This window comes from Dysidea avara, chromosome 4, assembly GCF_963678975.1.
Source record: "Dysidea avara chromosome 4, odDysAvar1.4, whole genome shotgun sequence".
Taxonomy (NCBI): domain Eukaryota; kingdom Metazoa; phylum Porifera; class Demospongiae; order Dictyoceratida; family Dysideidae; genus Dysidea; species Dysidea avara.
The window spans coordinates 44,867,853-44,939,941 of NC_089275.1; the positions used below are offsets into that span (position 1 = coordinate 44,867,853).

Here is a 72,089-nt window from a genome sequence, read left to right on the forward strand (position 1 = left end):
ACATGCATGCTCTGTTTATGAAGGTAGGTCACATCTAATAATATTGCCTCGTTCACATATTTACTGTATCTTGGCTGATAATTAATATTTTTCACAGAGATCAAAGTACTCTAATAGAACAGTCAATACAACAGTTAGGAAGTACTGATTTATACTGTAATCTTTTTTTAGGATTGAATTTAGATTATTGCTCAAAAACATTCATAATTAGCTTCAGATTCCTAACATAACATGAGACACACATACTGTGTTAGGTGAATCATAGTGAACAGTCCAAAGTAATGATACCAAGGCAGTGATTATCATGTTATTTCCAAAATATGTTTATTCACTGAAGATTCCTAGTGCTTCATATCTTAAGATACCAGATCCAAAGGTGGGTCCAGGGTGCAATCCTCATTTTTAGTAAATACCGTTCTTCATGCATAAAATTGTTGCTGTCAGACCTTCAGTGCTGGTCACTGTAAGTAAAGCAGTAATAATTATACAACCATGTACTAAGAATATTAAGAAATGTGGTTATAATTATGTCATAAATAATATATAAAATAATAATGTTCTCAAAAACTACAAGGCCTAGAGACATCTACTAACCAGGATTAGATATGCTTGTGAGCGAAGGCACAAACGTATAATAATTACGTCTGTTCATGCTGATTACTTAAATGGACGTGTGATTCTATATAATACCTAGTATTTACCACACCCATGTTGAATTCCAGATCATGGGAAGGATAAGTTATAAGTAAAGGAGACAACTGAAGAATTACATACTAACCACAATTGAAGAATTGGTTCCAAGCAATGTATTTAGCAACCAACAAAATCTTCCTTGGGTCAATAAAGCATTGAGGCATAAGATGAAGAGGAGGAAAAGATGCATGATCATGTCAAGTCAACTGGGAGCCCTAGCTCCTGAGCAATGCATAAAAATAAAGTAGTTGCAGAGTTAAGAAGAGCACTATTGTCACCATCTCCTTTTCTAACTCAACACATTCCAGCAACCTCAAAAGATTTTGGTCTTACATTAAGAAACTCAGGCGTGATCATTCAGATATCAGTACCCTTCATGTCAATGATAGAATACTTACTATTCCTACTGACAAAGCAAATGCATTAAACCCACTATTTTTATCTGCTTTTACTCGTGAAAACTCTCACATGATATTCCGTCTTTACTCTCTAATCATTTTCCAAAGATTCATGACATTAATTTTTTTACTCACAGTAATGAATGTATTATTGGAAAAATAGATCCTAGTAAATCTGCTGGTTTGGAGTATCCCTACCTGCAATCTCAAATCATGTGCTACAGAAATTGCCCCAAAATATTTGTGCTGCTATTTTTATCTCTACTACACAATATTTCTCTATATAAAGTTTGTGTTGCAGAGCATGAGCGATAAAGTTTTAGTAATAATAGCTTCAATTTTAAATTAATTTGGCTACTAAAGTCAAATTCTTGGAGGCTAATACACTCCTAGATCCCCTGAAATTCAACTTTGAACTGATACAGCTTTCATCAGGGGCGGATCCAGGAGGGGTTCAAAGGGTTCCATCACTTCCATGGAACTCCCCTTTTGAAAGAGCCTCCGTTACTCGAGATACTCTAATAGAGCAGTCAAGATCGAGATACTCTAATAGGGCAATCTCAGTATTATTAAGGGGAGCAGTGTAGCAGGCTACATGTGGAGTTATAAATAAGGAAATATAGTTGGTGAGGGTATCTATGGTGAGGGGCAGCTATTGTCAGCAGGTGATGACCTTTTTCTTTTTTGGTCTTCAACTTACAGCTAGGCCATTCCAGAGTGGAACCCCCCTTTTAAAAAGTCTGGATCCATCCCTGTTTATGCTGTACCCTTTATATGACAGCTATTACCACTGCTAGAGAATAATGATGTCACTTAGTTAAACTGTATTGCAATGCTGGCTTATGCTTATTCAATCAAGTTCAGTCAAAACTATTACCAAATTCTATTTTAGAGGGCTAAATTTACAAACCTCTCCAGTGGGGGCATGCCAACAAACCCCTCTAGACAATGCATGCTCTGCACGCTGAACGTGTTTTATGCACTGTACTATATATAGCTAACTACTGTATCAACCATTTGCACTTTTCCTAGCCCCTGCTATATAGATACTCCTTGTTTAGCACCTCCCTTGGGAAATCTTAGATCCACCCTTGTGAAGTGTGATACCGGTATTTTTTTGCAGAAACCACAAGCAAGACAAAAGACTTTTATAACTCCTGTTTGGAACATTGTCTCAATTTGTGGAGAATGAGGCTAGATTGCTGAGCTATAAGATGAAGGAAAAGTACAACAGCATTTTCCATATACTATCTTAGAATTCTATACCAACAAAATTAATAATGATCTTTTGTATTGTCACTTTGTTGTGGTATGTAAAGGCTGTGTGATGGATTCTACTGAGCGTTCTTGGTACCTCTCTATGAATCTGTGAGTCAGGACTGACAATTATTTACAATGTACTTTGAAGAATCATCCTCTGGTTAGCCTGTGCATCTAGGAGCCCTGAAGCCATGGACACAGATTCTCACACAGGGATTTTTGAAGCCCTGGATTTGGACTGTGACTAGAAAGCTGCTCTTTGGACTCAGAGTTCTGCGGGCCCATATGAATGGAGACATCTCTGCACCTCACTTCAGGGGGCATCTGATGATTTGTGTAACTGTTTGGCACTAGTTCCTCAGCATTTGTGTACTTCTTGTGAGTATCTCATCTATTGACACACTATTTTTAATAGTGTTGTCTCATTACTCTTAATAGATACACCGGTGTAGTCAAATTGGTATTGGTGAAGTGGTGCAATGGATTATTGCAAAAGTACAAAGCTGGACATTTTTGAGACAGGAGACCCACTTCAACTTATATTTGTGCAGGGCAAGATGCAGGCTGTGAGGCAGCATTCATACAATGAGATCTATTTACTCTAATTCATCCACTCTGGGTGTACCATTGGTTGTTGCAGCAACCACATTAATTGCATTAATCATCAGGTGTTGCTCCATAACGTGCTGCAATACCCCAGTGTGGTACAAATCTGGTTTGCTTATGATGCAATAACTGGGGGTGCATTGCAGCTGGTGCGATAATATTATTATCGCACCAGCTGCTCTTGTTCCCTACAGAGGATTATGCTTCTGATAAGCTGAGTGATATAGCAAAGGTCCACCTCCATGCATGGTATATGCAACAAAATGGACTTACTTTATGTGTACCATCCCACTCAGAGGCTGATCCAAGTGTGGGTACTAACAGGAGCAAAATTTTATAGTGAAGGACTAAGGGAAGAGGAAACTGGTTGTACAGCATGCAAAACACACTCAGCATGTGGAGCATACTCTATCTGGGGGGCATACAACAATTTTGATAATCCAGGCTTCTGACATTGAATTTGGCAACAATTTCGGCTGGACTCTTTAGCTATTAAAGTAGTGTACATTTGAGCATATTCCTGATCAATCACTAACAGTGGCCATGGCCATGGTTTAAGTTCAGGGTCTAGGGACTGTGCCACCAGACCCCAGCTACCAGAAATTCTGTACTTGAACACCACACAAAATACCTAAGTTATCCTTATACTTGTACTATTTAAGAGTGGGTTTACATGGAATAGTAGTTGACCGTTCTATTTCAATTTTAGCAGCTTCAATTTGATCCCTTACTCATTAAAATAATATAGTTTTTCCAACTTCTTGATACTTAAGGCTTTCTATCCTTTCATTGTCTACTCTTAACATAATTTCCTATAGCTAACACATACAGGAAGTAAATATCTGCTCTCCTTGGATCTCTAGCTCCCTTAAATTCCTACCCTCATTGACAGAGGTTGATTACTTATGTAGAAATATCTCTTTTCTCTTTAGTATTGATGTTGTTGTATGGTAAGGGTATACTTACTGTAAGGATTGCCTATAGGCCTGCATCGATTATGACATCATAATAAAGGCATAATAGGCTAGAGTGCTATACCAGCATAATGCTAATACATTAGGTAGATATTTCAAACTATGGAGCTTAATTCCTTGAAAATAGATTGATACTCTCTAATAGAGCAGTCAGTGTAAAATGCAGAGCACTCTAATAAAACAGTTACTTTGTGAAATATTCTAATAGAGCATTCACTGATTAAAATGTTTCAAGATTATTGTAAGAAATGTAGCTAACCTAGGAGCATAATGCAAGCATAATGGGAACACTGAAAAGCATAATAGGTGAAAATTTTGGAAAATTCCTGAAAGTATTTTGGGCTATATTTTGAGCATATTTGACTCAAACCTAGTTATCTACTGGGCTACTAGCTATATAACTATCAGGTTGTACCTACTGTGTTGCATGGCAGTAAGGGGTTAACAGCAGGCTACTGTTCATAAGTAGGAATAGTAAGAAATACCAATTGTATTGGCACCAAGGAATCCGAGTTGCACATGTTGCAGCAGATGATTATTGATCGATTGATTAATAGTTTAAATTCCAGTTGCTCAGCCGGACTAGCCATTCTTCCACACTGGAGCACACACATACACACATTGCACAGTATACAAATATGTACATATACAAGAAATCATTATACAACTACATGAAAATGCTACACGAATATAATTATACAGACATACTACATACACACTTCAAAAAAAATTTTTTTTAAATATTTAAAAGATAACCATAAACTGTTGTGGAAAAGATAATGATGTTGATATTTATACTGCAGACCCAGAATGGATGACCCAGATGGGCCTGGGTATGTTCATGACCTAGCTAGTTTACTTTGAGCTACATCTTGCTATCCACAATATTGCAACATCTTTAAACAACCGTTTAAATCATTAATTTTCTCAGCAAATTAACATCATAGTAGCAACATAACTCTTTACTTAAGTAATATGTGACCCTATTTTGGAAAACCATACATTTGGGCACATGCAAAATTTGTGGGAATTCTCAATTGAAAATTTCAGTGATTTTTTTTAAATTAAATTTTTTGCATATTCTGATAAAGCAACTATTAAGCCTTCTTGCTGTGAAATTTCACACCCATAGCTTCTTTTATCTAGGAGATATACTGAATAAGTAGTTTCACAATGCGTGGGACAACAATTAACTTACAAATTGGGTGATATGTTCATTCTCAAAACCAAACATTTTCTTGTTTTTAGACAATAATGCAAGTGATTTAATTGAGAAAAAGCACAAAGAACACATGGTTAAACTTTCAAGGATCTCTTTTTATTAATTTTAGATTGTAAGAATGGTGATCTTTGTCAACAAAGTGATTTGTTATCAATTTGTCACATCTGATCACTCTACAGTTCTATAATAATGATAATGAACTGATAATGAAAAGTTAGTTTGTAATGTATTAGACAGTAAATTGGCCATATCTTAGGAATGCTTCAACGTATCATCGCAAAATTTTCACACAAGGTAGATAACCACTCAGTGCTTCATTGTAGTTATAAAAAAGAAAATTGGCCAATGTGCCCAAATGTATGGTTTTCCAAAATAGGGTCACATATATAGATAATAGCTTAGTTACTGTAAGTGTAATGTACGTAATGTAAGTATGTGCATTTATCCTCAAACTGAGGCTGCACATTATTTAATAAAATTATAATAAACATTATCATTTGCAATTCAAGAGCTACTACTGTGTTATGCATATACTAAATCATATTACACTTACAAGTTGCTTGTATAGTGCTCATCGATGATTGATAAGTGGAAGTGGCTCCACATAAGCTTGCCTATATACAGCAACATACATATGTCACTATCATTTGCATCCTAAGCACAGTAAAACTTGATTAGGTCATTATCACAAATGCACCCACTGGATATTTCACCAAAATTTAATTGAATCTGGGTGTAATATCCACAGCCGTTATTGAGTCAGTCAGTCAGCTGAATAATTACAAAACGTTGAAAGCATATTGGAAGACACTAAACCCTAGCAATACTGCTGAGGCACCATAAAGGCATCGTTAGGCTAGTTTCTGGTCAATAATACTTTTTTGTGAAAAAGACTTAGCTACAACTACTTTTCTGGAGGTTCAACTAGCTATAACTATATTATGGGCACTGACATCAATACATCCATATAGTCAGTGCTGCTTTATGTTGTATGACTGCTGTATCTCTTTAAAGTTATGTGAAAATGCCAACCAAACAATGCATGTATGGTTGCACGGGTTCAGCTCTCAGACTCCTTCAAATATTTGTTGGCCAATCCAACGTAGCTATATCTGTCTATAAAGCCAATCACAGTCAGACATAGCATTTGACTAGCTATGAGTTCTGTGAAGAAATGATGTGTATATTGTGCATGTTACATACACTGCATGTAGCTACAATTATGTAGCTACATGCATATGGTTGTTAGTCTTGGAAATTAATAATATCTGATTGAACATTGTAAATAGTCTAGATTTCTTACTGTGAGTTCCTTCTTGTAGTATATTTAGTATAGCAGCTGGTTAGCTGTATCTGTGTTTTGTAGCTACCTATATATGCATGTATATAGCTTTTCAGACAGAGAATTTTTTTATCATGTCACTTGTCAGGAGCCCATAAGCGGTTCTGTACATAGTTAATTGCTGTATTTATAGCTAGTCTACTTTCACATTCATCATCACATAACCATTTTCCACTGTACTTCCTTCTTCTGCAACTATCTTACCGGCTGAGAGACCTGCATATTTATTTAATTTATATGATTACTGGGCCATCAGCACAGCTGATGTGCCCAGGAAAAGAAAAGAAATTGCAGTATTAGGTACAATTATTGTGGTGCTCATTGTTAGTAAAGTGTAATTGTATGTTAGTTGTAAACTCATCGTAGTTTGTCGTCTCTATAATATTATTATCATCATATGTAACTCAGAACATATAAAGTACAATGTACTATAAAGGAAATAACATTCTGGAACAATGACCCCCTTCCAACCTGGAAGATGGGTTACAGGTGTAACAAGTACAATTACAGCACAAACATAATTACTAATAAACAATTACAATTACTAATAAATTTTTAACAAGTCAACTAGTGGTGTAAAATTCTGCAAGTGCTTAGTATAACTGACTTCTGCATGGTGGGTATAGAGTTTACATTAGCACCAATCTTTTGTAACTCAGAACTGAGATTAACAGGCAGGGGTTAATCTAGGGGGGTGAGGGGGGGCACAGGCCCTCCCCTGGGTTAGCTATTGCCCCCCCCCCCCCCCCCTCAGGTTTATACCTAAAGCCTTGAGAAATGGAAAGGTTTAATTGATCCCAAAGTTGTATACTCGAATGGTCAACATTAATGGCATCACAATAAAATTTCACCAAAATTGAGTATATTTACACCTAATTTTTCAAACTTTTCCTGGGAGAGTATGCCCCCAGACCCCCCTAGAATCCAAAGCGGCTTACTTTGCCCCCCTAGCTTAATATTCTGGGTTGAGCCCTGAGCAGGGATTGATTCCAAGGAACGTAAAACAATTGGCAAAACAGTACAAGATTATTATTATTAGCACTTTACAGTGACCAGCACTGAAGGTCTATAATAAATACTGGTAGTTCATTCCATTCTTGATTGATCTTGAGTAAAATGATTGTTGATATGTGTTAGTAGCTGGCTGTAGGAGATCTAACAAACATGTATCGCTGTAGATCACTAGCTAGTTAGTGATAAGTTATTTAAATTTTCCCTCTCCACTGGGTCTTTACCTAGAGATTGGGTAAAAGCTAACATTGTACCAGTCTATAAAAAGGGTGACAGCCATCTATCATCAAACTATCACCCTATTAGTTTGACATTAACTGTGATCAAAGTCATGGAAAGAATTATACATCGCAAAATTGTTAAAGCTCTGGAATCCCACAATCTTATCAGTGATCATCAACATGGTTTTCGTCACCGCCATTCCACCATCAGCCTCTTGTTTACTGCAGTCCATGATTGGGCAGCTTGTTTAGAATGATGCCACTCAGTACATTGCATTTTTCTGGATCTTGCAAAAGCTTTTGACTCCATACCTCACTCCCGTTTGTTGTTGAAACTCGAATGTTTAGGAATCAAAGGTGATCTGTTACGATGGTTGAAGTACTTTCTAATTATGATATCTCAACGGGTTGTTATTAATGGTTTAGCATCTGGGGTACCGCAGAGATCTGTGCTTGGTACATGGTCCCCTATTATTCTTGTTATATACTGATGACATCCACTGCTCTATATCCCACAGTTCAGTATTAATGTTTGCAGATGGATCATTCCATGTCAAATCAATTAGGGTAACCTCTCAGATTTTGATGAAACTTGGTGTGTTTGTAGTACCTGTGGTGCTTATCACTCATGCAAATTTTTAGCTCCATACACCCCTAATTTATGACCACAAATATTTTGAATATTTCATGAAAATTTACTCCATCTCTAGTTACAAAATCAATCGTAACTTTGCATTGTGTAAATATTTTTTAACACAATTTTCACTGATGGAAGACTATTGATTGACCTTTCCAGTAATCTCTAAATTATGGGATATCTACTTAATCATGGTTCGAAAGTGCTGTATTGAAAATTATAATCCTTTATATTATGAAAAATGCTGTTTGAAATTCTTTGAATTTTTTTGTGAATAATGATTGCATCATGGTCTATGTTTGATAAAAATTTTGTGGCAGGACCACAATGGACTCAACAGATATAATAAATTATATTGTGGTACGCAGTGAAATTTTGTAGTTTATTATTGCTGTATGGGAGTGTACACCTCCAATAACCACTCGCAGCAAGGCCATGCCAAATTTGTCTTACAGAGTGAAGGTGTCTAGGTACAGTACAACCTGTATTAGTGACCACCTGTAATGAAAGACCATATATGTGCTGCAGTTAGGATATTAATGTATAGCACCAAAGCATCAACCCTTTCTAGCAAATCTAAAAATGGTCCTTATTAGACAAGTTGACTTTAAATATATAGACCTGACAACCATGTGTCCATAACCATATCATGTGAATGTTTCTTCAGAAATACCTTCTTTATTAAGTTGAATCTCACTGTACTGGACTTAGTCCTATTTATGTGGTTGCATAGGTACACATAACAAAACTCTTCAAAGGAATACCTGGACACCTTGATAAGCAGGATGCCTGTTTATATTCCCACTCTAGTCAGTGGTGGATCCAGAGGGGGGGAACAGGGGGCATGTGCCCCCTTCCTCTTCAAAAAAATCATACAGAAGATCAAGATACCCCAAAGGAGTCAGTCAATTACTGTAACCTCCACGGTAATTGCAACTTGCATCTGTAGCACTAATCCATGGACATATGTACACTTAGCTATATAGCCTGCTAGGAATTTAAATGCATTAATTTGGTCCTTTGCATGTCATTCTATACGACAACTTACTTTAGGTTTGAAACTGAACTCGTGACTGCATGATCCCTACAGTTCTTGATCAATGCAGACTACTTAGAAAACATGATGTATTAGATATTTGTGCTTAAAACTACCCTACATCATAAGATACTTGTAGCTTCCAGGGTTCTGTGCTTCTGCTTTATATAGCTACCTACTATGCTGGTCATGGTGCACCCCTCTTGCCAAACCCTGGATCCGCCCCTGCTAATGGTGAACATACATTTGGACCATGCAAGATGCTTCTGTGGTTTCTGTAATATGAGCACTGTATTATGGTCCTAGGAATTGGAGGGGTTTTACCGTATGCAGGCATTACTTGCACCTCAATGTGTGAAATCAATTACTAAATTACTTTACACTCATGACCACTTTCAAGATGAAATCATAAATTCATGCACATACTCACGCAGGATGTAAACATGTTGACCATGTTTTCATGTGCATTTGCCTGTACTGATATTCAAAGTGTGAATGCAGCAAAATACTTTGAAAAACCATTTATTAATTACAGTACTATAAATCACACATTGAGGTACAAGCAAGTGTTCATAATATTAAAAAAAAACTCTTGGTACAAGTAATGCATCTACTGTATATAGTGTAAATCTTCTATTCCCTGGACCATTGATAAAGTGAGAAACCACAGACTTGTCTTGGATCCAAACATATTTACAATTATAAAGTGAGATCAAGAAAACATATCCTGGCTATCAAGGTGTCTGGGTATTCTTTTTGAGGAGGTCTGTTGTACCTATGCGGTCATGTATGTACACTGTAACTTGAATGGAGTGGGGCTATGTATGTAAGTGCACTACGGTGGGATATGACTTAATAAAGTATTTTTGAAGAGATGGTACAGCATTCACGTGTTTGTGGATGAATGGTGATGATCTTGTTTAAAGTCCACCTGTCTAATATAGAGGTGTACCGATATGGGTTTTTGGCATGTACCGATATCCGATATTGATGCGACCAAAAGAAGCCGATAACTGATAGCCGATCCCATATTTGCATTACAAACTAAAGTCATAGATAATCTATGCAAAAGTGTACATTATTCACTCTACAACAACATGTGCAAATATTCATTGCTCACTCTAAGCCTGTGGTGGTAGTGGCTTGGTTTTCTATTGTTCAATCCAGACAATTAGGCACTCACAAACATTTTATGTATGCATGAAGCCTTAAACGGATATTTCTGCATTACTCCGCATTTTAATGGCTTGTGCGAAGGCTGGTACAGCAAGTTTCCTTGGTTATCCTGTGACTCTTCTTTTTATTACAAAGGCACTATATAACTGCTTCATTTTGATCAGCTTTCCAGCAACAAACACTAGAATCGCAAGTGTTTATTTGGCTTCTCATAGCATAGCGCTTGTTGGTAGAGTGAATAATAAGCCACTGGCACTAAAAAGCCACATGCATAATGTAGAAAACCAATATATAATCTTTTTATGTACAAACTATTGCTACAGTATAAATATCGGTAGCGATATCGGTCCTCCTACTGTTCTGTACCCATACCGATATTGGTAAAAATTATCATATCGGTGGCCGTAATTTTAGCCAATCCGATTATCGGTACACCTCTAGGACTCTAATAAGGACCATTTTTTGGATTTGCCAGAAAAAGGTTGATGCTTTGGTGTAATCCATTAATATCTAATTAGAAAAGTATAAATTTACTGCATCACATAAGGCCACTCCAATTGGTAATTATGTTTCTGGTCCACCGCCTGCATCCTTTTTTGGAGAATGTGAAATTTTAGACATGGGTAAAATGCCCGCATCAGCTTTTTGATAAACCTGGATTTCAGAAACAAAGATTGGGCTGCAACAAGTATGCTAAATCTAATTATCTAAGTGACATAATTTGTACTTTATCAGTGAAAACCTGCAAGAAATGGGCAGAGTGCATAGTACAGATCGATATACTCTAATAGAACAGTCAATAAATCACAAAAAGTACTCTAATTGAGCAGTCACTTCATTGTTGCTGAATTCCGCCCACCCGCACCTAAAACTGATTTTCAAAGGATCAGAAACATAATTACCAATTGGTGGGAGGCTAAATGGTCTTTTAATACAGGTAGTCACTAATACAGGTTGCAATGTACCTAGACACCTTCACTCTGTAAGACAAACTTGGCATGGCCTTGTTGCGAGTGATTATTGGAGGTGTACACTCCCATACAGCAATAATAGGCTACAAAGTTCCACTGTATACCACAACATAATTCATTATATCTCTCGAGCCCATCATGGTCCCGCCACAAAAATTTAATCAAACGTAGACCATGACCCATTCATTATTCAAATAAAATTCAAAGAATTTCAAGCAGCATTTTTCAAAATATAAAGGATTAAAGTTTTCAATACAGTACTTTCGAACCGTAATTAAGTAGATATCCCATAATTTAGTGATTACCGGAAAGATCAATCAACAGTCTTTCTTCAGTGAAAATTGTGTTTAAAAATATTTGCACAGTGCGAAGTTACCGTTGATTTTGTAACTAGAGATGGACCAATTTTTCATATTCAAAATATTTGTGATCATAAATCAGAAACCATGGGGTGTATGGAGCTAAAAATTTGCATGAGTGATAAGCACCACAGGTACTACAAACACGCCACGTTTTGTCAAAATCCGAGAGGTGACCCTAAATTCCTGGTTGTTTTGATCCAGATGACATAGCCCTGTATAGAGAAATTACATCCACCTCTCACCTCTGACCAAGATTTGCTTCAGACCGACTTATCTAATGTCCTAGCATAGGCGGCGGAAAGGGGGGGGGGCTAGGGGGCTGAAGCCCCCCTCAGAATAATATCACACCGAAATTATCTTTCTTGGAGCGGGGCTGAAAACCGTGATATAAAGATCGAGATACTCTAATAGAGCAGTCACTCTAATAAAGTAGTCAGTGTGTAGCGAGCTATGTAAGGATTTTTATGTAGTTTATCAGCTAGAAATGGTAGCTGGTGAGGTGGAAAACTCTTGTCAGTTGGTTGTGACATTTTTTTTTTTTGGTCTCACCTTACCAAACTACAGAAATAAGTCTGGGTCAGCCCAGCAGAGCCCCCCCTCATATCAACTACTTCCTCCGCCGCTGTGTCCTAGAATGGTCTCATAAATGGCAACTACTATCCAAGTGTGAAACAATCTGTACACTACTTCTTGAATAACCATCTGCCAAATCTGTTGTTCAATACTTAGGCGTATTTATAAACTCTCACCTTAACATGGTCGGATAACATCAAACATATCACTGCTAAGGCAACTAGTCTAGATCTCTAAATGTTTTGAGGCATTCACTTTACACATGCCCCTCCTCTGTCAAAGATGCAGTATATAAATGTGTTGTACGTCCCATACTGGAATGTGCTTCTCCAGTATGGTACTTACATTCATCTGATGATCTAGAACATATCCAACGTAGAGCTGTCAGATGGGTTTGTAAAAGCCGATGGAGTGCTGCTCACAAGTGTTGGTCCAAATCATCAGACTATTGTATTAATCAACTGAACTAGCCAACTTTTAATACATTGGAGACAAGATTATTTCACTATCTGCCAACTAGAGCAGCTCATGTATTTTCGACCCCCATGAGTTTTCGGACGCGATATTTCCTAGAAGAGCAATGAGATCCGATCATTTATGGCACTATTATGAAGACCTATGACTATAACCTCCATGTATAAAATTTGAAAGGATTTGGTTATATCGTGTGGCTGCAGTGACCTTCGAAATCCACTGTCCAAAAAAATGGATGCTCGGACAAAGTAACGTTCGTTCGGACTCTTCCATCTCTACCCTTCCCATGCAACTTATATGCTATTGTGTGGTAGTGATTGGTAGAGCTATCCTTGAGCTATCCCGTGATATAAGCAGATTAGATTTTTATCAGCTACAGTTGCAGCTATCGCTTTTTCCCCAGACGTGGTAACTTGACGAATCGTCGGACACAAAATTGCAACTATAATTCCGGACACAGCAAGTTATTTCGATTATTTTGGCATTTTTTGAGTTTAAGTATAGTACTAACTAAGAAACATTTGAAAACAGCTATTTAGGCACCTGTGTAGAGTGATTTTTTTTTATCAATTTGAGATAGAAATAGTAGCTACCTCATATAGCTACAATACATTAGGTCTAGGATAGCTACATAAAATTGCTCAAACTTAAAATAATTTATACATTTGAACTTACTTGAGACAAGGGAGGTAAGAAATAAATCACAACAATGCACAGGAGGTCGCCACTGCTTTATCGCCTTAGTGACTGTTCTATTAGAGTATATTAATTTAACGCAGTTTTTAAACTAATTTTCGCACTAATGCACCCTTAGATAGTCTACATATGCATAAAATTATACTATGGATGCAATTAATGAAGTTTAATTAATATAGAATTTAATATACTCTAATAGAACAGTCACTAAGGCTATAAAGCAGAGGCGACCTCCTGTGTATTGTTGTGGTTTATTTCTTACCTCCCTTGTCTCAAGTAAGTTCAAATATATAAAATTATTAAGTTTGAGCAATTTTATGTAGCTATTCTAGACCTAATGTATTGTAGCTATATGAGGTAGCTACTATTTCCATCTCGAATTTATAAAAAATCACTCTACACAGGTGCCTAAATAGCTGTTTTCAAATGTTTCTTAGTTATTACTATACTTAAACACAAAAAATGCCAAAATAATCGAAATAACTTGCTGTGTCCGGAATTATAATTGCAATTTTGTGTCCGACGATTCGTCAAGTTACCACGTCTGGGAAAAAGGCGGTAGCTGCAACTGTAGCTGATAAAAATCTAATCTGCTTATATCACGGGATAGCTCAAGGATAGCTCTACCAATCACTACCACACAATAGCATATAAGTTGCATGGGAAGGGTAGAGATGGAGGAGTCCGAACGAACGTTACTTTGTCCGAGCATCCATTTTTTTGGACAGTGGCTTTCGAAGGTCACTGCAGCCACACGATATAGCCAAATCCTTTCAAATTTTATACATGGAGGTTATAGTCATAGGTCTTCATAATAGTACCATAAATTATCGGATATCATTGCTCTTCTAGGAAATATCGCGTCCGAAGACTCATGGTGGTCGAAAATACATGAGCTGCTCTACTAATATGTGTGTGGGGAAATACGTTACCTGGTGAAACACATAGCTATCACTGTGCAGCTGTGACACCACCTTTTTTCATGTTTTTCAATTTTTCAGCCACGATCAATAAGCGCCTCCTTTTCTAAAAATATATATTCTAAGGAGGCGCTATCAGGGTGCTATAACTGTACGAGTATCAGACTGAGTACTGTAGCTAACACCATGCGGTTTGTTCGAAACACGGTTCGAAAGTTGATCTGCTCTTATCCAATGTTATGTCGTACTGTATTGTGTATTGTAATGGTCTGTGTGCTACTCTTATCCAGCAATAAACTCACTGTAGCGCTCGCTGTAGCGAACAAAATGGAACCGTCGCGGTCACTCTTCTCGTTACCCTCGCGATCACTTGATCGCGACTTAGAAAACAACAGTGACGGGATAGTGAAAATTTCTAGTACCAGTCAGTCAAACAGTAATGGTATGAAATTCAACCAAACAAGAAGTTTACTTGAGGAGTTTATTAAGAAAATCCAACCGAGTAACATCACCATGAAGCCCAAGGCTATCTACAATCCCCACTACGACATGTTGCGTGAATTTTCTGAAACTCAAATAGACAATACATTGACTGCATTTGGAGTACCCATCCTGGATTCTTTAACTTTTAAACGACAATTTTTAATTTGTGCTGGTACACGATTAGTTCTACAGCAGTTTGTAAACATAACAAATGAAGGAAATGTGGTTATGCCTAAACACTTTCAGAAATGTAAGAGTATGAGTTTTCAGAAGAATCGTAAAACTGTTGCATTACTCAGCTTCCCTGGATCAGGTAACTCATGGGTGCGACAACTAATAGAGACCACTACTGGAATTTATACAGGTGCATATCAAGATTGTGATGATAGTTATATCTTTAATGGAATGATTGGAGAAGGGATTTATACTGATAATGTTATTGCTGTTAAGATGCATTATGTTCCTGGCAGCCACAAACTATCTTGGTTACAAAGACATAATGTAATTTATGTTGTTAGAAATCCTTTTGATGCCATTCTTTCTGAATGGAATCGTAGAAATTCAGCCCAGCATCTTATAGCACATGTTTCGACAACCACTGCTTTTGGTAAGTTTTAGTAATTTAGATGATTTTGTTTTACCATATAAGGGTAAACAATCATGAAATTATGGGACATCATACAAGGGGTCTGCTGCGAGCAAAAAATCGGCCATGAGAGTTACAGGATCTACAAGTTGTATATAAAAAACTGTTATCAAAGCAAATTATCTTGTCGCTAATTTTTCAATCATTTAGTGTATACACATTGTGTAAAGTTATGGTAATTTTGAGATTTACAGATTTTCTTTAATGCGTATGAGATTTACATTTTGTTGCTGGACCCTCAACATCACTATAAATTCATCATCCAAAGCGTGTAATAACTTGGAGTTCAGTTGTCAGGTAATCGGCACTTAATCCCTCATGTTGATATGAACTTTGGCTGTTAGTAAGTATATATAAACAAATCAGAAGAAAAGTTTAGTTTTGGCTTTAGTTATAGTGAGGTCTCCGAAAACTTTTAGTTTTATTTACTACAGCAATGGATTGATTGTGGTTGTCATTTTAAAAACATTTGCAGATCTGCTTCTTTTATTTTTTTAAAGTTTTAGTTATAGTTTCAATAGTAGGCCATTATGAGTTGTATAGATTTTGAGAAGTTGTCAGTTTTGGCTAATCAATATTCTCATCATTGTAGTTGTGACCTTAATTCAATAAAATTTCAAAACTAAAACCCAAATGTAATAAAGGTCTCATTGTTTTAGTTTTTAATGTCATTATGGTGGTAGGGGTCTTAACATTCTTTTAGTCAGGCCTTAAACAAATATTAGTTATAGTCAAGGTCCTGAAGAAATTTTAGTTATACGTAACAGATTTACTTTCAGGTAAGGCCTTAATTTAGCTTTAGTTGTAGTATCAGTTAATGAGATCCAAAGTTATAGTTTTAGTTACAGTTAACTTAACAAAACGGCTTACTGAATGCAGACAGGTGGACAGACAAGCAGCAATTAGCTGCCTATTTGTCCGTCTGTCTGTATGCCCAATACAAACAAGCTATCATTTGTGTGTAAATGTATGATGTGTGTTATAGGAGTTAATACAGCATAGTCATGCTTCATCATATCTTGTATGCTGGTAAATTAATGCAAACAAACTAAATAAGTGTAAAACTTTTAATACCACAATTGTGACCGGATTTGTGAAAAAGGGGTCTTCCATACACATCCAGTTTACCAACTTTGACGGTTAAAAACTTAAGATTGGAAAATGCTATTGGCTTCCAATGTGTTCAGTGGTGAGTACCAACATAGCTTAATGGATGGAGAAACGTTTGGGTTTACATGTTAGCTGAACACCAAGTTAAGGTCTTCCAAGATCATAGAATTGGATGTGTGTGGAAGACCCCTTTTCGCAAATCCAATCACAATTATACATACAATGCAATAAGTGATTGCTGCATTGATCATGATAATCCATCATGGCTATATTGCAACAAGTCTGAAGTCATGTACATGTTAAACAATGCATGGCATGTGGAAAATATTTTTGCTATTTTCAGGATGTTTATTTTGGATATGCATGCAGGTGTCTTGGCATTGAGATATCTTGTTGACAAACAGGTGGTATAGCAATTATCCCAACATTGTATATTAAGCATAATAGGCTAGCTAACTAGCAAAAGCATCAAGCACTTTTGCCAGCAAAATAGGGACAATATTTGAAGACTTTATAACCGGAATCCATGTGCCAAAAAGAAAGCAAACAATAAGTATGCTGCACAGCATTACAGAATTTCATTTTGTGAAAATAAGGCATGTCACACATATTGTTTGTTTGTTGTTGTTGTTTTTTTTTTTCAAACTAAGCCATTATGCTATAGTTTGTTAACGTTCACCTGAGCCCCCACCAAAAACAGTAGTATAGTATCAAAGCAATGAAAACATGTGTTCACTCCCAATGGTTTTATACTGGAATAAGTGTGTTTCAATGTTGTAAACATCTTTGCACACAGAATCGTCCATATTAAAATTGATGTATGGAATACTCGCTTCTTCTTGCCTGTATCAAAAGCACTTTTTTTGGTAAACAGTTCTGGCATTTCAAGAACTTCATACAGTTCATAGCACTACTAAATGTTTTGGGTAGATGGAAGAGTAAACAATTAGAGCTCATACAAATGGACTATATATGGCCACATAGTTTTCAGCACTTTGTACACATTTATATAACTTTAAAATATATATAGAATGCAGATATACTATCCTTTTCACCTGTTATTTCATGGGGTTTATAGTTTGTACGCACATGCCTCTGTTCGGTCATGCACATGTATTGATATTGGCCTGGTGTACTGTAACTTAGCTGATAATTTACTTTTCACAGAAATAATAGCCGTCACTTACTCTAATACAACAGTCACTGATGTATAACTGTAACCTTTACAAAGCATAATTTTAAGCACAGTAGACTTGAATTTTGAATTTTGCTTTAAAAGAAGCATAATTGGTTCAAGCCTATTTGTGGATTCCTCCAGTCACATGATACACATGTACTGTGTTAAGTGAATAAACAGCCCAAAGTAATGGAATAATAGTCACCAAGGCAGTGATTATTATGTTATTTCCAAGATAAGTTTATTCACTAAAGAATCCTAGTGCTTCAGATACCATTCGGCAAGTGCAGAGAGGGAAATCTTCATTCTTAGTAAATATCATTCTTCATGTAATTTTAAAATATGATGTTTAACAATCATGGAGAGACTTTTGCAGGGAACACATGCCGCTTTCTTCGTAGATGATAAAAATAAGCAGTGGATTGCACAATACAGTGGTCCCTTCATTATCTAGCTATCAAATATTCTGTTATCCAAACTGTGGGAGTGACTGTTCTATTAGAGTATTTTCCCGAAGTTACTGAGTTCTGTATATAAATGTATGGGCTTCATTTATTAAAACTTTCCATTAACCTAGGGTTCAACGAGTTCTGATAATGGAGGGACTGTACATCAGTCATTGTATGCAACACAAATAAATAAATAAATGGTCCAAATGCATTACTTTTATAAATAAGAAGCACCCTAGTGAATATGTCTACAGCACACTGCTGAAATGCAGTATTTTCATGATGGTCTTTGCTTTAGCAAACCATGCATATATATGGCTGTACTTAATGGCCACATTTCAAGTTGCATTTGGATCACAAGCCACTCGTTAAAATTATTTCCTGACATAATTATTATCTTTTCAACCCAAAACTGCTCAGAAAGTATATTGAGTATTTGTACATTGAGCTTTGGCTAGACAAAAAAAAATATTACCACTCTCACAAAATAATTATTGTGAACAAGATTTCAACATAATATTTTGGATTTCAAAGTAGGTTTCAAACATTGACATTTTAAAAATCCTAATGCAGCACATGCATAATCATATTGAAAACACAGGTGACTGACTTTGACAGGTTCCACTGCATTGCTTTTATGTCGTCTCTTCTTTATCTGTGAATGTGTACCTATCTATTGAAAAATTTTCAGCAAATTGCTTTGTAAAATGGCTGACACTAGATAGGTTCCATATTGAAGTTTAAGCACCATAAGACGATGCTTTAATTTTGAAGGCTGTATACTATGGCAGTACCATTGGTCTGAATACTTTCAACTACTTGAATTTGCAATGATATATACTCTAATAAAGCAGTCAATGTGTAACAGAGCATTCAATGCAATAACTCTAATAGTACAGTCAGCTATAAGCTTCAGTCAAGTTGAGTCAACTATGCTATACCTTGCATTACTACTTTCAGTCAGAACTCAATCTCAAAGGGTTAAAATTTCAAACATTTCCCCCAGTGAGTGGTAGGGTGTAGGAGGGCATACCCTCAGACTCCCCATTTTTTGTACATATATGCAGCGTAGCTATCTGTCTCCTCAGATACAACACAGTTGATGATGACCCACTTTTCAGCTTGCTACAGATTTGAACCAGCAATGAATTATCGTCATTTCTTGATCATTACTGTACATGTATAGTTCATAACTTATATTTTTTTCACTGATCATTAATTTTACTCTTTACATTTCTTTGCTAATAGATGGTAGATGGGATGAACTAGTAGTTAAACTTTCCAATAGATGGAAAAATCATGTACAGCAATTCTTAGGGTCAACAAAGTCTCCAATATTGGTGGTAAAATATGAGAACTTGTTCACTGATTTACATACTGAATTGAAAAGAATGATTGAATTTTTGAAGTTTCCCTACACAGAAGATGACTTACAGTGTACAATTAAGTCAGCAGTTGAAGGTTTTCATAGAAAGCATAAAAATGTTACTGATCCATATACTCCAGAGCAAAGAAAACTTGTATTAACGCAAATTAAGTTAGCTAATGAGGTATTACGTCATTACAATATAAAATACTAACATACTGTATATATGTAATATAGGTTCAACCCTTGTCTTTTTTTAGTCAGTTGTTTTTACAAAATGTAATGTGTGCATAAAAGATAATCCAGCAAAGTTGTAAAATACTGTAGCTATGTAGCTATATTAGCTGGTATAATGTATTCAACTAACAGTTGTCTGTTGTGTTCATGTGTATGCTACGTATTATCTATAGCAATCAAATCCAGCAGTATCACTAGGAGGAAAGTGTATGTACACTTCTTGAGTGGCTGTTCAGTTGCCTTATCTGGTCAATTAAATTGCCTGGCTTCAGAGATTTCTGAGATTTTAGCATAGCTAAGTACCGTGTATATTTATATGCAGACTTGCCGGTATAAGAGGTAGCAAGTCTCCACAGGGTACCATTCATTCCTTTGTCTTTAATGATTACTTCTTACCATCCTGACATCAGTGGTAATAATTAAGTTAATTTGTCCACTGGATACCTTTCAGCATCCTGAATCTGCAAGAGACTGCAAACTAAGGAAGAATGTCTCCACATCTGAATTCAATCGTTTAGAAATCCTGTTGCATTATTATATATATATATTGTATGTAATTGGTATTTACCATTATGTGGTCACGTGAATCTGAGGACACACCACATTGTTAAATCTTTTTGGTCAAATAACTGACACAATATTTATGTTCACCATGCATTTCCTATGAACAAACCATAACAGTACAGTATCTATTATGGCCCTTTGAGTTATGTAATTGCTCATGTCTTTTCAAATGGGACTTCTGATAAGCTGCCTTCAAGACCAACTGACCAAGCACACTTTACAGATGTATACATATTGCAAAAATATTATTTATTAAGGCTTTACAGCACAAGTGCTGAAGGTCTGTAGGAGACCTGGTCCTACAGCCTGTGTAAAATTGATATATAAAAGGTAGAAGAAGATCCATGACTGGACCTGGGCAGCCATCCGATTAGTGCTCGAATGCTTACAGGAGTCTGCCAGGCAGTCAAGATGTTTTCTCCTTTTCAATTTCATGTACATGTATCCATAGGAACTCTATACAGAGTGATACTTATTTGATTAACACACAGAAACACAATTTGGTAGGAAAAAGCTCAGAAGCCAATTCTACTACAGAGAGCTGCAGAATATGCCTCACGATTCATCCTAGTGGAGCTGATTGTTGTAACACACTCTTATTCAGACGGGACAGTTAATTCACCCAATTAATAGTAATAAGGAAAGTTTTGAGGGATGCAGCCCAAGGCACCAATATAGTCACAAGCATGTATTAGACTAGTTCTCATTTTCCATAGCCACTCTAATTCAACTCACAACTCTTGGTATATTATTGATCTTCTCTGTTTCCTTCTTGACAACATGAAAATCCGATGGGATAGCTACATCAATTAATTTTACTGTACGCAAATGCTTATCAACAATCACTAAATCAGTCTTCTTGCATAAATTACGTTATCAGCAAAGAAATTGAAATCCTTACATTATCAGTTTCAATGGCAAGTGGTGAGTAATGATTCCACCAAAACTCAGATCTTGGTACCACATAAGTGCCAGTCAGTAGATGTTGTCATATAGCCGATGCTGCATGCACTGAACATCCACTTAGAGTTATAGATATGGCACATAAAGATTATATCTTTAACTAGAGATGCCGCATTGCTCTAGTTGTGATGGACTGATCCTAAAGAGCAGCAAGAAAATCCTCAGTCCCCATATGCAAGTCAATAAAAGGTTGTTTAAAACTCGGCGAAATAATGACTGTGTAAAAGGCTTATCAACATAATGACTCCATCACTGCTCTATTACAGCATTTTGAAGGTAGGAAGCATCATTGTAGCTTGGGAAGATTTGAGTTTAAAACAGTCGGATCCACACTGTGAGCAAAGTATTGATGCATCAATATCTGATACTGATATAGAATAGTCAATGTCTAAATGGTTACTGGCAGAATGTAAACCAAAATCTCATATAATCTTTACTGTGGAATGTGTTGATGTCTCAATCACAGGAAGAAATTGGGTGTCAACTAGGCCTACGTACGTCAAATATTCCAGCATCATAAAAGCATAATAGGCTGGAGTGCTATATTAGATGGATACTGTATGTACATCAGTCACTTTGTAGTGAAATACTCTAATAGAGGATTCACAGATTGAAATGTTCCAAGATAATTATATTGTAAGAAATGTTGCTAACCTAGGAACATAATAATGGGAACACTGAAGAGCATAATAGGTGGGAAATTCCTGAAACATTTTTGGCAAAATTTTGGGAATGTTTGACTTAGGCCTAGTGTCAACGAGTCTCTAGAATCTAATTGAATGTCACAGACCTTCATTAGCTATATATATATATACAATGCCAGTAAATACAACCTCTGCAACCAAGTTATGGAAATACAAATCATTAGCCAGACCCAACAGGCTGTTGCTAGCTGGCTGATCAAATACAGTTTTTATGTACTGCACACAATCGAAACATTACTGAACTTGTGCCTACCACACAAAATTGATGAACATTAATATATAAGGAGCAATTATTAATTAAGACTTTAAAATGGTACAAAAGCATTAAAAGATAATTCATGTGCAGTATCAGCAGTTCCAATAATAGAAAAATATCCTAACAAAGTACGTACACTGTTACTCAATTGCAGTATATAGGTAGTCACTAAGCATCTTGCCAACTGAAAAATAACTTTCTTTTGCATTTAATTGCTTCAGAATAATAAAGAATGTTGTTGGCTTTTTACAGTTGAACGATGATGGAGCTTTTGAAAATAATTCCCTGAGGTCTCATGACAACTTGACAATTGAAACATTTTTCATGAACATGTACTAATAATATTTATGCATATTTTTACAATCTAGACATTTCACCAATAGTATAGTTTATAATAATCATGTAGTCCACATGTATATAAATAATATTATTATAAATCATTGCACAAATACTGTACATTTAGCAGCCATATATAGACTTGACCTATAACAATCCTATAATACATCATCGTATAGTCAGTACTGGAATAGAATATCAGAACCATATGCACTGTTTACTGTTACAATCATCTTTGTACTAGAATGGACCAGAATTTCTGCATTCTGTAACTAGTACTACAAATTAAAGTCAAATAATATTATAAACTTTGCCTGTATATAGCATAAATGTCGAGAAAATCTTAATTTGATAGTCAACAACATCATTGCTGATTTTTCATTTTCCATGCAATTCTGTAGCATTGTACTTGCAGCACATTAAAATTAATAATGTTTTTGCAGGGTATACACTAACTGTAAAAAATAAGTAGTGAATATTGTTGCAAATAGTGAACATCACTCTTACATTTTAGTGACCATCACTAAGAATTTGCATGCAGTGACGTTCACTATTTGCCAGCGTTCACTACTTTTTTTTTTATAGTTGTGATTGCTTTATTAGAGTATTTGACATAATGCATGACCCAACCTGTCTGACAAAACCTTGTAAGCGTAGCATTATAGCTGAGTGAAATCATAACTTCACTTCTAGTGACTTATAGTTTGATCAAGCTTATAACTGTTGCATAGCACGGGCGGGAGGTAGTCTTGCGTGGCCAGACCGCTTTTTTCCGTATATTGGGTGGGGAAAAAAAGGGTCTGGTGCAACTCCAATAGCTGTTTACTTCTGAGCCGTCCCCGCATTCCGGGGACGCTAATTGAATAACATTGGTCACAAAGGAGGTGCCATGACGTCAGTAAAACTATGAAGTATTCCTACACTCCTGCTCCGGTTGTGAGTCTTGTTACACGATGAGGATTAGCTTTCAAGACGCTATAAAAGAGACATCGGAGCAAATTAAGATTCGTTTAAAGGATAAACAGATCTCTAGTTAACTTACTGACGTCATGGCACCTCCTTTGTGACCAATGTTATTCAATTAGCGTCCCCGGAATGTGGGGACGGCTCAGAAGTAAACAGCTATTGGAGTTGCACCAGACCCTTTTTTCCCCACCCAATATACGGAAAAAAGCGGTCTGGCCACGCGAGACTAGGCGGGAGGGTATTACCATTATGCCATTATTTTATAATATTAACACACTGATGTACAGACCTAGTCCAAATTGTCTTTTTTTCTTGCTACAAACATTTCCTTCACCAGCTGATTCTACTTTTCGTGATCGCCAACTGTTTTTCGACAGTCAACTGAAAGTCTGCTTTGATGAAGTCGATAGAGCACGATTGCAACTGGCACTGCAACAATTTGCTAAGGAAAACAACAGTTCTCCTGGCGATATATAGCGCATTGTAGCGTTCATCAACAAAAAATAACAGTTTGGTATCATGTGTTCTTCTGAGCATGCACAGAGTAAATAATGGCTTGCCATGCGGTAGCTTAAGAAGGATGCGGGCGGTGGATGAGAAACTAATAATCACCAAATAGGGGCCTAAATATCGATATCAGCATTCTAAGTCCCATTCAGATTACCAGCTATCATAGGCAGCGGAAAGGGGGGGGCTAGGGGGCTGAAGCCTCCCCTCGGTCTGCTGACTTAGCTCCCCCCCCAGACTTCATGATATCACACCGAAATTATCTTTCTTGGAGTGGGGCTAAAAACCGTGATACGAGATACTCTAATAGAGCAGTCACTCTAATAAAGCAATCACTGTGTAGGGAGCTATGTAAGAGGATTTTTATGTAGTTTATCAGCTAGAAATGGTAGCTGGTGAGGTGGAAAGCTCTTGTTCAGTTGGTTGTTTTTTTTTTTTTTTTTTTTGGTCTCACCGGCTTACCAAACTATAGAAATAAGTCTGGGTCAGCCCAGCGGAGCCCCCCCTCATATCAACTACTTCCTCCACCACTGCCAGCTATATTGTCAATCCAGAAGCAATCTGACTAGATCACCCCATAGAAATTATGAAGCCAACTTGGCATCCAACAGAGTCAGTAATGTAAAGCAGTTTTGGAAGCTTGTAAATTCTCACCTTAAAACTGACTTGTCCATCAACACATTAAGGTGTGATGACAACTTTAACTGAGGACAAGTGTGAGCTTTAATTTTTCAATAGTGTTTTCACTAAGGAGGATTTAACATCCTGTCCTCAGTATCAATCAGACAGCTGCCTTGCATGAACACTTACCAACATTGATCACTTGAATAACTCCAGCCATACACTGTAAAAGATAAAACTAGCTGCACGCCAAAATGTCACAATATACACACCAATTGGCATATTTGGTGTGTATATTGTAACAATTTGGTGTGCAGGACACCATTTCATTTTTTACCGCAATGTCAGGTGTTCAACAAGCTGCGGACACAGGTGAACCTCACCAAATTAAGCTCCTGGTGTTGGCCATTATTAATTTGAGTCTGCACAAGAACTAAGTAGCTATTTCCCTGTCCATCCTGTTTAATAAACCCTAGCTTGGAGTGCTCAACACTACCAAGCATGCCAAGCTGCTGGAAGCTGGGAACACCACACTAGCTAGGTACTGTACATTCTTTGCCGCAGTCCCCAGTTTCAAGTGTCTAGGTGGCTCTGCATAATTATAGCTAGAGTTTGTAGAATCATAGAGGGTGTAGTATCTATGGTAGAATTATTGACCAGAAGTGTTGATCCTCGAAAATTACGCAACTCGAAATTTATGGGTATCACTCTTTTCACCCTATTTCATAACCCTACAGAACTTAGAAAAATAACGGTGAACCCGGCAAAAAAAAAGTGCAGTACTGAAGAGGGATCGAACCCAGGATCCCAGTGTGATGGTCCAGTGTAATACCGATTATGCTGCCGCTGATTCCCTTTTTTTGTATCTTATAAATGTGACTAACGAAATAAGCTGTATATAGTAAGAAGAACCTAACCCTAAAGGTGAAGAAGAAACCAAAGCTGAACTCTAACCCTAACGCCAGTGGCGGATCCAGGATGGGGCATTTGGGGCAAATGCCCCCCCCCCCTTCAAGAAATTGCATACAAGATCGATATACTCTAATAGAGCAGTCAATTACTCTAATAAAGCAGTCACAATGTTCATGAGGCAGTGTAGCTTACCTATGAAGCTACAAATAGGATTTTATTTTACATAACAGACGTGATATAGTAGGTAAGGATAACTAGCTATTATTGTTGTGACCTTTTTTTTTTTTTTTTTTTTTTGGTCTTCAACTGGTTTTCAGCAAGTTTTTTTGGTCTTCAACTGTTTTTCAGAAAGGTGCCCCCCCTCTTTCGAAACTCTGGATCCGCCCCTGAACGCTAACACTACTAGACGCTTCCCCTAAAGTCTACTACTCGTGGCAACTACTGGACGCATCCCCTAAAGTCGACTACTCGCGGCAACTACTAGATGCGTGCCCTAAAGTCGAAGCGGAGAGAGAGTAACAACTACAGTAGGAAGTCTGGATGCTTTTGAGCTTAATATTACGTAACTTAAGGGTTATGAAAGGTGGTGAAGAGTAAAACCCGAAATTTATACTGCGGTACTGTATATACCTTTTACGGAGTGTCTATATACCGGTTGTTCTGAGAGCCAACAAAGTTCTATTACTAGCTGGCACCGGTGCTTCATACCTCATAGGCTACTGGGCGTGCGTCTGCTTTATGGTCACGTGATGTTACAATGTGCGATTTTTGCCGGTGATGAAAGTTGGTCAAAGTTCTCAATGATTTAGGGGATGTCGAGAAGATCAAGGATCAAGTGCAGGTATTATACCGTCAGATGTGTGCCCTTTCGATACACCAGGCAACGTGGGAAAGGTGCTAGGTCACATGTATTTTTTATGATAGGAAATAGTGCTACACGGGCACTTAGCAAAGGAATTGTAGGTTAATCTGTGACCTTGATCAGACTTAAATGGCCAATAGTCCCAAACACGAGCCCAAACAATGTAAAATTGAAACACATAATCAATAAAAGCGGATGTTTGTCATGAAGTGACAGCTAGAATTTTTTCAGACTTGAGGATGACCTACTGTACACTGCATGCTTAAATCACATTCTCGTGTAACTTGACCTCTTACTAAATGATACTTTTCTGTAGGTTTTGTATAGTCGTGTGATGATCTTTGCTTGTTACCTGATGAATAGAAGAAAAAGATGAGGAACAAGACAGAAATAGATTACATGCTGCACCTAAATGGTAAGGAATTGATCCAGCAAGTGTGTCACATGAAATAAAGCAAGGGTAAAGGAACAAATAATATGGGAATGGCACAGTATGTCACAACACAAGAACATAACGTTGCACCTTCATGAGAGCAATATTGCCCAGTTAGCAATAGTTGTGACAAGCAAGCTTAAGGGCCTGGATCTGCAGGTGTATCTAATATTGAGCTTGCACATGTGTAGAAAAATAGCAATGTCAGGGGAATAGCCAGGAAAGGGGTTCAGATTTGAAGTGGAATGTCCTTGTGGAGAAGGCCTGGGTGCTTCCCCTGGACCACGTTTGAATAAAAGTGATGAAAAATGTGCCCTCGGGCAGTAACAATAAAAGGTGCTGTTTGTGCATCTAACTAGCTACACACTGCTGTTTATGCAGCTTAATATTAACTAATCTTTACTTTCAGCATAGATTCTTTACACCCCACTGTGCTTCCAGACAACATACTGATGGCTTCCTAACATATGGGAGCCCTCCACACTTGGGTTTCTTAGTTGGCAAAACTTCCTTCCGAGTATAAACATTATTCTTGGTCCTGTTGAAGGTCAGTAACTTCAGACGTGGCCTGTACTCCAATATATTCAAGACATCACATGCCAGCAATCATCATGTAAATATACATCAACTAGTCATGCTAACCTGACACATGTATAACACGACCACTCATTTTGTGTACGCATCACAACTGCTGCCTTGTAACAAATCTCAACGAACAGTCCTTCACCATTTCCACCATTCACCACATGCACAATTAATCATCTGATACAAATACAGCATTAATGCAATGCGACCTTCAAGAGTAGTGCAGAGCTATGCCAGTGTGCAAGTAACAACTGGAGAGCTCCAGGACTATAAGGTGGGTGTGATTTTTAACTATCTCTGAAAGGGGAGTTCATCTGAACCCCTCCTGGCTACGCCCTTGAATGTGCCATCACAGAATTTTGAAAGAGTTACTATACTTACAACCAACATGTACGTTATGTGCATATATGTGTCTACATTTATGGGGTCAGTACTGTCATGCAGATCTTACATACATAGCTATAATAATACAGTGGAACCTCTCTTAAAGGTCACCTGTGTTGGGCGGTCACCTCAGCAAAACTGCCATGTGACTATGGTCCTGACCGATTCTCAATCAGTTTGTACAAAAGTAGTTTGCATTAAGCAGTCACCTCTATAATGCGTAGCCCCAAACAGCACTTTGTTATACTAAAAGCCTCTCACAAAGCAGCCAGCAACAGTGAGTAAACTAACTATAAGATAAGCTTATAGCCACTCCATGGCATTGTCTCTTCACATGATTCTAATTAAAGCTCACCTCATGATATGTTATTTCCTGAATTTACCTTGGAATTTACAATTGTTTAGTTACCAGGTACGTAACTGTCTTTCCAGTCTAAAACCACAGCCTTTCCTTCACTGGCAAGTGTAACGATGGCTATTCCACAAAACGCTGCCACTCGTGTTACTTATATCTCACTAAGTACATGTAACCTTACAACAATCATCACCTAAAGGTGTCAATTACAAGAGATCATGTGTGGTGCATGCACGAGTCTGTGTGTACTATATCAGTGTTACACAAGGTAGTCTAGTGATGATGTCTCCGTGCAGTGGGTTCTGGCTCTTGTTGGTGATCCTTTCTGCTACTTTGTTTATGCCTGTTATGTAAGTAATGGATTGAAGTGTAGGCATGTGAGGATAGCTATAATCCCAGGAAACTTTGTATAAAGGCCAAACCTTGGTTTGTGGCTTATGGCTGCTTTATAGAGGATATTGAGTTAGGCAGCCACTTCTCTATAAAGGCCAAATATTTCTGGCCCAAAGGTGACCACTTTAGACAGGTTCCACTGTAATCAAATTTTTGCATAATAAATTACTTACGTATATGTATGTAGGTTTGACATAGTGCTGCAATCACATAACACGTCATGAAGTCTTACCTGGAGTATGGAAGAAGAGGTATTTATTCTAGTAACTTTATGCTTATTATGCCTAATATATGTACGGTCAATAGTACTAAAAGCTTATCACACATGGTAATACAATGGAATCCTTGCTCCACTGTTAGCGAGTTACTAACGTAGCTGATGCAGCTCACAAATTTCTGATACTAAACCAAATGTCTAGTTCTTAAAGCAGCTCTAGGTGACAACCAGACCTAATTGGTAATTTTATTACACAATCAAGTGTATGGTTTTTATGCTCCCAAGATACCGTATAACAACAAATTTTGACAATGAACTAAATTGACCAGTTCATTTAATGTGAAAGTATTTTAATTGCTGTGGTATTGCACACTACTGGATGCTGTGGTTTGCCATGTAAATGTACAGAAACCATTAGGAAACAGACAACCACAGAAACTATATCCTTTGTTACACAGAAAGTAATGAAGATATACCAGCATGGACTACATTAATTTGATATTTTCTACACCTGGTGGTGGTTGTCTGCTGCTTCTAGGTGTAGTGATGAAGCATGCAAGCAGGTGCTTGTTTCTATGTTTATATGGAATAGCAACACTAAAACAAGCATTATTAGGAACACCTGGATGGTGTTTGCTGACTCACTAAACATGGTGTTTGCTTGTCACAAAGCTTTGCCAATCAGTTCTGAATTGTTTTCAAGTACAAACTCACTATTACCAGCCATGGAAATCATTTTTCAGCAAAATCTTAAACTTTGCAGCTCTATAACTCACTCATCCTTTACGCTATTCACAGCAGACAACCACGAAGCGAAAGAGAAATTAATGTAGTTTCGTTCCATGTACAGAGAATTGGAACATACCGTATATTTTGTAAATAGTGGAGATTTAACCATCGATTATCATCGTTTTCCCAATGGCTTCAATACATTTTTATGGGCATCCACAGCATCCAGTTGTTACGTCATACGCAATTAACACTAATTGCATTTTTAAGGTTCCAAAAATATTATTTTCATACTTTCATTACCTTGTGTCCAAGTTGGTCTTGACAAGCCAAATCTTACTGATAAATTAGTGTGGTTCAAGTGGTTGTGGCTCACAACAGGTGCAGGACTAGCTAGACTCATACTTGATTAGTGGGTGTGGCTCCATTGTAGACAACAACAAACTGATACACATTGATTTGTATATGTGACCCACTGAGCAAAAACCGGTCGGTTTTTTGCACATTCCAGCATCTCTGTAATCTATAGTAACAAAAGAGTGGACAGCCAAAGCTTCAGCCTTTTATGATGAATGGTCTTACTTGACAGTTGGAATAGTGATAAACTCGATTTATACAGCAGCAATACGGAAAATAAATTACTGGTGCTTAGATAATCAATCATAACTCACGATTGAAACAAGCTACAAAGATGGGACTTAGCTCAATCTGTGCACCATGAACTAGCACATCAATCAAGGTATAGTGCTTTCCCTGTGCTCCTCCATGTTGACAAAGAAGAAGGCCATTCCAACTAAGAAATGACAATGGTGAACATTGTTTTTACCGTATCGTAAATAAATGCCCATACCTCATGTATCCTTTGCTGTGCGAACACAAAACTAAGATTTTCTTACTCTCCACAAGCAGGCAAATCCAGTGGTGTGTAAGTTTTATTAATTTGATCAGTGCGCACAACACAATTAAAGCGTACGTAAAATTTTCATGTAGCATACATATTTTTACCCAGTGTATTTCAGTGCAGTTTTATGGCTAAATATTATTTTGCGAAAACGGCCAGTTTTTGCTCAGCTGGTCACATATTATGTTTAGAGACAGAAACACATGATCCCGAAAAGTAGGCATGGCTCATAAAAGTAGGTATGATTCCAGGATCAAGTGCTACCGCTAAACTTTTGAAAATGAACACTTTATTTATTACCAATTGTCTGATGGCTGAAAATTGAAGGGGTTAGAGTTTGCAAAATGAATGCTCTGAACAGAAAGCACTTTAAACTACTGCCACGCTCATGCAATCAGAAAAATAGCACTCTGGTATGGTCCAAACCTAGTACAGCACTAGGCTTTGCCTCATGCTGTATTAGTCTCCCTCGTGCTATTTTGGCATTATAAGTGTGATTTTCATGGATGGTCCATTCAGAGAGGTTCCACTGTAGTTGCTTTTAGCCTCACATAAGTATTCTATTCACCAGTGTCATACAGCATTTGAGGGGGGTCCCTACTTTTACCTAGGGCCTCAGTGATAGAAGTTACAGGGGCACCATAAAGAATACAAGAAGAAAAGAAGTGATTATATATGCTATTTGATTTGTTAGGCTGGCTAGATTCTACCTATTGTTGCAAAACATCATTGGGAAGCAAAGTAAGTACATGTGCTGCATTATGTGTAATTATGTATTTAATCGTTTTTCTGCAGGAGTAAGCATAAAGAAGGTGCAGGCGACAGTGACACCTAGTTAAGTGTTAAAGTGGGAGAAGAAAACAGCTTGGATAATGCATAGTTTATAGCCAAACAATGCTTTGTATTTATACTTTTACTAACTGTGTAAATCTATTACGGATTTCCACTGGGTTGTATATGCAGAAATAATTGAAGAATTTTGTAGTGGATTTATGATAGTACAAAGGGTGCAGACATTCCTACAATGCTAGTCATTTCAAGACCTGTTGGTAAACATGACAATGTTCCCATTGGGACAACGTTTTGAGCAGAAACATACATGTACAGTAACTTTGATGTAATTTTGGGATATTTTATTGCTGTATTTATAACCTGTACGGATAACTACCAGAGCACGAGTACATATACATTGAGCCTCAAAGTGGCACACAATGTGCGTAGCCATATGTGTATAATGATAGCTATTTAGATCTCTGATCTTTTCCTATTTACCTTAAGGTGACTAAATTTAGTGATTTTGGTTTTTCCACTAAATTTTGTACACGCTAAACCTACAAAATGTAGTTAATTAATTACATCAATTCATAAAATCGCTAAATTTTGTATGCACTAATTTCACCGATGCATAAATTTGCTAAATTTAGTCACCTTAAGGTAGCTAGGTGGCCTCCTTGGTTGGCAGTTGGCACTGTGATCATGATTGGCCAAAAATCCAGGTGGCTTCTAGGTGTTTGTCCAGTACATGGTTCAAAGAGTTTCACTTAGACTCCAACACACTTACTGGCTCTACTTCAAGTGTATTCCCTCCAGTGCTTTACTGGTAAATGGTAGCCAACACTGCTGTGCTGATACCACAATTGTCAGGCTACAGGTGAAACTATATATTATATATAGGAATCTCATACAATATTCACAACAATGCCGAGGTCTGCTATATGGTCTCCCTGAGAATATAGCTAGCTACGTAGTTGTCCAGAAATATTTTTTAAAACATTATTTTGTGAATGACAATACTGAATGGAAATTGGATCACATAACACATTATGCTGGCATGGCAGCCAATTGATTACATATAGCAGAACACTGTTCATTAAATGGAAAAAAATGCATTATGTACACTACTGACAGTGAGTCTCACACATCAGTGACCAGACTTCTGGGTGGTGAAAAGGAACAACTAACATTACAGTATACATCAGCTCAGGCTCCAGAACAGAGGAGACGTCATTCCTGAAAATTCTAACCCACAATACAATTTTTGTACTTTCCAGTACTTGCCTGGCTATACATGCAGATCGTACCTATCTCAATCGCACAATCGAAGCTAATACCTACCACTATAAAAGGTGAGAAACGGACCAATTGCTGCAAATAGCGCTTGCATGGCTGCAAAACCACCATTGTCTACATCGGTGGTAGTAGCAGCCTGGCAACCATAACTCACGGGTGGCTGTTATTGCCACCTGCCTACCGGTGTACATAGAGCTGGCCTACTTTTTAATTAGTGCGCACTTCTGGAAAGGGAAAAAGAAAATTAACTAGGCAGATGCTAGCAGCATCGTGGGGTGAGCCTGAAGGGAATAAGTGTTTTATATTAGTATAGGTCATAATTGAATGTTGGTCTTATTATCTAGCCATTCATACTAATGGAAGATATGCACATTATATAAAAGTACGGGGTTGAAATGTGGTTTGAGCACCAGTAGGAAAAAGGACAGGAAAAGCACAGGTAATGTACCATTCACATTGGAATTCATTTAAGGGATTTTCTCCTCTGGCTGGTCATGTTACTGTAGTTGATTGCAATGAATGTCTGATATTTTGCACCTCGGTCATGGTCTGAGGAATCGTTGGAACAAAAGTTCTACATACGTATATCTGGGTTGTTGTGATCTTGTTATGTTTGTAGGTGAATCAGGTTGCTTTACATGTGTAGGTCAGATGGCACGGATACTGTAGGTACATTTGTAAGATGATCATTTTCAGGTAAAGCTGATATATTATCATGATTGATTGTAATATTACTGAAGTATACATTATTTGCTATCAACCACTGCAAGGCAGTCAGTATCTTTGATCGTCGCACACATATAACTGGTGAAATTAACATTTGTTCTACTTTTGACAATCCCTACAAAAGGAAGTGTTAAATGGTTATTAGACATCATGTGTGTGAGGAACATAACTTACAATAAGTTCTGGACCAGGATCCATATTATTAGCAGCAGAAAATAGCTTTGGGACATGGCTATCATTGTGACAATGCCTACAGGGGTAATGTCAATTATTGAAATGCTTGGGAATTTTTCAAGACATATTGAACAGTGTCAATTCAGCATGATATTCTGTAATCTTGGCAATGACTGCAGGGTCACTAATGGCAACTGGCACATGACGTTGGACATGTTGTGATTGGTCCACATTCACATCAGTATTTGCTACTACACCAACATTTGAAGCACTATCAATATAAACACATCATGAAAATGAGTCACAATAGTTGTTAGTATGATATGCACATATAAACCATCTGCAAGAATGTGGTAGTGAATTTAGACCATAATCAGTTCTATTATTTTTATCAGTTGTATAGGATTCAGTTTAATATTTTATGAACAGCAATTACTAATCTATTATACTCAAATATTTTGTGAGTCTTACAAATTTATATATGTGACCGGGCCTGCGATAATAGGGCATGTGGGCACATGATTTTTGCCTACTTTTTCACACTTTCATCACTCATAACTTTTTGTACCATTATGCTATGGTATTGCAATTTTTAGCTCTTAGTTAGCATTTAATTGGCATCATGATGCAAGTTACAGAATGCAAAATGACTATTCCAGTACTGAGATATGATCTGTAGAGTGATGGGGTGTAGTTTGTGCCCACATGCCCTGTTTTCGCAGGCCTGGTCACATATAACAAACGTACTAATTCTGCCTTCTCTGCTGTATGATTGTGTCCCTTTACTCTTGTGTAAATTGAGCACGTCTTCTCTGATATTCTCTGTCTCTCCTTCGTCTTTCTTCTGCTACCTGTGAAGTTTCTCGATCTCTTCTCAATCTATAGCTACTGCTCTCTTCTCTAAGGCGTTCTTCCCTGTCCATCATGGACAACCAAGCTTATTTCATGGTCGACAACACGTGCCGCGACGTGGTAGACGAGATGAGCAGTACTGTAATCTACGCCGCTTATTTTTCCGTGACATGGTCGATGACACGAGCATATATGGAAGTGCCGTAGTCTACGCCGTTTATTTTTCCGTGACATGGTCGATGACACGAGCATATATGGAAGTGCTGTAATCTACGCCGTTACATGGTCGATGACACGAGCATATATGGAAGTGCTGTAATCTTCGCCGTTTACTGTACCGTGGCATGGAGTATAGTGGGCATTAATTCGGTATGTTTTCCGATTTCTTTTGTAATTGTTTGCGCATGGTTGATGACACGAATTTACGTGGGCGACTCGCTAGTGTGGGGCTCGCCCCAATGATCAAACGCGTAGGCGGCTGAGGACGAGAATTGAACCGAGCGAATTGAACCGAGCGAATTGAACACAATAAAGTCCATAATTTGCTGACTGACGATTGTGAAATCAGAAAGAAGGAAACCTACAAATGAGATGTTGCCGCGATCTTACGCTCGGACGATATTTATTGGCATTGTATTGTTTTCAGGATGTGCGTTCATCATGGCGTTGCTTCGGTCGTCACGGTCTCAAACAACCACAAATGCTCAGAGCGAGGTTATTAACGAAGAAAGCTGGACCTATGTATTTCCTGAAGGGAGGATCCCAGAAGAGGACCGTACTACGTCGGTAACCGAAGTCCACAAGCCCACATTTACTCAAGACACAGAAACTGGCGTAGCTACTCCAGAGGGTGGAACCACTACACAAAACACAAAAGGCGACACCACTACTCAAGACAAAGAAGCCAGCACCACTATGCAAAAAAAAGATAGCAAGCAAGCACATACTGTGGTCCCAGATCTACTTACACAGCAAACAATTGACAAAATTAAGAAGTTCTCATTTTTCCTAGGACATCCACACAGTGGACACAGCATAGTTGGTACTATAATTGACAGTCATCCTCATGTTGTGATGGCACATGAAGCTGATATATTTTCAAGAGTCCAGAAGTGGAAGGAATGTAATAAAACAACAATATTTAATACCATTTGGAAGACTGTTCGTACAGGCACAATATTACAGGTACAAACCTTAAAGGGCTACACCCTTGATATTGATGATGTGTACCAGAACACCTACCAGGATTACATAGATGTTATTGGAGATAAAAAGGGAGGGTGGACTGCACAAGTTTTATTAGGCAATCCTGGACAGTGGGAAACTGTGTTTAACAGAATAAGAACTGCCGTCAACTTACCAATGAAAGTTTTCCACGTTATCAGAAATCCATATGATAATGTTGCTAGCAAAGTACTTTGTGATTACAGTGGAGATTTAAGGTTATATGGAAAGCGTAGAGTGAGTAATGAAACGTATGCAGTGAACTCACGTATGTTAGATAACTATATGAGAAATTATTTTGCAGTCTTCCAAGCCATTGAAAATGCCAAACAGGAATACAAACTTGACGTGCTAGAAGTACATGGCAGTGACCTCGTAGCTAACCCAAAGAAAAGTATCAGTGGAATGTTTGACTTTTTGGGAGTTTCTGTTTCTGATGAGTTATTGAACATTTGTAGTAAAAAAGTGTTTCCAAAAGAATCTAAACTCCGGTACAAAATAAAATGGCAAAATGAACAGATATCAACGATGAAGAATAACATGCAAAAGTTTGCTAGTTTGCAAAGGTACACTGACTTTGATTCATGATTTGTGACGTATTGTGTTTACGTACAAAGCTATGTACTTCATAAAATAAAACAATTTTAAATGTGGTATATTAATATAGATTTTATGGTATTTAAATTACATTATTTACTGTTGATTTTAGCTATTACAAATAATTGTAGTCAAAAGATCTTTAATTTTCAACTGGTGCAAACTTGAATAGACTTTACTAATTGTACTGAATAGCACTGAATACTCTTGTCTTGTGTATTGTTGACGCGTGCAGTGTTAGTATGATTACGTCATAATTCCAGTTGAGTGATGTGACTGAGCATGGTGGTAACACTACTCCTATTGTTGTACATTGCATACCTAGCAGTAGTCACTACATTGGATCTAGGAGTCCACAAGATGAAGCATATTCAAACTAGCGAGGTGGCTAGCATCAATTTTTGAGAAAATCGTTACAAAATGGTCAAATGCTTTGCTGAAGTTTTGTTGAAATATTTTGATGATTTAAGAATAGTGCTCAATGCCTAAATTTTGGTTTTTGTATGAAAATACGGCATAACACTCCCAAGCATTGTGACAATACAGCGCAACTATTGTATTATTGCATCAAATTATGACCGGCTGGGAATTTAGTTATCACCCGTTCAGTTTTCTGTGATGTCTATATGAATGCCTGAACCAGGCACTTATTGTCATTGTGTGTTATCTACCCCTGCAGGGTATAGATTTGAAGCAATATGGTACATGCAGCCTACTACAGTATTACTATTTCATTAGTCACACCCTATCCACACCCATCACCATCCATAACTATTAGCCACACCCCACATCATTTGCTTGTATTTAAAAGTAGAGTATAGTTCATGACTTCTAAATGTTTTGCTGTGTATAGCTGTTATGAATAAATTAATTTTGTGCAGTGGCTATTCTAGTGAACCAACATTGGAATGTAGTGCTGCCACGATTATTATATTGATACATCGATAGTATCGGGTGGTGATATGATATAGCCAATCAGTTATATCAATGTATGGTTGCATCGCTTAGTGTAATGATGTGGGGGAGGCCAGACGATGATTTAGTAGCCAGCCTCAAAGTAAACTAACCTGTTTAATATGAATAACTTTTACTTGTGGTAGCTATACATTCAACTCATATTTAACTTACAATGAGGAGTACGTCTATGGTTGTCTTGCAATTGTTGCAATTAGTTATATATCGATTCATACATTGGCATAAACCTATGACAGAGTTTTAATATAGCATGGTAGCACTATAATGGATTGGTATTCAATTACTGTACGTCTGTTTTTGTCATGGCTTGTTCCTTAAAATGGGCAACAATTTTGACATAAAGATTGCATGTGTTTAACCCTAGTTCCTGGTAAAGGATAATTATTATAGCAATGGAATAACAATGTATCATTGTGTAATGATATAGGTACATTAACACACATACATATGGCCTCTGTATACCTCAGACATGTAATAGTTATTGTTACAGTAACACATACCTGTATAAGGACAATTAAGCATCCTCAAATCATGAGGGCTGCAGGAACGTATTACATCAGACAAACTGTGAATGTCATGTCAAGATGAAGCTTACTGAACGCTTGGTGAGTATCTTGCCTACTATAGCAAACTCATGTACCAACACTGGTAACTTATGTCTTCATCTTGGGATCATTATTTGAACCACTGAAGACAAAGATGGACCACTTGTGGCTAGCATTGGTCTGTTTTGCCTCAAGCTAGTCAGCAATTGAAATTACGGTCCCAACACAGAGAGTCAACACTGAGCATGCGTATGTAAGTGCACGCATGCATGTGTATGTGTGTTTTGTGCATGTCTGTTATATAGTGTATGTGTGTGGTGTGATGTGTCTGACTGTAGTGTGGGTCTGTGTCTGTAATAGGGCTGGAACAAATGTACAAATACAACATGCATTCTTCACATTTAGGTTATGTGATTAATAATGAGGTATATCAGCAATGTACACAGCATACTCATTCATCACTACTGACCTACGCACGCACGCACGCACGCACGCACGCACGCACGCACGCACGCACGCACGCACGCACGCACGCACGCACGAAAACTAATAATATATTTACTGAAAGGCAGGTAGTGCTCATGACTGCCTACAATGAAGGTGGTTAATTCATAGCTTGACTGGGAGTTATGTGGGTGATAGACCACAGCCTACATTTGTATAAGTAAGACAGTATTTAGGACATAGTATCCATATGGTCACAATACAATGGTGGTCGTTACCACATGTTTCATATATTATTAAAATTAAAAACTGCACATACAAATCACGAATCAAAGTCAGTGTACCTTTCCAGATTAGCAAAGTTTTGCATGTATTCCTTTACCGTTGATATCTGTTCATCTTGCCATTTTATTTTGTACCGGAGTTTAGATTCTTTTGGAAACACTTTTTTACTACAAATGTTCAATAACTCATCAGAAACAGAAACTCCCAAAAAGTCAAACATTCCACCGATACTTTTCTTTGGGTTAGCTACGAGGTCACTGCCATGTACTTCTAGCACGTCAAGTTTGTATTCCTGTTTGGCATTTTCAATGGCCTGGAAGACTTCAAAATAATTTCTAATATAATTATCTATCGCACGTGAGTTCACTGCATACGTTTTATTACTCACTCTAAGCTTTCCACATAGTTTTAAATCTCCACTGTAATCACAAAGTACTTTGCTAGCAACATTATCATATGGATTTCTGATAACATGAAAAACTTTCATTGGTAAGTTGACGGCAGTTCTTATTCTGTTATACACAGTTTCCCACTGTCCAGGATTGCCTAATAAAACTTGTGCAGTCCACCCTCCCTTTTTATCTCCAATAACATCTATGTAATCCTGGAAGGTGTTCTGGTACGACTTGTCTATAGTGAGGTTGTATCCCTTTAAGGTCTGTTCCTGTAATATTGTGCCTGTACGAACAGTCTTCCAAATGGTATTAAATATTGTTGTTTTATTACATTCCTTCCACTTCTGGACTCTTGAAAATATATCAGCTTCGTGTGCCATCACAATATGAGGATGACTGTCAATTATAGTACCAACTATGCTGTGTCCACTGTGTGGATGTCCTAGGAAAAATGAGAATTTCTTAATTTTCTCAATTGTCTGTTGTGTAAGTAGATCTGGGACCACAGCATCATTTTGTTTGTACTGGTCACTTTGTGGTATCTTTACCATTACCCTGTTTCGTTTCTCTGGGGTAGCCATGCTGGCTTCGACTTGAGTAGTGGCGCCAGTTTCTGCGTCCGTGGTAATGGTTTGTGTGACTTCAGTAGTTGTGACACCTTCTGTGTCTTGAGTTGTGACGCCAATTTCTTTTTCTCGAATGTCGGCGCCGACTTCTGTGTCTAGAGTAGTGGCTCGAGACTCTGGCGACAATAATAATGCGACATACCCAAGTCCAGAAATTAATACAATGGCTACGAAAGCCATCCGAATGTGAGGGAAATAGGCAGACAGCACCATCTTGGCCGTTGGGCGAGCCGTTGGGGAAGCCAGATATAAAATTTTAGCACGCTTATCTTTATTGGGCGCTTGCTGTGGGCGACGTTCAGGAACCAGGTCCAGGATCAACGCGACTACCGGCTACCGAGATCAAGCTCTATTTCTCATAGTACTTAGCTCGTTACGCGTAAGTTTTGGTGAAAATATTTAGTTGGTGTAGTTAATTAAGACTCACGTTTAAGTGAGTCAGGGTGAGTCATGTGGTCTGGCGTAGCCGACCCGCGCGCGGAGCGCGAGGGTCTGGTGACATCCGTATCACACACCTGTGCCAAGTGGAATGCAATCAATTTTAAAACGCGCGCGTAAACAAATTAACAACTTCCGGTTCAATCACGATGGAGATATTTCAATGGCGTTACACTTCCACGGATGTAAAGTTAATAAAACTAACTCACCAGGGAGGAGGCTGTTGTATACTGTTGCCTTTCTATGTTTCAGTTGTAAGGCATGCACGAATTAGTTGGAGATCAAATCTAAGGAAATCACGTCATAGAATGCAGTTAATTGGCCTTCGAGCGATCTGATTGGACGCACATGTTTTTCGTAAGACTGGCACAGGTACTGAATGCGGCTGTCACCAGACCCTCGCGCTTCGCGCGCGGGTCGGCTACGCCAGACTATGAGTCATGCACAGATGCAGCAGTGCATCCATAGCATATAGTCGCCAAATTAAAGCAGTATGAACGGGCCACGCAACAAATGAAGATCGATAACACCAATTATGCCATTTGTGTAACCATATATGGTGTAACCCCTGTCTATTGACATAAGGCCACTCCAAATAAATTCTGTTTCCCGTCCGCCGCCCGCATCTGGTTACTGTTAGCTCTAAATATTCCATTATTCCGTATTCTTCCATTATTTTCCGGTTATTCTTGCATACTGACAGGCTCAGTAAAAGCATCTTGAAACAGTGTAAGCTCACGTGTCAGCAGTCCTATCAAGTTGGCACAAACTTAAGGAAGGAACGAGCTAAGCATTCGTTTATGTAGCTTTTTATGGTTGTGCCGGACAAGAAATGGTTTGAAAAGCTGCCAATCTTATAATGAAATAATGGAAATGGACCGCCCGCCCGCATGCAAATATGCCTGAGTCCAGGACGGGAAACAGAGAATTTATTTGGAGTGGCCTAAACGTAGCATTGCTATTAAATCGTTCTTACTTTTGGTGATTTAGACAGATCTAGAAATTTTCAAAGGGGGTTTCAGGTTCCACTCTGGGACTGCAACTTCAGCTTAGCTGTAAGTCGAAAAAAAAGGTCACTACATGAATGCCATAATGGTGATTTCAAAGGTAAAAGTATGAAATTTTGCCATTAGAAAAAGTCCTAATATAATACAGTATGTATATATCTTATCACCTACATGAATTGTAGGGGCGCGCGCTATTTTCAGAAGAAGTTCTGGCTAAAACCGCCCCTATATATATAGCTAGCTATCCAGTAACTATAGAGACTTGAATAGTTCAAACTTAGATTCTTGAACTAGTTTGTTCAGTATAGTAAATATGTAATCGTTTGTGAATTATATATTGGGGACTTCGGCCAAGCAAACTTGATTACTTGTTTCTCATCCACTATTAAACATGCCAAAATATGCTATGGAGGTTATCCATTTACGTCAAGCTGCGTCATTTTAAGTTAGTAACGGTTACTAGACACCATGTTTTTGAGGCAAAAATCAATGGGACTCATGCGAGAAAATGAATTTTTTTGCGATTTTGCACAATTGAAGAAAGACTTGGGGGGGAATCGCTACACTGAGTGAGCTACTTATAGTAATAGCCAGTTGAAGAGTGGGAATAAAGGGGGACTGGGTTAATTAAGCGGTACAAGCCAGTGAGCAGCTGAAGTTTAATGGCCCTGTTTCTTTCAGCTGCGAAGCGATATTACTAAGCAACGAATAACATAATAAATGCACCACAGCTTTCTTATTTTCACTAGCGTTCTTTGGCTTGTAACTCACTCTTGCTTCACGCATTCACAAAGATAACCTGTAATTATATGGAAAATATTTAGTGTGATGTCAAACAGATAATCTGTATTGGGATTTGTCAAATGAAGCCATAAAAACAACAACACTGAATTTCACCCTTAGTTCTTAGGAATTATACATCAAAACCTAAAACATAATTTTTATATCCTTTCAGTGGCTGAACTGGTCGATTGAAAAACCTCATCAACAGCCATTTTCCCTTTCCCTATACAAAATACATGTATTTTACACAATAATGCAAAACACAAAAGTACAAGCATTAATACTCATAAACTCTACAGCACAATGTACAACAAAAGAAAGCACTTGAATTGCTAGGATTTGATGAGCTCCTGCATATATGTATCCCAAGTTTCTTTAGTTGTTAGATGTGGTTTTCCTCTCTCAGGAAAGTCTGCATTTCAACAACCCATCTTCGAGTTACAGACGTTGTATAAATGCTGTTCATGTACTGAATCACATTGTTTAGCACTCTGTAGTTAATGAAGCCACTGGTGATAATTCCAGTACCTAATGATAGTTCACCACCATTCTCACCACTAGAAGCCCATTCCTGGCTAAGGATGGCAACAACAGAAAATAGTGGTCTTATAGTAAATGACATACCTGGAGCAATGATGAAGGTGCCCGTTCAACCAGTGTACTGTTCTCAAACTTCGATGGTAGTTATTGCATAGAGAAACCAGCATACTAGGGAGACTAAAGAAGGTTAAAATAGCTGGCAGTGATGCTAGGAATCTATGGAGTTTATCTGACGCTATGTAGCCTTGGATAACTTGTGAGTACCATGCTGTTGACAACACTGGGCTACCTTTATACAATGCTGTGCTGCTTTAATGAATGGTACAGGGCCTAACATGTAACAGTATTGAGACAGTTTAAACTTGATAATCTCACTAATTACATGCTCATGAATTAGTACTGCAAGTAACAATCCACTGCTTACCTGACATCACAGTCTGGAAGCCACATCTAAGCACAACATTACAGTGTCTTAAACAAAAAAAGCGTATTGTTTTCTGAAAAGTGTGTGAGTGTGGGTGCATGTGTGTGTGTGTGTGTACCTACCTATTTGTCTGTCACGTGAACAAAACTGCTAAATTGTAAAAGCAGTTTGCACATAAGAAATAAAAGCTAAATGAGGTCTGTATTAAAGTTAAACTTTGCTTTGAGGTGGTTGGCAGTCTGATATGTGGGTGTTGTGACTCTGCTTAGACTTTGTGAACTACTATCCCCTGTTTGTGGCTTTGTCAAAGGAATTTGAGTAAAAAGCATGATAGACAAATAAAAGCAGTTGAGAAGATACTTCTGCTATGGGCTCACTGTTCGACGTCGCTTCAGCCATACATGTGCCTTTTGACATACCGCAGTACATACAATGCATTTTTCATGGACTTACCAGTGTCCTTTTTTGTGTCCCGTTCATCTTGGCTGACAACGAAAGGTGTCGATTTGAAGGTAGCACATGACTTCCCTTTGTAATGGAAATTGTCCTTATTTTTCATAGTGGCTACTTTCATTGCAGAAGTAACAACAGTTCATGATTCGTAATACTGTGTAACGGGTTGAACATAGCTGACAACGAAGCGTAGTGGATACTTCACTTTTCAGATGATAATTGGTAGCTGGGCCGCGCAACACCATTTCTTTCTTTTGATGCGGTATGCGTGGGTTGACCAGTCATAATAATTTTATTTTACAAAAAAAGTTAACCAACAAATGCACAAAAAAAATCGGAATTTCAACTAGAGTAGGGACCATAGCACATGTACTGAAACAAGCTGGAGTAGTACACAATCATACACTACGATAATAGTGTATAGTAGGGACCACAAAGGAGTAGGCGTGGCCCACAAAATAAAATCACCCAAAAAACAACCTCAATTTTTCCTGACGACGATAAGGCAGTATTGGTAAGGTAAAACTAAGCCCAAACAAGCTTTCAGATCAACCCGAAATACAATCTTAGAAATAATTTATTTAACAGAATTTTCTACTGACTGACAGAGTAACTGGCTAACCAATGCCTTCAGACAAGCGTAACTCGATAACGGCTAAGGCTATTTTTTCACTGTTCGATGTCGCTTTGGTCCAGCAGGTGCCTTTTGGCATACTGCAGTACGTGCAATGCCTTCTTCATGGACTTACCAGTGTCCTCCTTTGTGTCCCATTCATCTTTGCTGACAGCGAAAAGTCTCGATTTGGCGATAGCACGTAATGGCTTCCCTTTGTAACAGAAATCATCCGTATTTGTCATAGTGGCTATTTTGATAGCAGAGGTGCTTTTCAAACAGTTCTTGATTCGTACTGCTGTGTAACGGGTTGAACATAGCCAACAACGAAGCGTAATGGATAATTCACTTTTCAGACGATAATTATTGATTAATCCGGGGTGCGCGGCACCATTTCTTTCGATGTGCATGGATTGCAGAGGTACTTTTCAAACAGTTCTTGATTCAAAATGTTGCGTAACGGGTTGAACATAGCTGACAACGAAGCGTAATGGATACTTCACTTTTCAGAAGATAATTGGGGCGTGCAGTGTCATTTCAGATGCTGCATGTGTGGGTTCACCAGTCATAATAATTATTTACAAAAAAAGTTAACAAACAAGTACACGGAATTTTCAACTAGAGTAGGGACCATAGCACATCGATAAAAAGTACCGAAACAAGCTGGAGTAGTGCACGATATTAAATCACAGTAAACAATAAGAAGTGTTATATCCCTACTGTACTCATGATATCATTTGGAAATGCTCAGTAGGGATATAATACTTCTTATTGTTTACTGTGATTTAATATCGTGCACTACTCCAGCTTGTTTCAGTACTTTTTATTGATGTGCTATGGTCCCTACTCTTGTTGAAAATTCCAAATTTTTCTGTGTACTTGTAAAGTAAAACAATAAGGAGTGTTATATCCCTACTGTGCTCAAGTTACCATAATGGAAATGCACGGTAGGGATATAACACTTCTTATTGTTTTACTGTGATTAATACTGTACACTACTCCAGCTTGTTTCAATACTTTTTATCAATGTGTTATGATCCCTACTCTATATAGTTGAAAATTCCAATTTTTTGTGTGCTTGTACCATTAAATAGATCACTAAAACTCTGGACAATGAGAACCTTGATCGGTGTCTGGCATTCATCATATTTTTAGTGGTTGGAAAGGTGTTTGAACAAATTACAAGTGAGTCCAGTATTTTCAGTTCGGTGAATGGATGCACCCTTATAAATATAATTGGCGAAAAAGACATTGGCGAATAGTGATGACCCGGCACAAGTAGCTATATAGTTACTTTACATTTACTCATGTAGCAAGTAATTATCTTGTGATCATGCTCTTGTACCCATAACACGTGGACGCGATGAGTGACTGATCCTTCTGCTGGACCCAAGCTGGACCTGCATCTTCAAGTATCAACCTCCATAAATTAACCGTATACATAGGAGGTGGAATGGTGCTAGAGTTGAGGGTGCCCTAAATTTATGTTAATAGTAGTAAGTGTGCAAAGCACACCTAGCATGCTAATTTTATGGGGGTCTGGGGGCATGCCTCCCCAGAAAAATTTTGAAAATTAGGTATCAGGAGATTGAACTTGGGGGCATTTTTGGTGGATTTAGCTGTCAATAAAATGCAATCTATTTAAATACATGCTTAACTGTTGTATTAGGGTGACTGTTCTATTAGATTATCTCGATCGTGATTGACCAGTTTCTGGAAACCTTGCAGGAGTTACATGATGATTATTGCACAATACAGCTTTACGTTGGGGGGGCTGAGCTCCCCCAGTAAAATAGTTGGAGGTGCTGGAGCACTCCCTCTTCCACCGCCTATGGTATATGTATTTGAGTATTTGTCTTGGCTTCTAGTTATTCATGGTTCAACCCATACAGCATGTTGGAATCATTGTATAGTTAAAGTTAAGATTTTGGATATGATGACAATCAGTTTATCATTCAATTCCATGCTTTGGGGGATACCATAAAAATCAGATAATACTGAATAACACTAGTTATTGGTGAAAAGCTAGTCTGAAACTGAGAACTAGGCAACAGCCATGATCCTTATGCAGTAGCTGCAAAGTATGGTAGCTGCTTCTCAATTGAATGATGATTTAGAGGCAATCTCTCAATTTGGTAGGATTTGGCATATCAGATTTGTCCCTACTAAAACATTTTCATTATTAATTTCATTAAAACATGATCTTTCATCAAACCCATATCCTCCTTTGATTTTGGATGATACTATCATTCCTGAAACTAGTTCAATCAAAGAATTAGGATTTACTTTCGACTCTTAACTTACTTGGCAACCACAAATATCTAACATACTAGGCCGTGCTAAACTAAGGACAGGCCAACTTTATCTCTGCTGTTCCTTACTATCAAAGCAAGATATGTGTATCTTGGATTTGTCCAATACTAGAATATGGTAATGTTCAGTCTCTATTCAGGAGCAGCTAATACTCATTTACTTGATGACTTACAGTACATGCTCATCTGTTTTTCAACCCCTCTTCGGCATTGACATGCTGCTATTATGGGACTGGTTTGTAGATATGGAAACTTACCTGTTTATTGCCCACAGTTACTCACCACAGATATCATCGTCTTCACTCTTGTGACCCACGTATGTTTTGTTTTGTAACCTTAGAACACTAAACAGATTCAAGTGCAGTTGGCTGGCTACAGCTGCTGATATATAGAATGGCCTTCCAGCTGATATGATTTTACAAGAAGTTTCTGGCTGGCGCACTGTACTAAATACTAGTTAACGAGTGCTTTTATTTTCATATTGTACAAGCGTAGCAGTGCTTTAACTGGTTTGGAGTGCTGTCTTGTCATCTTGCTTGAAGCGTTCATTTCGTGAATTCTAACCGCATCAGTTTTCAGCCATCAGACAATCAGTAAGTGACTATGTAGTACAGTTGTGGTAGTAATACAAGCAAACAGTATCATTTTGGCTACTTTTGGAGATTAGAAATATTACGCACGTAATCTTGGTTTTTGTATTTATTTTCCAATCAATGCATAACTGTTCTTTATTTTCCATAACTGTACTTTATTGTGACGCAAATGGAAAATATAGCACACTTGAATGCATTACGGAAAATAGAGCACTCTATTCGCTTTGATCTCGCCAACGCAAAGTACTTTAAAAGACATTCAGCATTTTGTGTGTAGCTAACATTTTTATTTGTATAAGTAGGTTTTGCTACAGTAAAATAAAAATAAAAACAGAAACAAAAACAAAAAAGGCAAAAGCAATATTGGCAGTGACTTAGAAGTAGTTGGTCATGTCCCTACAAGAATTTTGGCTATTTGTTCACTCTTTATTAGAAGAGGAGGAACTATTTATTTTGTAGCTGGAGATAACCAAAGATATTCTTCAGATTTGCCACAGGGTGGGCTTGAGATTTCTGGAAAATTGATATTTCGTACTGACGATCAGAAAGAAGCTGGGAAAGTTGAGAAATTGATTATATCTAGTTTGTCTGTTCATGTCACTATACTCACTCAGCCATCACGAATGCTTGCTGCAACTACAACTGAAATGAAGCTCAATTTACCAGCAGTGGTCACCACCACTGTTCCTGAGAGTAAAGAATTTGAAAAGGAAATTGATGTGTCAGATGTTGAATTGCCTATGAAAAAGAAAACAAAGCTTTTGAAAACATAATTATGGGAGCAGAGCTATGTGATGTCGAAATTAACTTCGCACAGTGACTCTTAAAATCACTATTCCGAAGATTAATGGATTGGCATGTACATTATATCAAGGAAAGAAAGCTAACCTTACAGGAGCATTGGTCAGATTATTTTTTGTAAGACCAGGCACCATTGGATAATGGTTCAGCATTTTGGTGTCATAGTGGTGAAGTTAAAGTATACGATTCAATATTTAGCCACTGCAACAAAGAAACAGAATACCTTATTTCAGATCTGTTCCAGCACGGCAAAGAGCAAAACCAGAAGCATATATACTCATTCTCAAAAGCAGAAGGGCACCACTGTTTGCCATCGAATTTGCAGCGGCTATTGTCTTTGGCAAGTAAATTGAGCTAAAGCAAGATGCTATATGAGGGCACACTTAGTTTATTGTTCAGATTTATCCATTTCCTTCTCTTATTGACATCACAAAAGGTTGCAAATAAGATTTCGTCATTATTTATAATCATTAGTAATGACATTCATTTTTCCACTTCAATAGATTATTTGTAATGATATTCATCTACCAGATTGATTAAATACATTAACTAGGTTGTATACTGATCAATAGAAAATGTACAGTCACACGTGGTTACAGGTTTATTACATTAGTCATCACTATCAGCTGCCTTTTGTCATCCTTGCTGATTATTTCAACCCGTTTCACCCCTCCCTTCCCATAGTCCATGGTGTTGTAGGAACATAGTTTAATGCTATCTGGTCAAAGTTAATGAAGTCATGAGGAATTTCATCCATTGCAACAATGTTCTTTACCTCTAACAAGAACTCCTCCTTCACTTTGTCAAAATCTTCCAACGTCAATCTTTGCTGTACTGCAAGCCTTACGCTTGACATATCCCATACGTTTAGGCAAATTCTTTGCCAATGCATCTGTTAATTTGATTCCCAGCAAGATGGTTTGCATCATGGCTCATAGTGATCCCAGATGCAGCAGCTATGAGAGTAGCCCTTCACAAAAGGTAAGGGTCTGGTGAAATACAAATACCAAATCATTTCAAAAGGAATTCAATTAGTCTAAGACAGCGTACGTAACTGCTTGTTATGTCAGAAGATTGCTCTTCATCAATCCGAACAAAAGCATTGCATTGCTAAGGCGATTTCTGTGTGAACATATATCATTGGCATGGATTAATTGGCTAATGCCAAATCTGGATGGTAGAAATGATTTAGTATCTGTATTTCACCAGACCCTAACTTTTTGCGACGGCGCCAGACTATTATGGCAACAGAAGTGTTTACAGCTAATCCTGGATTGCATAATGTACTCTTGCACCTGGGCATCCAGCTCTGTTCCAATTAACAGCAGCCTTCCGGTCTTCATTCGTGGCAACTCTTGAATTTGCTTGGTACTATCTTCAGCAGTCACTTCAGTGTCTTCAGATGTGTCTTCAGTAGTCTCAGTTGACATTTTGAATGTAGAGCGGTACTGATTCCCCCACCTTCTTATGGAAGTTTCCGTTAACCTATACTTTGGGTATTTACAGGCATAACATCACCTAGACGATATAATGCTGCGTTCCGATGCCCGCTTACCCACTTCAAACCATTGTGTTGGAGTAAGAATCAAGTATGGAGATCTTCCACCAGGTGGTTTCTCAAGTTCAGTTTTGCCTCTACTTAAACTTTGGCCATTTCAATCACCTTAGGTGGCACCTTCTTGCTTAGCAGACCAGTTGGATCAGGCAAGCTACTTGACAAAGATGACTGAGATGACACAGGTTTGAAATACTTCAAAATTCCAGAATCAGCGGATCCTGCCACCATAATTGCAGCCTGCATTTCATCAGTTGTCACTGAATCGTAGCTACTATAAATATGTACATGGTGAAAATATCTTTGGTGAAAAATACTTTGGCAAAATACAAATTTGCTGATGTTTTCCACCGCCAAAGTTTCCTACTATACATCCGAAATAATGTCTCGTACAATTGATCAATGTTGACCTCAGAACACACACACACACACACACACACACACACACACACACACACACACACACACACACACACACACACACACACACACACACACACACACACACACACACACACACACACACACACAAACACACACACACACACACACAAACACACACACACACACACACACACACTCTAGATGATAAAAACAGTTATCAATGTTCAGACCAGTCCCAATGTGTATTGAGAGTTTGCTTCTTCCATTAACCCAGTAGTCATCATAGACTTTACCAAATAGTGTTGGATGGTATTGCATTTATCCGGTATCGAGAAAATACCCCAGTATCCGGTATTTCACCGTATGTTAGTGATCAATTAATATGCACTTTTAATAAGCTGGTATTGTTTAATTATGATAAAAACAGTCAACTGTTAATACGTAGGTACTATCCAAAGTTGGATGTAAAAGTTATTTATGGTTAGCTAGTAGTATAACTATGCATTTTACAAACTGATACGAGTAGACTGGGACTACACTGTAATCTAAAACCTCACTGTTTACCAGGATTTGTGATCATCATCAAACCATTAACACATAACCTTCTAATGTCTGGTTTCCCTCATAGCATAATGTATACACCTAGTGGCATTCTTGCCAATAATATTGGTATATTTGAAACTGAATATCTTTGAACCGTTGATGACAATACCGTGATACACCAGTATACTGATATATCGCCAAGCACCAAGTGATATAACGTATGCATAGAATATATTAATTTTTGGAGTTGCTATCAATGTTGTTGTGTGTTTCTAGCTGCAACGTTACCTGCTGCCTAGCCACAATCGAATCTTTCAGGCATGTACTGTATATATAATCAATCCAGTGGTTACACCTGTACTGGCATGGGTGGTTAATCACCAGCGGGCTATTAGCCTGTAACAAAAGTGTCACATTGTAGTTGTAACATGGGCACTTGTGGTCTGCCTGACATGTCCACCCTCAGACTTGTGGCCCTCATGCTGAGAGTGGACAATTTAGCCTTTTGAGATGAATACTGTATAGTCTTGGAGTTCTAGTGCTAGACAGTTAGAACAGCAATTAATTTGATGTGTACAGCAACAATATGGCAAATATATTACAGGCGCTTATTTAATCAATCATCTCATGATTGAAACAATCTTTGAAGACAGGACTTGGCTCAGTATGTTCACCATGAACTGGCAAATCAATCAAGGTATAGTGTGTATTCCCTGTACTCCATGCAGGAAATTAAGAAGCAAAGAAATAACAATGGTAAACTTTATTAACTTACTTGCCTTATGCTGTACAACCATGGAACAAATTACTCTTCATGAACAGATGAACCTGCTAGTGCATGTATTTTACTGATTTGAGCTTTGTTTCAATGCACACCAAAGCAACTAAAGCATGCGTAAGTTTTGCATACATATTTTTACCCAGTTTATTTTATAGCAAAATTTTGTGAAAACAACCATAGTATGTTCACGTTGAGCTGAATCCTGAAAAACAGCTAAAAATTAAAAGTGGATTTTTTCTCAACAGAGTTAACATTTCTGCCAACCAGATGATTATTGGTAACAGCAAAGGTGTCAACAACAGACATGTACGGTTTGGCTCCATTACAAGTTCGGGAAAGGGCTGTAATGGACACTGTACTTATATGGCTTCCCCATAGGAAATGTATTGTGAAAACTTTGATTGGCCGTAAATATTATGTCAAACATTTGAACAAAAAGATTTCAAAATATTTGTAGCGGATCAAGCAGTACTACAAATGAGCCAAATTTCAAGATCATGTGTAATTGCATCCATGAGCTATGAAATGTTTTTGAGGATTCAGCTCAACGTGAACGTACTACAGCTTTTTGCTCAGTGGGTCACATGTATCATGAATTTGATACCGTATAGAGGGAAACACTTTGGTGGGGGTAAACCAGCTCAACCTTTAGCTATAAAGATACTAATCTCAGGTGCCACAAGTAATTGATGGGTTAAACTTTGGAGAATTTGTAGCAAATCACCAAATTTGTCTCCAAAGTTTCCCTCTATATGGTATATCACAATGTGTATAAATAGCCTTGATATGGTTAATGGGATAGCAACGATATATCATAATATTGCCCAACCCCTACGCTAAGCTGAAACCCATTTCCTCAATTTTTCTATTTCAGTGTTATCTGTTGGCGTTATAGTGAAGGAGAGCAGTAATAGAAAATAACCAACTTGTACAGCAATTACACAAGATAAACTATTGTTGTATATGATGACTGTTCTATTACAGTAATTTCACTACTCTTTTAGGGTACTTTTTGTTTGTTTTCAATTTGAGGATGGAAAAGGGAATAGGGCAGTTAGCCTCTGTGTCCCTTTCTGGATTCACCACTGAGTTGCTTCATTAAACAAATATGCATTGTGGTATGTGAAAGGTTCTGATAAGTACTATTTAAGTTAAGGGAAGGGGTGCACTTGCTTTCCTTTTTATCTCCTGGATATCTGAGTAGTGAACTGATTTCAGACCTTTCAAGCATGCTTCACCTCGTCACGCACATAACCAGTTTCAATCCATCTTGACCCCACACCAAACCATCACTACTGATAAACTCATGCGTGATCCCCTTCAAAGCGTTGTCTATATTTCAGAAAGTTTGTTTGCTAACACTGCTGTCACTAACTTGTAACTAAAACTTTACTTTTCAAGTGATATTTTTTTGCATATAAACTAACACAATATTGTACAACATGTGTATCAGGACACATCCAGAGTGGTTTTTTTTCTGAGAGTACAGCCCCCAGTTGCTGACAGATTTTAAGCATTAAAATTAATGCTTCAAAATTTACTAGATTCATGTAGTATAGGCTAATACATGTTTTCAGTTGTTCCCTTTAAGTCACATATGTCGACTATTGTTTATGGCTGGTCAGATATTGTAGTGACCCGAATTACATATGAAAAACTTAAGATGCTGCTGTCTTATTCTTGTCTGTATATTTATGCTGCCAAACTAAGATAGTTTGGTGTTCCTGCTGCAAACCCACAAGTTAACATTTAGAGGGGGATTCTGGAGCCTCAGGAATGCCCCCTAAATCCACTCCTGTGTAATTCACTGTAAATTTATAGGTACAGTATATTCATTACCAGAGATGGGTAACACATTACGTACATGACATAATGTGTTATATATTGCAATTAATAATATAATTCATTGCTTTGCAAAATGGAATAATATAACTATGATCTTTGGAAGCTATTGAGGTATTTAAAATTCACTAAGAGACCTGTTAGCAAGTCTTAGGAGAAGACCTCAAGCATGCAAATCTCACTTTGATCATTGATTTGCTATATAATATGTTCTCCCAAGCATATTGCACTCCAAGCTAAATAGCCTACAGTTGGCAACCAGTCACCCCCAAGCCAATTAGCCAACACGAGTTTAGCCTCTCCATTAATTTTATAAGCATGCTTAAAAGAATTCAATTGTGAGAGGTAGAGTCTAATATGTTTTATTATGTATTATGATGAATGGACAAGTCCAGAGAAAATTCTATTAGTGCACATCTGTTTTCTTGAGTGTTTTTAAGACTGTTTCATCATTTACTAAACTACTGGAGGACTTTATCAAGGACCCAAGGGGGTAAGCTTCCTTGTAGAATGGTTAGTTTGTGTTATTTGTAATGTGGGTGTGGTCCGTTCTCAACATCGTGCCTGGTCTTCATACTGTTGTGGTGCCTTAAGCAACAACTTGTGACTACTGAGTACTCGTCGCCATCGTAATCAACTCAAGCTACATCTTTAAACACCTGTTCTTCACACTGCTGTGATGCCATAGGCACTGTAAACAACTTGTTAACTTCCTCGTTGACTCATGACGTTGTCTGCACAATCCAATGAATGAGGAAGCAGCAATAAGGTGCAAGCTTCAATTTTTCCAGCTTTTCAACATAAAACATGTTCAGGCTTCTACAACATTGTGTGACGAGTTAAAACAACAAATAATCCAATCCCACAATGACTCCACCTATATTCCCATATAGAACACTCTAAGTTGGCTAGAGACCAATCCCTCAGATCTTTGTGTATAAAAACCTCGGCTTTGCCTCAGTTTTCAAAATCCACAAAAGTGCCTGTGCTAGGTTTCTAACCTACATTTGATTTGAAAACCATTAGTTCATTACTAGTAATGAACAAAGTAATAATTTTTCGTAACAAATAAATTGATGAGTACTTTCGTAGCTAGAAGCGCAATGTAACAAGTAATACTACAAGTAACAATGAACAGGTGATGCATTACAAAATTAATGGTCTTTACTACGAATTACTATCCACTAATGCAACACCTCAATCTATTAGCCTTCTATTGGTGCTTTCTGCTTGACTGATGTGTGCCATAGGGCTGGAACAAAGGTTCAAAAACTACGAAACCCACAGAGGTTTTGTAATATTCGAAAGCGGTTTACCCCTCCAAAGCATTGTAACCATGGATACTGCCATGTGTATTAGCCATGTGCTTCTTTGAAGCATACAAATATCATTGATAAAATCATGGTACAGTGGTTCCTCCATTATCCGAACTCATTGAGCCCTAAGTATGTCCAGACAATGGAAAAGTTTGGATAAATAAAGCCCATACATTTTTATGTTAAAATACTCTAATAAAACATACATTTTAAGCAAAAATCTCTAATACAACAGTTACTTCCACAATTTGGTTAACAGAACATTTGACTAGATAATGGAGGGATCACTGTATTTAGTAGTCTAAGCAGTTGTACTAGAGCCTGTACTACAGCTGCCGAGACCACATGGGAACTTCTTACATGTGCTCATACCATTCTACAAACAGTTGTTTCTTCTTAAGTTAATTCAAAGTGTTTCTGTGAAAGAAGTAGGGCTATAGCTGTAGCCAATTTTCTGCTATGCTTGACTGAATGCATCAGTCAGGCAAGCGGGTAATAGAAATTCCATTGAATATATTTTCTTAAATTCTGACGAACACAGTTTGGGTCGCACTTTTGGGCTTGATTTTACCCAACCAATATTGTTATGTCATCATGAGGAGAAATCGAGGTAGGTTTTAGGATGATATTTTCACATGGCCATTGTGCAGTTACTTTTTATATATTATAGTAATGTGGAAAGTGATTATCGGTTTACATTTTGTGCAAGATATGATGACATGATGTTATACTCAACCCTTAATCTATCTAATATAATTATACCCCCACTATTTTCTTAGTTAGTTAGAGACTACTCACTCTGTTTAAAAATACTTAATTTTACCTTGACGTTTTAAGATTTTTTTGTTGTTGTTTAAAGGGAGACTGCTTCAGTACTGCTTTTCGGTAGTGCCCTCAACCTACATGCATACAATAATTAATTAGACTACATCAGTACATCAACGTACACACATACAGTTAGTACAATGACTGATACAAGATCCTTGTGATTGTGTAACATATTACATTCCATTATAAACATAATATGTAACTGCAACATATTACAATGCAAAGAAAGATAATGTGCAATATATTGCTTTGAATATATTTTTATTTGACAAAGTATCTTCCCAACTCTGTTCTTTATAATATTTCCCTTGCAGATATACACAAACTATGTACCATGTGTGCATTAGTAGTAAAGTGGAACCTGTGTTAACAGTTGTATAATGGTCGTTGCCTTGAGGTCCCAAATATTATCTCTTACAATGTTTGGTATGTATTTAGTGGTCACCTGTCCAACACATATAGTGGCTGGCCAAGAACTCACCTATTCATCTCTTGTATAGTTGGCACTGCCTTATCATAAACAGTTAGTTTTTTTCCCAGAGTGACCGGCAACCCTCGCTACCACTCCCAGCACTAGATGGTATAGTGCTGGACAAAACAAGCTTGCCTTGTTATTTCTGTACTGATAATTGTAATGTACCAGAATATCGCAGTTGACACAAGCCTCTTAATAGTAATTGCCTATTTACAATGGTATTAGCCACTAAACTGCTACTGCTGATGGATATTTCTCTATAACAGCCTCCTGTATTGTCAGGAGCACATTGAATCCTATGGACAAGGGAACGTGTAACTCCGTACACTACCAATACTACAGGAGAAATTCAAACATGGCATCCAGTGTTACTATTATGTATATAATTGGTTACATCATTCTTGGATACACCGAATGGGCTGCTACTCCATTGTCTAGTGTGAAGGTAGTAAAGTTGCTTTGATAGGAAGATCATCGAGTCGAAGGTAAAGCTAGGAATAGTCAAGCGGAGTAATTTTGCGTGACTATCAACTGTAGAAAGACTGTTCTGCTAAATCTGTGTCACTATTCCTCCGTCGTGCCATTGAACTTTGTTTCCATAACTATGCTTCGTCGTAGCAAAAACGTGACGTATTCGAGTATGCGCCTTCACATTATATCCTAATTTGGAAATTTTAAAAGTTACTTATTATAGTACACAGCAGCCATGTTTGAATTTCGCTCTTTATAAAGTTACATGCTCCCTTGTCCATAGGATTCGATGCGCTCCTATTATTATATAATGGCCAAAACTTTATGGTCCAAAAGTGACCATTATACACAGGTCCTATACTGTATATTTATTGTTCATGTTTTATTATTAATGTGACACATATCAGTCTTGTTACTATCATTATACTGTGATAATTTACAGGAACTGATAATGCCTATTCAGTTAGGCAAGACCCCGGCAGTTGGCATAATCGTATTTATATTTATTCTTATAATGTGTGGTTACTGGCTAGCAACACCTCCAACATCAGGTAGTACACATGATAAGGTATCCCCAGAAATGAATAGAGAGCACATGCATGGTACAGGAGAGCTGGAGGGCACATATGAAACAACAACACCCAAAACAATGGCATTAACAACAGTGAAAACAAACGCAACAACAGTGGAAACGACAACAACAGTGGAAGTGACAACAACAGTGGAAGCGACAACAACAGAAACAATATCAGGAGAGGAAGAAAAAACAGAAGAAGTGGTAGTAGAGATAAAAGGCAAAGTCACAAAGAACACTCCTAATATTATATTTGCACTAGCGGATGATCTGGGTTGGGGTGATGTTGAGTATAACAATGGCAATCCCATTACTCCTAACTTGAACAAGATGGCAAAAGCAGCAAACTCTATGCTACTACAACGATATTACAGTGGTAGTCCAGTCTGTTCACCTACCAGGGGTACTGTGCTAACAGGCAGAAATCACAACAGATATTGTATTTGGGATGCAAACAAGGGACACTACCAACCAGACTTTGGAGTACCTGAAGGAATGCCTCTACCACTATCAGAAATTTCAGTAGCAAAAATAGTGCGTAGAGCAGGATATGCTACAGCGTTGTTTGGTAAATGGCACCTTGGAGATTTTAAACCCTTAAAGAATGGGAATAAAAAATGGCCAGTCTCCCATCCAGGTCAACATGGATTTGAGCAATGGATAGCTACTACAAGATCAGCTAGAACTTGTACACTGAACTGTGGTTGTTTCAAGAATGCTAAATGTATTCTAGGCCACACTCAGAGACACCCAGAGTGCACTAACTACTACACTACAAGTAATCAGTCTGATCAGATTATATCATGGCCAAACCCTATTGAAGGTGAAGACTCACATTTTCTTTGGTCACTGGCAGAAAAATTCATCAGAGAGCAAGTTAATCTTAAAAAACCTTTTTTTCTATATCTACCATTTCATGCTGTCCATATACCTTATATTGCAACTGATGAATACAGAAACATGTACTTGAAGCATTTCAATTCAGACCAAGCTGACTATTATGGTGCCATTTCAGCTATGGATGAAATAATTGGACGAATGCGTGATCTCTTAGAAGAGTTAGGGATAAAGAAAAACACCTTTCTATGGTTTAGCAGTGACAATGGTCCAGAGTATGGCACACCTGGAGTTACTAATGGATTACGTGATAGGAAGCGTAGTGTGTACGAGGGAGGGATTCGTGTTCCAGCAATAATAGAATGGCCGGATGTAATCAAGAGCAACAAAGTGTCCTGGTTTCCAATTGTTTCTAGTGATTTCCTGCCAACAGTTTATGATATACTTGGAGTTAAACCAGAAGATGATCGTCCATTAGATGGAATATCTATCCTGCCTTATTTACGAGGAGAAGTAGAACATAGGAACCACTCTATATTCTGGGCTTTTGTAATTCCAGGAAATTTTAATGGTAGATATGCTGCCGTTGTTAGTGGAGATCAGTACAAATTAGTTGCTCACTACTATAATGGTGAAGTTACAGATTATCAGTTGTATGACTTAGTGAAAGATATAAAAGAAAGCAATGATTTGAAAGATCAGTATCCAGATCTCAGCAGACAGTTACTTCATGAACTTGAAGAATGGAGGTTGTCTGTAATAAACAGTGCCAAGAAAGTTGGCTGTATTGGGTATAGCCGTGATTTGTAGAACATCTAGTAAAACAATTTGATTTTGTATATAATCAGCATTAATATTGTTTGTAATCACTTTATAATGTTTTTTAAAGGAACAACATACGTAGCTAGTTATAATGTAAATTATCAAAAACTCTATGTAGCTGCAATAAAGTTTTGATAAGTTAGGTTGATAACAGTTATGAAATCAAAGGTGGTAGCCAAAGAATGGTTTTAATGTCAATAATATCAAAATATAATGTTGATAGGTATTATTAAAACTGCATCCAGTATTTCCTGAGTGCCACCTTGCGTCTGGAAGAATAATTCCAGTTGTGGAACTATAACCATCGAATCATAACTTTCAGAAGTACAATTCTGAAACCACAACCTTTAGAATTGTCACTCCATTTCTAAGGACATAATTTTATACACCTGAATATCTTATCTTGTGCTAAATTGTGAGTCTTGATTTGATTGTTTCATATACATATCTGTAAGGTATATTAGGAAAGCAACTATTACAAATCTATTCCAAGATATATGTATGACGCTTTGCAATTGACTATAATTATGAAGAAACACAATAACATTGACACATCCAGTTAGTGATGACTACGTATTGCTTCCATATTTACTATACTGTATAACAGTGTTGCATCGATATCTTGATCTGGTGTTGTAAAGAACATCTGCAGTATATATATGGTAGTACTGTATAGTAGGGATAATACAGGGGCGGATCCAGAGTCTGGAAAGTAGGGGGGCACCTTGCTGAAAAAAAGTTGAAGAGCAAAAAAAAAAAAAAAAAAAAAGGTCACAACAATAATAGCTAGTTATCCTTTACCAAATATATTATATCACGTATGTTATGTAAAATAAAATCCTATTTATAGCTTCCTAAGTAAGCTACACTTCCCCATGAACACTGTGACTGCTTTATTAGAGAGATTGGTGATTGACTGCTCTATTAGAGTATCTCGAACATTTTTTTAAGGGAGGGGGGGGGGGGGGGGGGGGGGGAACGTGCCCCCTGTGCCCCCCCTGGATCCGCCACTGTAATAAACGTTTGAACTATCCTGCCAAAAAATTCCAAAATCAGCTTCACGGCAGCTTTGAATAGCAGTATTGGATAGCCAAAATCATATCCAAACATACCTCTAAGATGACTTCAAACTAGGTTCAGAGTAGGGTCCAAACGAACTTACAGGGTTTGAACATTGATTAACTAAAGTTTATGAGCTTTTAAACAGAACTAGTCAGTAATACATACCAATTGATAAATGGTCATTATTGAGAAGAAAATGGATGCATTAATCAGGAATTACTTCAGGAAATTTTAGAGAATACGTTCAGAAATAATAGGAATACGCAAAGAAAACAAAAAGAATCGCTGGAAAGATTATGAGAGTTAATAGCATACTTTGCACTAGCTAGGGCCTAAACAAACTTAAGTGAATTCGAAGGTTGTTCAAACAAATGAGCATTCGAATGTGGGTTGAACATGTACAGTTCCAACTATACCAATGATAGTGATACAATCAATCATGCTGCATTCCATGGGGGAAGCAAGACTTATAATATGGTTTAGTGGTGGTCACAAGCCATGCCTATATAGTATAATGAAACAAGGGATTTTGCCAATACATAATACATATGTGACCGGATTTGTAAAAAGGGGCCTTCCACACACATCCAATTTGCCAACTTTGACAATTGATAGCTTCAGATTGGAAAGAGCTATTGCCTTGAAATTTGGGCAGTGGTGATTTCTTTGCAGCTGAACTCTCCACATGATGGTTTCTTTGTAGCTGAACTCTCTACAAGGCAATTTCTTCTAGCTGATCTCTCTACAGGGAGATTTGTTTGTAGCTGAACTATCTACAAGGTAACTTCTTCTAGCTGATCTCTCTACAGGGTGATTTGTTCGTAGCTGAATTCTGTACAGGTGATTTGTTTGCAGCTGAGCTCTTTACAAAATGGTTTCTTTGTAGCTGAACTCTCTACAAAGTAACTTCTTCTAACTGATCTTTCTACAGGGTGATTTGTTTGTAGCTGAACTATCTACAATGTAATTTCTTCTAGCTGATCTCTCTACAGGGTGATTTGTTTGTAGCTGAATTCTGTACAGGTGATTTGTTTGCAGCTGAGCTCTTTACAGAATGGTTTCTTTGTAGCTGAACTCTCTACAAAGTAACTTCTTCTAACTGATCTTTCTACAGGGTGATTTGTTTGTAGCTGAACTATCTACAAGGTAATTTCTTCTAGCTGATCTCTCTACAGGGTGATTTGTTTGTAGCTGAATTCTGTACAGGTGATTTGTTTGCAGCTGAGCTCTTTACAGAATGGTTTCTTTGTAGCTGAACTCTCTAAAAGGTAACTTCTTCTAACTGATCTTTCTACAAGGCAATTTGTTTGTGGCAGAATTTTCTACAGGGTGATTTCTTTGCAGCTGAACTCTCTACATGGTGGTTTCTTTGTAGCTGAACTCTCTACAAAGTAATTTCTTCTAGCTGATCTCTCTACAGGGTGATTTGTTTGTAGCTGAATTCTGTACAGGTGATTTGTTTGCAGCTGAGCTCTTTACAGAATAGTTTCTTTGTAGCTGAACTCTCTACAAGGTAACTTTTCTAGCTGATGTCTCTACAAGGTGGCTAGTTTGTAGCTGAACTCTCTACATGGTGGTTTCTTTGTAACTGAACTTTCTACAAGGTGGCTTCTTCTAGCTGATTTTTCAATAGGGTGATTTGTTTGTAGCTTCACTCTCTACAAGGTAACTTCTTCTAGCTGATCTCTCTACAGGGAGATTTGTTTGTAGCTGAACTCTCTACAGGTGATTTGTTTGAAGCTGAACTTTCTAAATGATGGTTTCTTTGTAGCTGAACTCTCTACAAGTTAACTTCTTCTAGCTGATCTCTCTACAGGGTGATTTGTTTGCAGCTGAGCTCTTTACAGAATGGTTTCTTTGTAACTGAACTTTCTACAAGGTGACTTCTACAAGCTGATTTTTCAATAGGGTGATTTGTTTGTAGCTTCACTCTCTACAAGGTAATTTCTTCTAGCTGATCTCTCTACAGGGTGATTTGTTTGTAGCTGAATTCTGTACAGGTGATTTGTTTGCAGCTGAGCTCTTTACAGAATGGTTTCTTTGTAGCTGAACTCTCTAAAAGGTAACTTCTTCTAACTGATCTTTCTACAAGGCAATTTGTTTGTGGCAGAATTTTCTACAGGGTGATTTCTTTGCAGCTGAACTCTCTACATGGTGGTTTCTTTGTAGCTGAACTCTCTACAAGGTAACTTCTTCTAGCTGATCCCTCTACAGGGTGATTTGTTTGTAGCTGAACGATCTACAAGGTAACTTCTTCTAGCTGATCTCTCTACAGGGTGGTTTCTTTGTAGCTGAACTCTCTAAAAGGTAACTTCATCTAACTGATCTTTCTACAGGGCAATTTGTTTGTGGCTGTATTTTCTACAGGGTGATTTGTTTGCAGCTGAACTCTCTACATGGTGGTTTCTTTGTAGCTGAACTCTCTACAAAGTAATTTCTTCTAGTTGATCTCTCTACAGGGTGATTTGTTTCTAGCTGAATTCTGTACAGGTGATTTGTTTGCAGCTGAGCTCTTTACAGAATGGTTTCTATGTATCTGAACTCTTTACAAGGTAACTTCTTCTAGCTGATGTCTCTACAGGGTCACTAGTTTGTAAATGAATTCTCTACATGGTGGTTTCTTTGTAACTGAACTCTCTACGAGGTAACTTCTTCTAGCTGATCTTTCTATAGGGTGACTTGTTTGTAAACGAATTCTCTACATGGTGGTTTCTTTGTATCTGAACTCTCTACATTGTGGTTTCTTTGTAGCTGAACTCTACAAGGTGATTTCTTCTAGCTGAATTATCTCTTTCTATAGTTGCATGAATTCCCTACAAGGTAACTTCTTCTAGCTGATCTCTCTACAGGGTGAATTGTTTGTGGCTGATCTCTCTACAGGTTGGATTGTTTGTAGCTGATCTCTATACAGGTTACTTGTTTCTAGCTGATCTCTTGAATTCTCTTCGGGTGACTGCTCTATTAGGATGACTGCTCTATTAGGATGACTGCTCTATTAGAGTATCTCGATCTCGCACTTGCTACACTAAGTTGGATTTCGTGTTATAACTCCGTGGTTTTAAGTCTGATTCTTCTACACCATTGAAGAGCCTTTCTAAGATGATAACTCCATTTGTACAGCGATTTTCAAAGCATTACCCCAAGTGGTTTACCTGGTAGGCGTGGCAAGCAGTCGTTTTTTATTAGCTAATCTCGATTGCGTAATTGTTACACACTGTTGGTTTTTTCGTTGTATCTTCCTGGTTTTTAGCTCGATTCCTTTCAAACCACAAAAGGTTTGAGGTTCAATAGTTAACCTATTCACCCACCGATTTTCAGCTTCTTCCCATACGCGGTTTACCCTGTAGGCGTGACAACATATTGGTGTTAATTTTCGTGAATAATCGCTCATAACTCTTTGCCTGTTTATCGTATTCCAGCCAAAGTTGGTACCGAGATGCGCCTTTATATCCCCCTTCTGTGTGCCAAATTTCAAGGCAATCGGATATGGCGTGCGAGTTTTATAGCAGTTTTTGTAAGTGTGCGACAAGAAAAAGAAAAATAAGAAGAAGAAAAAAAACGAAGAAACTGAGCCAATTTTTGAAGTCGCATATCTCGGAAACGCGCGAAACGATTTCGCTCAAATTTGGAATGTGGAGTGCTGCAGTTGGGGGGCATATCCACAGCAAAAATCGTCTTGTTTCATCAAGGAAGCACAGAGCTACGGAGGTGCGAAAATTGCGTTTTCTTTCTTCCTGTCAATATACTCACGGGTGTTACGCGCCGGCTTCTTGGGCCGCACGACACACTACCGTGTGTCTTGATACCAATCCCTACTTCCTTTTAACATTTAAAATTTTTTAAATAGCTAGTTTGTTTACTTTTTTCTAGCTATATTATACTCTTTTTTTCCACATAGTATAAATATCACTTGAAGCAGTTATCTTTTACCTTTGTATGCAATAAGCACCTCTAAAAATAATAATCATCTTGTCTTTTAAAGCTATTACAGCAACTGTTAAAGGCTCCAGCTGCATTTCTAATGGCCTATATATTGATGATTTTACAGTAAAACATCACTGGATAGTCCACTATTAAGAGTGGAACCCTTGCTTTTAGAAGTCTGCATCCCGAGGTGGATCCGCCCCACAAGGGAGCTAGCTAGCTATTGTACCTCACAAAAAAAGCTAAACTGGTAATTAAGACTATTATATAAATGCTAAAGACAACTCTTTGAGTACTATACTTACATACACATACTCACACTTCACATATTTGAGTTGTGGCACGCCACAACTATTAAGTGCCTCAATTATTAATTATCCTTCGAGAAAAACAAAGAAGTGAATGAATGATGAAAGCAAACAGCATGGAGCAGTGGACACAACGTAATCGGAACTTGTGAATATGCCATCATTACCTTAGCTGTCTGAAATTTCTGGAGCCGTACACCAAGTCTTACAGCAGGTAGGCAGGCAAGCAGATGCAATCCAGGTGAATTTCAAAATTGTTAAAACTCACTGTACATCGAAACATTCGAGTTCTCACTTTGTTTAACCAAGTTACAGCATCATTACAGCAGTACTAATATATTCCAGGTGGTTTTTTTGGGTAAAACTTAGTGCAAGGCCATTTTTTAAGGTGCGAAAATCCACGAAACCATATGATTTCTTACCAACCCCTACTATACAGTACTATTGTACTGTATGATATCTTAGTGACAAGTAAGAAGTACATTCCCATTATTTAACATATGGACAATCTTCATTGCAGGTCCAGACTTTTGAGTGGGCTCACTACAGTATGTCTTTTTGCAAATGTATTTCGACTGTTTACCTTTCACTACTGTATTGGGTGGTTCACTGCTAGCCAATCTATCTCAAACTTCATCACTACAGTTGCTCATACACATTGTTATAGTAATTTCTATTAAGCTATTACTAAGGGCCATAACAAAATGTGATACTCTATTGAGCATTAAATATAAGCCCACAACATAAAAAAAATTATGAAGATTATGTGTGAACAGAGCCTGAAACTGTGGACTAACCAAGACAAGTCATACTTGTATTTGAGACATGCAGTACACAAATACTATAATACTATCTTTGCTACAAGCAGATGTAATGAATGGCAAGATTTAAATTTGGTAATTCTTCCTTGCCAATGATTAACTTTTTGTATGGTATGCATAATATTCATATGGAAACAATTTTGCGACATCAGTGAATGTTCTATTAGAGTATGTAAATGCAGTCTTCATGGATTTCATTGATATACATAACACATTCAGAATGTTTGTGTGTATAGACACTTAGTAAAGTGCTATATACATCATATGGACCAATGAATTTGCTTTAATAATGAATAACATTTAAGAAACCAAATATGTCATACCTGTCTCATTGAGTAGTATGAATATACTTAACAGTTGTAAGGATTTCATTACCTGAATAAGTAAGTAGCTGACCACTAAAGAAGGCAATACAGAGCAACTGACTTTAAGTACAATTGTTTCTGATATACAATAACAATTATTTTGAAGTTCTCTAATAAAGCAGTCGGCCAGGTTTGGATTTAATTTGTTTACAGTAAACAGTGATCACTTGAAGAAAAATTGAAGGGTTTGCCTTGAAGACAATTATTATGTGCACTGTATGAGCTAATGAATTCCCTTCAATAATGAATCATGTTAAAGAAAATTAATGCGACATAGAAAAGGCTTATACTGTTGCATATTGCCATATGAATATAATTTGCACTTGTAGGGATTTCATTGGTTAGATAGACAACTGATCAACAACTAAAGATTTTTGTATACATCAATCATCTCTCAGTATGGCTATCTCTGTTATATGACAGAAAGATTTTCAAACACTCTAATAAAGCATGCAGTCTGTCATTTTTTTGTATTGAATTCTTCCATATGTCATAAAAATCTGAACCCTCAGTATTGGCACATCGAGGCATTCGCAAATCTCTTGAAATCTTGTACAGCTTGTAGAGATTTTGAAATCTGAAATCTTATCTCATGACAGAACTCCTGTATATTCCAGGTACTTAACGTTACATGAGTCAAATATCCTGCATGAGTGCATAAACAGTCGTGTTGACAGTACAATACAATATGACTCACCAACTCTTCAAGGGTAGTGAAACTCCTGGATGTGTTTTCAGCAAATAATCACCCTCTCATTATTGCATCTTTCCTAGGACCTCCAATCCAGAATTCGTAGGATTTACACTGGTACTATCAATTCCCCCTGCACCTGCTAATTCTGAAATCCTTTGTCACAATTGTGATGGTAGCTATATTAGCTACAAGTTTAACCACAGGTTAAACAGTGTTAACTAGAAGGTTGTTTACATTCATATAGCTAGTACTGTTGATCTGGAAATATGAACAACAGTGCAGTCACGTGCACCAACATAGTGTGGGCGGGAATTTTAAATAAGATTGAGGCGCCCGCCAACTGGTTACTTAGCGACGTTCAACAGACAAACCGTAGTGAGCTGGGAAGCTGCTTTTCGGTCAGGAATTACGGACCTTCTTACTTTTATTCGCCAGCAGAACGACTCCTGGACTTGGGTGGAGGCGTTTACACTAGAAACAGCGCCGGGAGAGCGCAAACGCGGACCGAACTTGCGTTTGTTTCAGTACGTTACAGTACTCACGTAACTACCTTGCGTTTGTTACTCACGTAACTAACTCACAAGCCCACGGACGCCTAGGCAGGTAGTTAATATGGTGTATATTTGTTAGAGTTTGGCGTGGGTGCACGCTTGCCTACTGGTGGGTTCAATGTAGAAATTTGGGCGGCGCCTCGAGGGGCTAGCTACTTCGCATTGACTGTGACAACCTTTTGAAATAACTCAGAAACATGAAAACTATACTTTCCCAGGGGCGTAGGGAGGGGGGGTTCCGGGGGGTTCAGGAACCCCCCCTGTAAAATTTAGACTTCTGCAAACAGGATCCTAACACACCATTTAGTGTGGCAGGACAAAATGAGTGAGCAATATAGTGTAATGGCACAGCACAACAATTGATAAAACTTACATTCATCTCTCAGGGAAGGATTTACAGAGGTAACATGAGCCCTCTTCAAAACTTGTTAAAAAGATCGATATACTCTAATAGAGCAGTCAGGTATATACTCTAATAGAGCAGTCAGGTATACTCTAATAGAACATGCATTTAAATATCCATGTCCATATGAAGTTTTTCAGACATTCCAACATTAAATGCAAAACTTAGCATGACCTTATACTGCTATAGCTTTGGTGTGCAGTGTTTAAAGATATAGAGCTCCAGTAATTTATCACTTGTGTTATGCAAAATGAATTCATGCTATGCATATTTGTATAATTATATTGTTTTGATTGTCATTTGTATCAGTGGATTCATGGCTCCTATACCACAGTGAGATATAACCATCACTTACAGATTACTATATGTGTCTCTATGTGTTATGCTGTCTGTTTCCACTAGGTGACTTTATCTAGTACTACCTTCATCCCAGGGGCACTTAATGCATCATAATTAATGTACTTTTTGCATAAAATATAGCAATTTGCTGAGTTTTGATTTATTAAAATATTGAAAGTCTCTCAGTGGCTGGGGGCTGTGCCCCCAGACCCCTGCTTCTAGTAACTCAATGCTGGTGCTGGAACCCCCCTTCAAAAAATCCTGGCTACGTCCCTGCTTTCCTGATATTACAGTGGGAAACCAACGGACATTTGCCATTAAATGTGGGAGAAGATTCAAACAAGAGCACTCTGTGGTGGAAAGTAACGTTCAATTACAACTAGAATGGGATGTTCATAGCTACAGATTAATACTCGTATAAATGCTTTTCCAGCAATCTAGACTTCAGTTGCTATGCAAGACCAATCAGAGATGGATCAATTTATCGTGCTACCAACTGCAGCTTACTCATATTACCGTTTCTGAAACTCCACTTGATTGAAGAGGAAGAAGGAATGAGAAAAGAACTTTGTGTATTTACCACTGTCCATTGGAGGTGCGTCTATTGTCTGGCTGTTCTCTTCTTTCTAACGAGATATTGTGTTTTTAAGAGGGTCAGTGCACTAGCTGTTCTTAGAATTACTGGTATATTGCGTACTTTCTATTATTCAAGTGTTGGGTGTTACTCAAGTGGGACTTGGCACGCTTGTGTGACTGGCATGCTTGCCATTAATATGTGTTACAGAAAAGGGACTGGCATGTTCGCCACCATATATGTTACTCAAAAGGATCAGGCACACATGCCATTATGCATTGTTTACTGGATGTTACATAAGATGGACTGACATGCTTGCCATTGTGTGTTGTCCAATAGTGTGGCCCAGTTTTTCCATCTAACTGTGTGTTCAGCAGTGTTAGGCCCAGCCTTTGAAACTCAAACCTCCACTCAATCATAGTACTAGAAGTAATAGAAAGTCACCTCCACAGTATGGATAACAGAAAATTCGGATAATTGCTGGCTGGATAATTGAGGGTCCACTGAATCTACAACACAACCCATGTTATATCATGATGTTCTCCTACACATTGTGTTGTTTGTATATGTGATAGCTTGTCATCTTCAACTATGACAGCTCATTAACTGGTACACTTGCCGTTATGTATTACTCAAGTGGGATTGGAACATATATGTTGCTCAAGAGGGGCTGGCACGCTTGCCATTATGTGTTACTTATAAGAGACTGGTGCACTTGCTATTATGTGTTACACAAGAGGGGCGGCACGCTTGCCATTATGTGTTGCTTATAAGAGACTGGTACACTTGCCATTATGTGTTACACAAGGGGGGCAGCACGCTTGCCATTATGTGTTACTTATAAGAGACCAGTACACTTGCAATTATGTGTTACACAAGAGGGGCTGGCACGCTTGCCATTATGTGTTACTTATAAGAGACTGGTACACTTGCCATTATGTGTTACTTATAGGAGACTGGTACACTTGCCATTATGTGTTACTTATAAGAGACCAGTACACTTGCAATTATGTGTTACACAAGAGGGGCTGGCACGCTTGCCATTATGTGTTACTTATAAGAGACTGGTACGCTTGCCATTATGTGTTACTTATAAGAGACCAGTACACTTGCCATTATGTGTTACACAAGAGGGCTGGCACGCTTGCCATTATGTGTTACTTATAAGAGACTGGTACACTTGCCATTATGTGTTACACAAGAGGGGCGGCACACTTGCCATTATGTGTTACTTATAAGAGACCAGTACACTTGCAATTATGTGTTACACAAGAGAGGGCTGGCACGCTTGCCATTATGTGTTACTTATAAGAGACTGGTACGCTTGCCATTATGTGTTACTTATAAGAGACCAGTACACTTGCCATTATGTGTTACACAAGAGGGGCGGCACGCTTGCCATTATGTGTTGCTTATAAGAGACTGGTACACTTGCCATTATGTGTTACACAAGAGGGGCGGCACGCTTGCCATTATGTGTTACTTATAAGAGACCAGTACACTTGCAATTATGTGTTACACAAGAGAGGGCTGGCACGCTTGCCATTATGTGTTACTTATAAGAGACTGGTACGCTTGCCATTATGTGTTACTTATAAGAGACCAGTACACTTGCCATTATGTGTTACACAAGAGGGGCGGCACGCTTGCCATTATGTGTTGCTTATAAGAGACTGGTACACTTGCCATTATGTGTTACACAAGAGGGGCGGCACGCTTGCCATTATGTGTTACTTATAAGAGACCAGTACACTTGCAATTATGTGTTACACAAGAGGGGCTGGCACGCTTGCCATTATGTGTTACTTATAAGAGACTGGTACACTTGCCATTATGTGTTACTTATAGGAGACTGGTACACTTGCCATTATGTGTTACACAAGAGGGACGGCACGCTTGCCATTATGTGTTACTTATAAGAGACCAGTACACTTGCAATTATGTGTTACACAAGAGGGGCTGGCACGCTTGCCATTATGTGTTACTTATAAGAGACTGGTACGCTTGCCATTATGTGTTACTTATAAGAGACCAGTACACTTGCCATTATGTGTTACACAAGAGGGGCTGGCACGCTTGCCATTATGTGTTACTTATAAGAGACTGGTACACTTGCCATTATGTGTTACACAAGAGGGGCTGGCACGCTTGCCATTATGTGTTACTTATAAGAGACTGGTACACTTGCCATTATGTGTTACACAAGAGGGGCTGGCACACTTGCCATTATGTGTTACACAAGAGAGGCTGGCACGCTTGCCATTATGTGTTACTTATAAGAGACTGGTACACTTGCCATTATGTGTTACACAAGAGGGGCTGGCACGCTTGCCATTATGTGTTACTTATAAGAGACTGGTACACTTGCCAGTATGTGTTACTTATAAGAGACTGGTACACTTGCCATTATGTGTTACACAAGAGGGGCTGGCACGCTTGCCATTATGTGTTACTTATAAGAGGCCAGTACACTTGCAATTATGTGTCACTCAGGAGGGACTGGCTTGCTTGCCATTATGTGCTACACAAGATGGGCTGGCATGCTTACCATTATGTGTAACTTATTTAAGAGACTGGTACATTTGCCGTTATGTGTTACACAAGGACTGGCACACTTGCCATTATGTGTTTATCAAGAGGGACTGGCACACTTGTCATTATGTGTTGCTTATAAAAGACTGATACACTTGCCTTTATGTGTTACACAAGAGGGAGTCAGCATGAGGGACTGGCACGCTGGCCAGCATGCTGTACTCATGAGGGTGACTGGCATGTTTGCCAGTATGTGTTACTCAGCTTGTTTATCATTATGCATTACTCAACTGGCATGCTTTCTATTAGGTGTTGTTTAAGTGGATCATGTGTGCTTGCTATTATACATTTTTTGGCATGCTTGCAATGTGTTGCTCAACAGGCTGGCATACGTATGCTTGCCAACTATATAAGATGCTGTGTGGTAGTAACAGTGATAGGAGTATCTTTCATCTTAAAAACAGATTTAGTGGCATGTTTACTGGAAAGGAAAGCAAAAGTTTCTAGTCCAGTTGATGACTGTCACTCAGTTGCAACAATCCATCATATCATTTTTTCTGCAAATGTTCTCTACATAGAAATTTTGTTGGCTCCACCCTGTGCTTATCTCATATCGCAAATAGAGGTACTCATGTATGTGAGAGTTCATTATCTTCAATCACTGACAAGCCATTAAGTATAAGGATATACTCTTCATCATGTTTATTTTATTACATTATACACCTTATGTGTGGTGATACTGGATCCTGCAGCTGTGCTCTACACTCTTCATAAGCTAATCACTATCATGCAGTCCTTAGAAGGAGAAAGGGTTTCCACCCCTTTTAGGGATGTGATCATCATTAAGGCTGTCCACTCTCTCTAATGTATTGTGTAGATAGTTGTTTTGTGTTTATACGTACACAGTATGTACTTCCCAGCGATCAATTCACTTATCTCACACCTTCTTGGCATATATACATGCTATTGGATTTTGATCATATACTGATTGATGGCAACAGGCAATTTCACTATGATTCTATTTGTGATAAAGCTTTGGAAGTTTTAGTATGGATTGTAGAATTTGCACACGTGATCACAACATTGTCATGCTCTTAAAGACCCTATGTTCATTGTTATAATGAAAACAATTACAGCTTGTCGCTATCAGAATTTATTAATCCATTCTTTAACTTAAGCTCCACCAGGGCCGTATATAGCCAGACTTTTATCTGGGTAGGTTCTTTAGACAAAAAGGTGGACCTTTTGTGTGGTATGATACAGAATTCCATCGTGGTGTGCTAAAGAAGGATCTGAGGCTATGTGGCTCTCCCCAAGAAATTTTGAAAATAGATACCAAAGGCTAAATTTAGTGACATTTCAGACTTTCAATCACTAAAAATAATAAAATTTTGGACTTTAGTACTGAAATTGTGAACCTTTTTGCTGAAGAGGGGGGTTCTCCAAACCCCCCCTTCCCTACAGGCCTGTCCACTAAAAGATACTGTAACATGTCTGGATCAAATTATGCTACTTAACTCTTCCAAGCCAGTATTCGCTAAAAAGAAATGACAATTTTCTCAATAAATACCTTCACAATTATTGTCCTAGCTCCTGGAACATAATGGTACTGGAGCAGAATGCTGACAGCTCAAGTCTCTTGTACACTATTAATGCTATAATGTACCTGTAATAATAATAACAAGGCGATGTGGATATCGGACGTACGTACTAGTACAATGCTATTATTTGGATTTTTAATTGTGGACACAAGTACAACATTATTTTAAAACTTTGCTGATTTTTTTTTCTTCCTACTTTTATAGTGAAGGATAGTATGTTGTGAGTGGTCTTGTACCTCAAGTTAGTTGTTCATTTAGTCATTGTTAGCCAGTGTAATAATCATAACCTTGCTAGTTTAGTAATTATCGTGTCTGTAAATATCCATTAGTATGAAGTGATGAAGTATTTATTTACATTACTGTGACAAATGTGACACTTATTTACAACATTGTAATACATTTTTTTTAATATTCATATCATCATATTTACACCTCTTTGGATCCCTGGTTCTATCCACAGTCTCCAGGTTCAACCTGAGATGAAACACGCCGAATGGTTTCCCACTCCTTTGAGCCCAAACCAAGGTACTCAGTGGATAAATGGCTCAGTTCAATGCCCCTGGACAATGTCGGAAATGCATGGCAAATGGCTTTAGGTGGTTTTGAGTTACCACATATGTGCAATGTCAAATGAAGACTCAACCTTTATCCCATGCTGCAACTGATCCAGCTGCAGTGTGCCTCAAGCAGATGTCCATGCAGGAATTCTTCCCCACTTGCCTAGTGATTTATTATATCAGTTTTACACCTCAGATTAAAATAAAATGGCAATGACAGTGGCATATACATGTATGTCTCTGGCTCCATAACATGGCTTCCTTATGTTTATATCACATTGGGCAGAAAATTCATTGTAATGAGAGTCATGTGAATATAAGCTGC

General features: G+C 37.9%; 2 protein-coding genes and 2 long non-coding RNA genes across 5 annotated transcripts; 3 read left to right on the forward strand and 1 right to left on the reverse strand.

The window, feature by feature from the left end:
* Positions 1–14,759: 14,759 nt before the first annotated feature.
* LOC136252386 (WSCD family member GA21586-like) lies at positions 14,760–20,207 on the forward strand. The gene is made up of 2 exons (XM_066044813.1): positions 14,760–15,662; positions 19,686–20,207. The coding sequence occupies exons 1-2, from the start codon at positions 14,807–14,809 to the stop codon at positions 20,015–20,017; spliced, it is 1,188 nt and encodes a 395-aa protein (XP_065900885.1). The 5' UTR covers positions 14,760–14,806; the 3' UTR covers positions 20,018–20,207.
* A 6,321-nt stretch (positions 20,208–26,528) lies between these two features.
* On the forward strand, positions 26,529–31,678 carry LOC136252387 (uncharacterized). 2 transcript variants are annotated; one of them, XR_010699533.1, is made up of 5 exons: positions 26,556–26,710; positions 27,048–27,146; positions 29,069–29,132; positions 31,423–31,469; positions 31,524–31,678. It is a non-coding gene; the product is annotated as an uncharacterized lncRNA (long non-coding RNA). The 2 variants fall into 2 exon arrangements; XR_010699534.1 differs by lacking the exon at positions 29,069–29,132 and having other exon boundaries at positions 26,529–26,710; positions 31,340–31,469.
* Positions 31,679–32,487: 809 nt separating this feature from the next.
* LOC136252337 (uncharacterized) lies at positions 32,488–34,981 on the reverse strand. The gene is made up of 3 exons (XR_010699467.1): positions 34,446–34,981; positions 33,699–33,969; positions 32,488–33,639 (listed from the first exon to the last, which is right to left on the reverse strand). It is a non-coding gene; the product is annotated as an uncharacterized lncRNA (long non-coding RNA).
* Positions 34,982–39,870: 4,889 nt separating this feature from the next.
* LOC136252361 (N-acetylgalactosamine-6-sulfatase-like) lies at positions 39,871–58,131 on the forward strand. The gene is made up of 2 exons (XM_066044796.1): positions 39,871–40,020; positions 56,243–58,131. Exon 2 carries the CDS (start codon positions 56,252–56,254, stop codon positions 58,019–58,021), a length of 1,770 nt encoding a protein of 589 aa, XP_065900868.1. The 5' UTR covers positions 39,871–40,020; positions 56,243–56,251; the 3' UTR covers positions 58,022–58,131.
* The last annotated feature ends 13,958 nt before the right edge of the window (positions 58,132–72,089 follow it).

Coding starts and splice junctions, on each gene's coding strand:
- LOC136252361 (XM_066044796.1), top strand. CDS start 56,252: ATGCCTATTCAGTTAGGCAAGACCCCGGCAGTTGGCATAATCGTATTT.
- LOC136252386 (XM_066044813.1), top strand. CDS start 14,807: ATGTTATGTCGTACTGTATTGTGTATTGTAATGGTCTGTGTGCTACTC. Junction 15,663..19,685: donor TTCGACAACCACTGCTTTTG/GTAAGTTTTAGT, acceptor CTTTGCTAATAG/ATGGTAGATGGGATGAACTA.